We start from the raw sequence: 71201 nt of genomic DNA, 5'->3' as shown, positions 1-71201 counted from the left end.
CTGTGCGAAGTGGTGAATGATAATATAGATGGGAATTATCCTTCATCACACTACCCTATATTCGCCGAGTTTATGCTTCCTCGTTCCGTGAGACTGCTTGAACCACCTCCTACTCAAGAAGAAAATCCAGTTGCTGTCTGATTTGAAGTTAACCATTTCGCTCCTCTTCCTCGTTGTTCTTTCCAATTAAACACTAAGAGTATCGACTATCATTCATTGATTCCAGCGAGAATTTAGCTACCTATTTCAAGCACAACATTTCTTTTTTTCTGGCCATACCAGGATATTCTAGTGATTTTCTTTTTATTGTATCCAAAAGCCACTGTAGTTTTTTCGTGTGAGGATAATTTATTAACAGTCCTTTGCATGGGACTGCTACTTTCTCCACACTAGGCATTCCAAAAGGGGGGGAAAAGAACTGTCAAGTTAGCACATACTGAGATGATCAGTTTCTGTCACATTTTTCTTTTCTGTAATTGCTAGCGCGAAACTTCAAGTCATTTTGTTCATCACCTCAACAGAATCTGGATCTGGCGTGCTCTCAGATCTCGAGTTATAAGGTATTTTACGTTGAATCTCTGCAAAAGTGCACTTCTAAAAAAAGGAGACCGGGAAAAATAGAGTTGATAATATGGGATCGATGCATGTTTATGCCAACTTCTTAGGCAGCTATTGTAGGACAAATTGATCAGAAGTACTACGCGGGCTAAATGTATTTTTTTTCTATAAAAAAAATTATATATATTGATTCAACGTATTTGTATATATAAAATAATTATGTAAATCAAAAAGGTTTTTTATATATATATATATCAAATAAATTGAGAACTATGTATCTTAATAAATAAATAAAATATTATTAACGATAACTAAAAATAAAATTGGAAAAATCAAGAAACATGTATACGTTAAGATATTTACTCGGTTATGCTTGCTGAATTTTTTTATTAAAATTAATTTTTTATTCAATCAAATAAAAATATAAATAGATACACACATAAAATTAATTGAATAAAAAAAAGAAAAGAAAAATATTATGTAACATTGTACATAATAGAAATATTATTTGAAAATAAATATTTTTTAATTTAAAAAATAAAGTTCATCTATATAAAAGATTAAGAAAAATTATAGATGAATAAAAACAATTTTTTAAAAAACTAAATACACACAACACTATTAAAAAAGATCTTTATAAAAAAAGGTTAAATAAGAAAAAAAATTACAGAGGAGTGATATTAATTGAAATATAAATTTAAAAATTATTAAAAAAAAACAAAAAAATATCAATTGAAAAAATATATTATAAGAAAAAAAAAGCATGCATGTAGCTTAACTCGTTAAACATGTGTTTTGGGTCATGAACTCAACTGAGTTTAATAATTTTCTTTTAATTTATATTTAACCTTAAAAAAACCAAAAGATAGTAAAAAAAAAAAAAACAGCCTAGGCTCTTGGGCCCATGGCCCAGCACGCCTGTGTTATTGTAGAAAAGACCAAGAACATGGGTGGCCCTTCAAGCCTAGCCCTGCACATCTGAGCTTGGTTTTATTTTCTTATATATTTTAAAAGGGAGGATGACTTATTGTCCATCTACTTTTTTTTTAAAAAAATATGCAAATGTAACGTCGCCTGCTAGTCCAAATTCCTATCTAGTGGTGGCCGAAAAATTAGTATAGTACCTTTTTTTCCAAAACAACCTAATTTTATAGTTATTTCAACCCAAAAACACCTCACAAATACCTTTGGAACACCAATAAATCAATCCATCAACTTAAAATACTCAAAAAATGGTCTAAAAACTCAAAATCAAATCGAGTTAGATTTATTTACCTTGACTTAAATCTATTTTTTCAGGCAATATTGAAGTTCTAAACAATTACCATTAAGCCTGTTTCATCTCATGGAACCCATGAACACACAAACAATCCATTTTGGTGGTCGGAAATGGCTTGAATAACAACCTTCTCTTTCACATTGGAATCTAGTAAACCCTCTCTCTAATTATGGACTGAAAAATATTATAAATATACTTTTGTACCAAAACTATTTTTTTAAAGATCTAAAGAGACCTAAATTGTCTAATTTGTGATGTTTTTAAAGTTTGAGGATCTAGGTGTATTTTTAAAAAACTTTTTGGCATGCCACCTATTCTTAACGTCTTTTTCATTTCGGTCCCTCTTATTTCAATTCCACCATTGCCTAAAAAATCAAAATCAATTGGTCTTTAATTATGATTAAATCGCCCAAATAAGACTTTAAGGACCAAAATAAATTATTGAAAAAAGCACAGTATGTCCATAGTGTTTTATAAATATGTGAACAATGTTGACTCAACCGTATTTAACTCAGATGTTTTAGTTAATTAGCTATTTGAACAACACTCCGCAGTGGGTTGAATAATTTTTTTTCTAGCAAAAAATAAAAAAAATACATTGGTTTTTTCAAAGTGTTTTTTGACATAAAAAATCTTAAATATAAATTGAAAAGCTTATACATGTATTTAATTAAAATAAATCAAGAACTATTTGTGATAATAAATAAATAAATAAACTGTTAACGATAACTAAATATGAAACTAGAAAAATTGAGAGATAGATGTAAATCAAGATATTTGATCTCGCAATATATGTCATTTATTTGGTTGTGTTTAATGACTTTATTTATTAAATTTATTTTTTATTTAATCAAATGATAATAGAAATAGACACACACATGAAATCAAATCAATAAAATCAAAAGAAAAAAAAGTATTATTCAAAGTTACACATATTAGAAAAAATGCTATCATTTTATGTGAAAACTAATATTTAACCAAAGAATAAATTAGAAAGTTGAGAGATAAACATGGATGTAGATATTTGATCTCAAAACCCGAGCTATAGACTCAATGGTATTTAATAATATTGTTTATTGTAACCAATTTTTTATTTAATAATAATAATAAAAAGCATGTATAGGAAAGTGATTTAATAAAATTAAAGAGAAAAAAAATTAAGGTTGATCAGAAAGAATGCCTAGATCAAAGTTTTTTTTGAAAGCGTATAAGTAAACTAAGTAAAATATAAATCATGTTTTATTAAAAAAAAAATATCATAAAAATTTATAAAAAACATGAAGAAAAAAGCTAATAAAAAATTCAATAAAAACCCAGCACTAAATGATGAAATTAGAATAGAAAAAAAAAGAAAAAACAAACAAGAGACAATGTGTGCGAGCCTAACATAGGTGGTCCATGCGTTTGGGCTTAAAAAAAGGCTAAATAAACAGTATAAATAATCAGAGAGAAGAGGTATTAATTTAAATATAAATTAAAAAATTATTAAAAAATAATATTAAAAAAAGACATTAATTAAAAAAATAAAATTAGGAAAAAAAAAGACCAGACGCTGTTAGACCTGATAAGCCAGGCCTGCTCGCCTTGCCCATTTTGAAAGGGCAAGAGCACGAGCCTTTATTTTGTTTATTTAGCAACGGGGTAACTGACATGTCATCCGTCCCAAGATTCTTTATAAAAAAAATAAAAGTGGCAACGCATCACTTGTTTTTCTCTATATTCTAGCCATATTGGTTGTCGAAACAACAAGGTTGATAATTTTGTTTTACTTATAAATCTAATTTGTAACCCAAAATACTTATAAAACATCCTAAAACACATCGATAAACCCATAAATGGCTTCAAACAACCTAAAAATCCATCAAAAAACCAAAACTCAACCCGAAACCAAAACATTCTCAAGCATAGAGCTACCATCCCAGGCAAAGTTAAAGGCAAAAAAAACCTAAGAAAAACTTCTCTCATCGAATAAAATCCATTAACATCAAAATCAACATTTGTTGTGGCCTAAATTAGTGTTAACCAAGACTTTCTCTTTCTACCACCAAAATTCAATCACTTTCTCTCTCACATCTCAAACTAGTGACTGAAAAATAAAGAATAAAATTTCGGACTAAAATAAAATTTTCAAAAATCTAGGGATTGAAAGTTTATATTTTGAATAGTAAAAGGACCAAAGTGATCTTTTCATGCCATTTTTTAAATTGCCACCCATTTTCTCTGTATTTTTCACTTCAGTTTCTTTTCTTTTGATCTTGCCCTTTCTCAACAAAATTAAAACTATTAGGCTTCAAATTTTTCCCTCAAAAGATGCAATCAATCAAAAAGAAAGTTTGAGGATCAAAATAAAAAAAAATTACCACAATAAATCCATAATAAAATGTGAGAATATGAATAGTGCTTTGGGCTACGGTGAATCTCCCACACGACTTAAATCTCCTTATAATAATGTTTGAGCTATCTAACAAAACAAATAAGTAACTTTAAATGTTTTCCTCCTATCTAGTTAAATTAATGAACTCTCTACCATTATTGGAGAAGCAAATCATTTTTCCTTTATTTTTCATGTGATGTACATTCCAAGGAAAGAAAAACCATTAGGAAATCCATCAGCAATAATTAATATTCCTATAGAAAATTAAATAAGATAAATTGAAGAACTTATGGCCTATGGGACATCAAAACTTTTCCATTAAAAGAAAAACATCGTGATGATCTAAAATATGGACCCAACTAGGCTCGTTTGTTTTTTTTTCTCTAAGATGACAAGGTGACTTAGGCAAGTATTTGATTTGAGGTTCTTTCTTCCATGTGGGGCCTAATAAACATGGATTAAGTCAATTCACACTATCATATACATGATAATAGGTAATAATTTTTCAAGAAACGAATAATTTAATGTGTTGGACGATGCAATCAATCAAACCTTTTTAGTAATTGAAATCTACCAATTATTATTGAGTAAATAATAAATATTATGTATTAGACTGTAAGATTTGATGTTAATTTATAAAATATTTTCTTATCATTAATTTGTGAGTTACAAGGAACTTAAATAGAGTTCATCTGAACTAATTATGTTATAAAGGATTTAATTTTTAAAATAGATTTACATGCCTAACTAACAAAAAAAGATGGTTGTTACAGAATGTTTATTCTTTTGAATCTTGATTTGAACATATCATGGTGACGTGTTCTTCTACACGCCCCCACAATCAAAGGGGTAATAAGTAGACCCTAAGATTGTTGTGGAGAAGATGAAAACGATGAGAAGGCAATGATTTGGTGAGAGCATTTGCATACTAATCCTTTGCAAAAATGATCTGAATAGTCAGTTGACAACACATTACTTGATCACGAATACAATAAAAATATGTTTCAATATATTTTGTATATGTATGGAAAATGGATTACTTGTTAGATAAGTGGTGTCAGTATTGTCACACTAAAGGATTGAATGGTGTATAGTCGAGGCATGAAGATTTGAAAGTAAAGTTTTGATCCACTGAACTTCAGTAGCTGTATTTGTTAAGGCTTTATATTTTGCTTTAGTGTTGTTTGTAGCAACACTGGGTTGCTTTTTACAATTCTAGGAAACTAAGTTTTGGCCAAGGTATACACAATAAGCACAAATGAATTATCTATCATCCTAATTAGATGCCTAATATGTATCATTAAAGGTCTGAATTTGAAACTGTGGAGTAGACTGAATGAGAAGGCCATATGATATAGTACCTTTTAAATATCACAAAATGCATTTGACTGCTACTCAATGAGGTTCTTTTAGATCATGAATATATTTGCTAGCTTTATGGATAACAAACATAAGCTATGGTCTGATGAAAGAGAGATATTGAAGGTTTTCGAAAATACTTTTGTATAAATATGGATCATGAAAGGAAGCACCATCTAATTTAGTCAAAATGTATAACGATGACATAGAGGTAACACAAGGTTTGCATTTGTCCATATTGATATGAAGAAGAAGGTTAAGTATATAATGAAGTTAAGATAAATAAAGTCTATAGTAATTGCGAATGGCCTCAACTCTAAAGAAGAAGCTGAGGTCACCAAGGTTTTTATCTGGAAAATCATTTTATAGTAAACGTATGACATGGTTGAGTGAAAATAAATTAGCACCTGCTATTATAATGTTATCAACATAGATGAGAAAATAAAGAAAAACAGAACTATAGTAATAAATATATAGATAATGATCTAGTTGGCTGCCTTTAAAGCTAATAGCTTTTAATCTATTAATTAAATGAGAGAACCACACTCGTGGTGCTTAACAAAACCCATATATAGATTTATAAAATTTGCAAACATGCTATGGGTGAGGGTTGTGCCATATAAAAATTTACATACAGAAGGTTATGCAAAAAAGCATTTTAGTCATCTATTTGATATACAACAAGTGATAAACACAATATGGACTATTATAAGCTTTACAACAAGACTTGAGGTTTCTACAAAATCAACAACCTCCTATTGATAAGAACCCTTAGCAACTAGTCGAGCCTTGAAACGTTCAACACTACCATCAATTTTTTTTTTTAAAATTTTGTATGCCCATTTAGAGCCAACAATATTAACATGAGGTGGAGAGGGAACTAAAGTCCAAGTACCATTTTTTATTAAGGCATCAAACTCTGTATTCGTGGCTGCTCGTTAATGCAGGTGTATATTGGCTTCTGAATAGCAAGTTGGTTCTTATACAATATCAGTGATAATGGCCATAAGAGCTTTAGGAATAGGGTCTTTAAAATCAAAATCTAATGATAGTTTTGGTTTATGGATATTGTTTTTGTTGCAGGCAGTCATAGGGTGAGTATTATGATTTTATGGTAGAAGTTCATAAGTTGAAGAGGGAGGGGTTGATTCATTTTCATGTTAATTCAGAATGTTATCTGGCATAGAGAGTTATGCAGTGTGATCAGATTGAGAACTTGTTGGTGCATATATATTACTTGGAATTGGTATTATAGTTTGAACATTAGCAGCTATAAAAGGACTCAAACAAACAAATGTTATATAGAGTTTAACAAGAAGACATACATAAGTGTTTTGAGGTGTAGGAACAACAAAACTGTGCAGGTTTATATGGAAATGAAGATTCATTAAAGACCACATGATGAGAAACAAAGATGTTTTCAGTGGATACATCTAACATTTATAACCCCAATGTACAACACTATAACTAATAAAGATATAATTTTTCGAATGAAAATCCATTTTATATTTATTATATGGATGTAAATAGAGCCAACAAGCACATCTAAATATACATAAAAAATTGAAATCAAGTTTGGAGTGATTGACCATTTCATAAGGTGAGTTATATTGTAAAACAACAGTTGGTAAATGATTAATTATATAAACAACAATTAAGAATATGTCTTCCTAAAAAAATACTTGGTAAATTAGAGTGAGCAAGTAAAGCAAGTCCAACCTCTATTATTTTGGCGATGATTGTTCAATAGTGCCAACCTATTGATGTGTATAAGGACATGTTACTTGGTGAGTGATTCCTTGAGTTTGTAGAAATTGATTTAAGCTAAGATATTCACCACCCTAATCGAACTGTATAACTTTAATTTAATATTAAATTGACGTTCAACTGCAACTTGAATTTTTTTAAAAAATGATAAAACATTAGATTTAAGTTTTAATAGGAAAAGTCATAAGAACTTAGTGTAATCATATAAAAAACTTATGTCATAACGTGTAGTGGTAGTGGATAACACAAGTGCTAACCCCCAAACATTTGAATATAATAATGCTAATGGTTTCGAAACAACAATGTGCGAATTTTTAGAAGGTAAAACATGACTCTTAACCATTTGACAATGAGAACAAATAGAGTGTTTATTATTTAGAATTGGAAAAGAAATTGCCTTATTAATAACAAGAAAAAAAAAAGCATGGCTAAGACACTAATGCCACACATTGGCTGAGACTTGAAAACTAGAAAGAGATTGTGATTGAAGAAAAGCAAGCGACAATGAGAAATTATAAAGGGCATTTCAAAGTGCTCCCTGATGTAGGATGTTCCCCGAGTAGTCATTCACAAGAAAGAAAGAAAGATGCATGAAACTCAAAGAAAGCATGATTATCAAGATAAAAACACTAAATTAAAAAAAATGTATAATATCATGAACAAGTAATATTTGGTTAGGAACAAAAGATTTAGATGAGAATGATATAGTAGAAGTGCTCATGTGGGCAATTTTCAAACTTGAACCATTTGCTACTTGAATATAATCTTAGCTAGCATAGTCCTCATTCTGAATATGAATGTTATTCATATTATTGGTTATATGATGGGAGGATCCTATATCGGAATGCCACTCAGTATCTGCATATGGATGTTTGGCAACAACGAAAGCTTGAGATTGTTGATGTTGGGATTGATCCTAGTGAGGGATCAAAACGATGATAACACTTAAGTGTGTTATGACCCGGTTTGAGGCATACCTGAGAAATAAGAGAAGCATATATGTTTGATCATAGTTAGTTGAACAACCACCACGACCTTTGCCATAATAGGTATTACCATGAGCTTGGTTAAATGATGGATAGTTTTTAGTAGGGTGATAATGAGAATAAAAGGGTAATTTGGTGACCATAATCACTGATGCATCAACCTTAATGGTTATATGATGTTGATTAATCATTGACTCAATATTAAGAAGCAACAAATAAAGCTCTCCAATGAGACAGATTTGACGAGATATAATTATAGAGCCTAAGGAATTATACTCTTGACCAAGACTATTAAGAACATATGTGAGACTATCATTAGATGTAAGAGGGTGTCCAACAAGTGCAAGTTCATCAACCATATATTTAATGGAAAGAAAATATTGGCAGACATAGCTCCTTTACATGTAGTTTCAAGCTGAGTGTGAAGTTGAGCAGCTTGAGCATGTGAAATGTATGAAAGATTGTGTTCAAATGCAAGCCATACATCACGAGATGAGGTATATGACATGACTTGGAAGAGAGCATCCTCAATAAAAGAAGCATTGATAGTGGCAATGATTAAATAATCCTGATGAAGCCACTGGTTATATTGAGGATTTGGTATTTTAGCAGTGGTGCTTAGAGGGGGATTTAGGTCATCGATTTATTGAGGAAGGGGTTAAACAATTCCATCAAAATACCTAAAAAATAGCTTGACCATGAAAATATAGTAGAGCCTGTGCTTTCCAGATAGGATAATTAGAGTGATTAAGTTTGACACTGATTGTAAAAGGTAAATTGGAGAGGGATGGAAGAGTGGAAGGTATTGTTATGGTAGAGGATGATGATGAAGTTATTAGAAAAAAAAATAGAGAAGAAAGACGATTAGACGTTGGTCTTTTAATGGTGCTTTGATACCATGTAAGAGTTGATGTTACGTTATAGAATATCTTTTTATCATTGATTTGTGAATTATAGGGAATTTAAATAGATTTTATTTGAACTCATTCTATTATAAATGATTTGATTTTTAAATATATTTACATGCCTAACTAATGGAAATATGTCTAATTAACAGATAAGATGATTGTTATATAATGTCTATTCATTTGAATCTTGATTTGGACATATCATGGTGACGTGTTCTTCTACAATGACTAACCAAACAAGTTATTTAGATGTACAACTTCAAGATAATTTCACATATAACTTTTGATTAAAAAAAAATATAAACAATCAACAACAAAGGAAATGTGGGTTTAAGTTTGATAGCCTCATGGTTAGTTATGAGAACATTGTGTATGTATGTGTTTTTTGTAACTTAAGAAAGATCAAGGTTAGTTATCTTGTGTGCACTAAATTAGCATTGAACCTTAGACAAAGCAAATCTGATGATTTCTTGTTAAATAAAATGTAAACTATATTCTAATCCTTATAAATTCTGCAATATTTTGTTCCATCTTTATAGTTCAAAATTTTTCAATGTCAAATCTTGTGTTAATAACAAAAATCCCAAGGTGACCATTTGTAAATAACTAATGAAAACCAACAGTGATATCATTTTTCAATTTTAATGTTGAGTATTTTTAAACTTTAAAGATATTTATAGAACACTACCATATGCATGAGGTTTTGAGAGGGAAAAAAAAGAGAGAAAACATAAGAATGAGTAAGCATCATGTTAGATAATCCCATTAAATTTTTTGAAGAATTGTATGATTAATATCAAAAAAGTTTTCTATATAAGAACTGATGTGAGAGCATTATCAAATGTTCAAGGCTAAAATATAAATTATCCTAAAACTATTCTAGTATGGGAAGATGAACCCAAAATAATAGACATATAATTGTTAATGCAACCCCAATCATATGGTTCATTGAATGTTAGCATGGTGGTGGTTCATTGAATGTTAGCATGGTGGTTGCAGTGAAGGGATCCTGAGGGATTCACTACCACCCTACCATCTTAGTTTTTTAATTTAAAAATCAATCTTGCAAACTTAGTTAGGTGGTGGTCACTTTCACACTCGAAATGTATATTCCTTTTTTTAGCGTGATTGGAGCCAACATTGTTTCTTTTTAATTATGATGATAGTGATCAAAACACAATTCTTTTTATGTTAACTTTTTTTTTTTTAATCAAAACCAACAATATAATTAGTTGACTACATAATGCTTCTGGATGAGACTGTATCATTGGAACTGCATCTAAAATCCACACTTATAATTAATGTAATTTATACATAATTAACATAATATATACCTACTTTATCTAAATTAAACTAAACTCTAACCTTATTTAAATAAACCCTAACATAATCAACAAAATACTAATTCATGAAATTTATACATAATTAAAGTAATTTATCAACTCAATTGATGTAATTTATACCTAATTTACATGATTTATACCAAATTGATATAAATTCAACTAAATTATAACCTAATTAAATAATCCCTAAGATAATCAACAAAATCCTAATTCATGAAATTTATACCTAATTGAAGTAATTTATCAACTCACTTGATGTAATTTATACTTAATTGGTTTAAATTCAACTAAACCCTAACTAATCACCAAAACCCTAATTCATCAAATTTATCCCTAATTAATTTAATTTATACCCAATTAACATAATGTATACTTAATTTACCCAAATTCATCTAAACCCTTAAATAACAAAATAAACCCTAACATAATAATCAAATCACAACAAAATCCATAAAATTAAGATTGAGAGATTGAGTGCAAACTAGAAATTGTTAAAAGAGAGGTGGTGGAAGTGATGGTGATGAAAATAACAATGGTGGTGGTAGTGAGTGCAAATAAATGGGACGTCATTTTTTGTGGTGGAAGGAGGTAAAGAGATATGGAGTTGCGGAAAGCTCATGGTAGAGAGGGAGTTAAAAGTGTTGTTCAAGTGAGGGAGAAGGAGAAAAATGAAAAGATGAGCCAAATGTAAAATATTTATTGTTCCAGTCCAATTTTTTCTCCTTCAATTTTGTTGACCTTACTAATTTGAAAAAAAAAAACTCTAAATCTTTCTATTGACACATGAAAGAAATGAAAAGTAGCCGTAAATTGTTGTAATTGACTATGTCCATTTGTAATTCTATTATAGGTAAAGAACTAGCTTCGAGCTGTGCTCCACCGCGGTCCACTACAATGTCACCTTTTTGTATGTAAAAAGTGATGTCTTGATGTCGTTTGGATGTTTTTTTTTAAATAAAATCATAAAACGATTCGGGTTATAGACCTCACAGGTTCAATAAGTTAGTTATATTTTAATGAGAATATAAGAAAATCACAACGATAGTAAATAGACAGATGTTTTTAAAAAGCTGGCCACGATAACATTAGAAACAAACCCTAGAAGAATGTAATTGGACAAAAAGAGGCAGAAAAAAGCTGGCTTGAGTAAAGCCGAGGTTGTATGATAAACATGTAACCTGAGAGGCAAGCCAATTCAGTTTAACCAGCAAAATTTACGACTCAGGTAATTAGATTGGGATAATCTGACATATCACTATTTTAAAACCCGACTTGACTCAGCGGTTTGTTCCATTATCTAGGCCTTAGGTTGAGTTTAGCTTCAATAAAAATAATGGGATAATTGACCAAATATGACCGATCAAAAAACAAGGTTGACCCGTAATCCAATTAGCCTTGAAAAAAACCCAATCAAAACCCATTGACATTTTTCTTTTCTTTTTTTCTTCAAAATGATGTTATTTTTATATTTTTATAAAATAAAAAAATAGGTTGACACGGGTTAACTCAGGGGAACCCACTTGACCCATGACTTGGGACTTGCTTAGAGTCGATCCTTGAGTCGGGTTTGAAAACCATGCAATAGAAAACTTTTAAAACTCATGACACATGTCACTAGATTGGAAGCACCATACATAAAAAACTAAGAAGTCCAATCCTTAACAAATCAAATCCTAAATGATGAAATTAGAGGAAAAAATCAATTACATAAAAGGATCTGAAATAAAAAAAATAGCAATTAAAAGAATGAGGGTGAATCAAAATTAAAAATAAATTAGAGGGCAAGAAAAATTCTTTGATTGGTGGGTTAAATTGAAAAAAAAAACTAACAAAAGGACAAAAAAAAAGTCAAAAGAATAATGATGAAATTAGAAAAAACAAAACACTACAAATATGGATTGAATGATGAAATTTAAAACCATCAAAACCTTGACAAAATTGCCAAGAAAAATAATTAGAAATTAAAAGAAGAAGGATCAAATTAAAAATATTATTTATGACAAATTAGAATTGATGATTAAATTGAAAATAAATAAAACTTTAACGAAAAGGCAAATGACAAAAACTAAAAATTAAAAGAATAAGAATTGAAGTTGAAATACCCAAAAAACAAAAAGGATCAGGCTGTATTTTCTAGGTAAGAGAGAGAAAAGAAGGAAAAAAAGATCGACTGGCAAGAAACCGTCTGATATTTATCTACATGCATTGCATTAGAAGAAAAAGGATGAGACAACGCATCCTATAACATGATGAAATGACATTTTCTACCACTAGAAGGTGCCACACGCGCCATCTAAAGTGCGTGCCTCCCACGTGTCAATGTGTGCAAAGCACATATCAATAAGTTTTTAAAATTAAATAATATTTAATTAATATAAAAGACATACATTCCCTTAATTACCTTGACAATTACCAAAAAACCAAGGAAAAAAACCTAAGGCTCCTAATCCTATTTTTATTTTTATTTTACTTTAAGGGCATACTTGTCAATTCATTGTACATCAACAAACAAAATGACTTATTTACTCCTCCATGCAATTTTTATAAAATTTTTATTTTAGGGATAATTATATTATTTTAGTGTGAAAAAAAAAGAACAATTATATCCCAAATAATTTTTTAATGAATAATGTATGGTGTAAAAAAGTTAAAGTAACTTCAAAACCAGGACTTGTATATTTTTTTAGGGAAGAGTAAAAGCATCATTTCAAGGTAAATAGGAAAAAGTATCTATAGCTATAGAGAATTTGTTTTTTTTAGTTGTTTTTTTGTTTTTTTAGTTGTTTTTTTATATCAGTTGATAAGGATGTTCATTCAACTATTAAAAAAGAAAAACTCTTTTTTTTTTTATGGAAATCAAAAGGAAAGTTTACTTGCGAATGAATTTAGGTACAAATCTCGATTTCCAACACATATGCCTTGTTTATTTTTACGTTTCAAAAATATTTTTATAAAAATTTATTTATTTTTATTTATTTTTACTTTAAATTAATAATTTTTTAGTATTTTAGATCATTTTGATGCACTGATTTCAAAAGTAATTTTTTAAAAATATAAAAAAAATTATTTTGATACATTTCTAAGTGAAAAGTACTTTGAAAAACAACTGTAACCACACTTCCAAACAGACTAGTTGATAAAATTCATTAAATAAAACTCATTGATAAATGGATAACTCCACACTTTGATTTTGGAGGATTTCTTTTAAGGTAACATAAATCAAGAAAATTTAATAAAATAATGCAAAAAATAATACAAGAAATTATATACTTAATGAGTTGTGCTAATGGAAAAAACATGACCATATAAATTGTTCCCAACAACACAATTCAAAATATTATGCTACTGGGAACAGTTGAAATATAATTGTTTTTGATTTTTTAGTTTAATTTTAAATTTTAAATAACACATATCAAGTTATTTTATTCTCAAGATAATTATCTATCAAAATAATTAGTTGTTACCAAAATCCGTTTCAATTAGCATTATAAAGAATACAATGTCTCCCTTAAATCCGAATTAGTTTTTATGTAAGAAATACTTTTTAGATGAGAAATGACTAACTTAATTATTTATTGTTTTTTTTAATAAAAAATCAACAAAAAATAATTAATAATCTCATAGTTTACCATATAGTTATCAAACACAATCTAATTTAGTAATTCATCGACTCAAAACATAACCTAAATTAATTTTGAGAATTAACTTAGTTAAATTTAATAATTTAATAACTCACGACTTGATTTACCTACTCTAGATTATATCAACTTGAAATGTTTTATTTAAAATAATATTGTTTTTTTAAGATTTATCTAAAATAATAATATTCTATTTTTTTAAAAAAAATTTATACAAACAACAATGTTTTATTAAAAAAAAAACTAACATTATTTTATAAAACATAATAATTAATAATGATAATAATAATAACAGTCAATAAATAATCGCCGAGGATGTTGAAGCATTAATCGGTTGCTGTCCAATTTGGCCGGAAGAACACACTAGTAATTAGTTAGTTCTTTATTAAAAACAGAAAAGAACAAACAAAACGAGAAAACAACGCGCGCACGCAGTTCCTCCTCCTCCATTCCCATTTCTTACTGCCAAAGCAGAACACAGAGAGAACAAAGAAGCTGAACTAAGAAAGAAACTCTGATTTAGTTAGCAAAATAGCAGGCATGGCGAGAGGTTCTCTCGCGCTGAAATTAGGGGTCTCTTTTACATCATCTTCGTTGCTTTTGCTCTTATTAGCCTATCACTCTTGTTCCTTCTATCTCCCTGGTGTCGCCCCTCAGGATTTCTCTACTGTAATTTACCCTTCACTTTTACTTATACATATGCATCTACTCTTTTTTTTTTCTGGGTTAGATCTTCTGTTTTTCTTTTCCGTTTCTTGATTGACTGTTTTTGCATGGGTTGTTTTGTTCTTTCTTTCTTTATTATTTTATTTTTTGACAACTGTTGATTCTTCTTCTTTTCTTATTTTATGGGATTAATTTTAAATTTTGTTTTTTATGCATGATTGGGAAATTTTTGCTTGCTCTTTTATTCGTGAAAAAAAAAAAAGATTGGGATTTTGCAATCTGGAAGTGAAAAATAATGGTTTAAGCATAAAAATCTGATTTTGTAATGGAAATAAGGTAACGTAGAAATTTCAAGTGATTTTGAGGAGAGACCGATGGAAAATATGAAGACAGAAAAATATAAAAAGGAATTAGCAAGGGAAGGAAGGGGGTTGAGCTACATAACAAGTGGTGCTTCTCTTCCCCCTTATACTATATCTAACTCTTAACTTTTCATAATGATCTCGCATGACTTTACTGGCTGAGTTATGTTAAACTTTTGTGGATGTATCTTTAGCTGCTGTTTTCTAGAGCGACGCATGTATCTTTTTGTCAATGACTTGGTTTAACCCTCTGAACTGAGTGAGATCAAACATTTTTGCTCCAAATATTGATACTTTGAATTTGGGGTCTCGAATTTATCAGGCTTCCGCATGTATGTATAATGATGCTGTTGTTCGGTCTAAGTGTTTGTGGTGTACGGAGAAGAGATTGGTGGTGGCGGTAGGAGGAAACTGAGTGAATGTCGCGTGTTCCTTGTTACCATCAAAGCCAAGCTCCCAAATATTGATTGTCATTTCAATGCTTGAATTTTTATGAATTCCTATATCCATTAACCCTTTCAATATGTGCTTTGTAAATGGATTGTGGCGATGCTTCCAAGTTGAATGTCCTAGTGCTTGTGAATTTAGTTACCCTCAATGAATTATGTTGATAGGATTTTTTACCCAGTCATCTTATTGTGGATACATCAAGCATCGTCTCCTTAAAAGTTTCTATCTTATGTTTTATATGTGTTTTCCATTTGATGAAGTAAAGCTCAATCTATTTTGGTTTTCATCTCTTTATTCCTGTCAAGTCTTAACGTTGCATTTACCATCACAGGGGGCTGAGTTAAAGGTGAAAGTAAACAAACTGACTTCTACAAAAACACAACTTCCATACTCTTACTATTCACTCCCATATTGTCCTCCAGAACATATAGTTGACAGTGCAGAGAATCTTGGGGAAGTTCTTCGTGGTGATCGCATTGAAAACTCTCCTTATGTGGTAAGCTGTAGCTTGCCAGTTGGCTCTCTTAGCACATGTCCTCTTCTGTGGCTACTGTGTGGTTGACATAAACATTTTGTTGCAGTTTCAAATGAGAGAACCGCTGCAGTGCAAAGTTTTATGTCGTAGAACCCTTAATGCAAAAACAGCAAAAGAATTCAAGGAAAGGATTGACGATGATTACCGTGTCAACATGTGAGTGCTAATTTCATGCTCTTGTTTCTTTTTTCTTTTTATTTTAATGTGAATAACACCTCTTCTGACTTTCTGGCATAAATGCTTAATGGAACAGGATTTTGGACAATCTACCACTTGTTGTACCCATTCGAAGGTCTGATCAGGAAAATGCAGTTGTGTATCAGCATGGCTTTCATGTTGGTCTTAAAGGGCAGTATGCTGGGGTAAGTTCTTGATTTATCAAATCTGTTTTGATTATTATTATTGATTGCTGATTAGCACTTACTAAAGCAATTTATTTATCTGTAGAGCGAAGATCTAAAACATTTTATCCACAATCACTTAACATTTACTGTCAAATATCACAAAGATTCTCAGTTAGATTTAGCCAGGATTGTTGGGTTTGAAGTCAAACCATTCAGGTTATACTCTATGATTCTATGCTTCTCACTGTCTCTGAAATTATAGTCTGCTTTTTAATTCTAAGACTTGGCTATTTTAATGAGTCCAGTGTTAAGCATCAGTATGATGGTGAGTGGAAGAATGAGAATATGCGCCTAACAACCTGTGATCCCCATGCAAGGCGTGCAGTTACTAGCTCCGATTCTCCTCAAGTGATTGAGGATAAGAAGGATGTAATATTTACATACGATGTTGCATTTGAGGTCAAGTCCTATACTATCTTGTAGAAAAACATCTTTTATCGCTGCTGCTATGACCCTGGCTTATAGTGTCACTTTCTACTGTTGGGTTCTGTATTGTTTTACCTTGCAGGAAAGTGATGTGAAGTGGGCTTCTCGGTGGGATACCTATCTTTTGATGGCTGATGATCAAATTCATTGGTTCTCCGTTGTCAATTCTTTAATGATTGTTCTTTTCCTCTCGGGGATGGTGGCTATGATCATGTTGCGGACACTTTATCGGGATATCTCCAAGTACAACCAACTAGAGACCCAAGAAGAAGCCCAAGAGGAGACAGGATGGAAATTGGTCCATGGGGATGTTTTCCGCCCTCCAACAAACTCAGATTTACTGTGTGTCTATGTTGGGACAGGGGTTCAGTTTTTTGGGATGATCCTTGTTACTATGATATTTGCTGCTCTTGGTTTCCTCTCTCCATCAAATCGTGGTGGTTTGATGACGGCCATGCTCTTCCTCTGGGTATTTATGGGTCTTTTTGCTGGATATGCTTCAGCTCGTCTTTATAAGATGTTCAAGGGAACACAATGGGAGAAAATTACTCTGAAAACAGCTTTCATGTTTCCTTCAATAGTATTTGCCATTTTCTTTGTCTTGAATGCTCTAATATGGGGTGAGAAGTCATCTGGGGCAGTGCCTTTTGGAACCATGTTTGCGCTGGTATTCTTATGGTTTGGCATTTCAGTTCCACTTGTCTTTACAGGTAGTTATATTGGTTTCAAGAAGCCTGCAATTGAGGATCCAGTGAAAACCAATAAGATCCCAAGGCAGATTCCTGAACAGGCCTGGTACATGAACCCGGTTTTCTCTATTCTAACTGGAGGCATTCTTCCATTTGGAGCTGTCTTTATTGAGCTCTTCTTCATCCTTACATCAATATGGCTGCATCAGTTCTACTACATTTTTGGTTTCCTATTCATTGTCTTTATCATCCTCATTGTCACTTGTGCTGAGATCACAATTGTGCTTTGCTACTTCCAGCTGTGCAGCGAGGACTACCTTTGGTGGTGGAGGTCTTACCTGACATCAGGGTCCTCTGCGCTCTACCTTTTCCTCTATGCTGCTTTCTACTTCTTCACGAAGCTTGATATAACAAAGCCAGTGTCTGGGGTCTTATACTTTGGCTACATGCTGATTGCCTCGTATGCTTTCTTTGTGCTGACTGGAACAATTGGCTTCTATGCCTGCTTTTGGTTTACCAGGCTCATCTACTCATCAGTGAAGATTGATTAATTGTTTGGTGCGGCCTGAAAGGATTTGGCTTGTTTGTTCCTACACGAGGATGAGCAAATACCTTGGTTGTGACATGGGATCAGAAATGGAGGAAATAGGTACATTGAGAATTACCATTTTGGTTAAATTTTTAATCTTAAATCATAGAAATTGTTATTAGCATTTGCAACCAGGTTCGGTAGATCTAGTTATTTTTACACTTTTTTGTGGTTTGTCTTTTAGGGGGATTGTTAAACTGTCAACCTGCTCTCCCTATTCTAGAAATGAGAATGAATCCTTATACTATCCATGATGGTGCCTACCAACAAACTATTTCCTGGTAAACTATCTACTGTCTTCAAGAAATCTCAGATGCTTATTTCTGTCTAATTTAAGATTGACATTTGTGATTTTCCTTACTTTTTCTATATATCATGTTTTGGGTCACAAGTTTTGCGGGTTAGTTCGGGTTGACTCAAGTCTTTTTGTTTTCTAATTTTTTTTTCATTTTTTTCCTTAAACATTGGATTGGTTTGAGAGCTGTGTTTTTCAAAGGGTTATTTCGATTTCACAACAAATTTAGTAGGCTGACTCCATCGTTTTTTTTATTTTTGTTTTTCTTCAATTTAGTCCCTTCATTTGCTTGGGAGACTTTGTTGTTGTTTTTCTTAATCTTGTTTAATTTTATTAAATTATTTTCTTGTCTTTTCATTACAAAAAAATAAACTAAATCTTCTAAGAAAATTACTAATTTAACCATAAAAAAAAAACATAATGCCTATTACACATGAGCGTTTTGGTCTTTTTTATTTTTTCAACAAAATATAATTACTTTCATATACTTAAAGATAAAATCAATATAACTCTCTCAGAAGAGTTTTTTTATTTATTATTATTTTATATTGATTTTGTTATAAATTTAAATGTTACTCGAGAGTATTATTATAATTGATATACATTAAATATCATTAAAAAAACCTTACTAGAGCTTTAATTAATATATATTAAATTTATATATAATTAATATATATTAAATTGTTATTATCACCCACTTTTGAAAACAAGTAATGCTACACAAACAAAACTTTTTATACAAAGTTATGTTTTTCATTAAAGACATAACCTTTTGCTATATATAGAACCTATAACCCACAATACATAGAGAGATTTTGTATAATTAGGAGCATTTTATTAGTTACACTCCACTTTTCATTAGGTAATATGCCATGTCTTCACCAATGTCAACAAAAAAAAATATTTATATTTTCTCTATTTTCTTCCATCTACTTCCCACCTTCCCTCCTAAAAAAAACAATTACCTACATCTCTATTTGTTGACAAAAAAGAAATAATGAGAAAAAAAAAAACCCACCTCCTTGTCTCTTGTGTAGCCTAACACCAACCTCCTTCCTCTCTCTTGCTTGGCGCAACCAACATCAACCCCTTTCTCACGTGCGATGTTGCTAGTAGCAACCTTTAGCTCAAGTTAGTCCTGAAAATTTACATTATTAAGAATAACTAACACTTTAAAAACCATAAACTCATAGAAAATCGAGGAAATGTTTTTTAACATGTTCCTTTTAAAACATGAATTTTAATTGTTTAAAATTAACATGTGCTCTACCAAAATTTCTTCTAAAATTTCAGCAGAGTTTCCTCTATATCTAGAACATTTCAAGTTATCGACATTCACTTGTACACTTCTAAAACAATTGTCAACTCTTAATCCAATCATCCTGGATCACCATTCATGCCCAAATCATCATTCATATCCCAAAGATCTCTATCTTCCATCATAATATCAAGTAACCATGTAATACAATACTTAAAGAAATCAAAGAAGACAAAATTATAGTACATCTAAGCATGTGTAAATTCAAATATATAAGACTAATGTAACATGAAAGTTCATAATTTTTAATAAGCAGAGGTCAAGCATTAGTTTTACATCTTTAGTAATAATTTCATTACATTCCAAAATGTATATTTCTACCTAATCGACATAAAAAATAGAAATATTTCTAGTAAGACTACTCCTGACAAGTATAAGATGGATCTAAAGACAAGATAGACAAAATTATATTTAAATGACATAATTTATTCACAGCTTTAAAAATAACTAAAGGTACAACTAATCTCATTTAGAAAACTCAAGATTATCAACTTATTCTTCGTAGTTTGCATTCATAGGCCAAGAAAACATATTGTTGTTCTAGGATTAAAGCAATAATAACACCTAAGGGAGTGAATTAGATGTTTCATTAATAATAACAATTATTGCAACTAACTCAATTAAACACAATCAAACACAATTAACCAACAATATAATTAAAGTGGTAAAGAGTATAGGGATATAAATTGCAAACTCGGTTTTTAATGTAGTTCGGCAAGTATACATCCACACCCCAAACACCTAACTAGTCTTGAGTGTTGTATTCTTTATTAATCCAAACCAAAGATTACAATGTCCTTAATGAGTCCTCACCGAGCTCTTTTTCACCACTTGAAGAAATACCATCTTCAAGGTTTTTCATCTTGGTGATGACTAAGAGTTTTTCACTTAAACTCTTGAAGAATTACAATTTGTTTGAAATGTAACTACACTCTCTCAAAAAATAGATAATAAAATTGAAGCTTATATATTCATAGCTCACTTAATAGCATTTAGAATGTATAAAGGTGTTTAAATATAGTAAGTGTGAGAATTTATACTCTTGTGCAAAAATATGAAGGTTCTAATGCACAAATATGAGTATGATTTAGGATTGATGGTTTGAAGTTGTTTTGCTCTTAAAATAGCTTTTATATGATATATATTAAATTTGTATATTTTATTATGCAATTAGGCAAGTCATATATATGTTTTTAGCAAAAACTAGTCGTTTTATAGCCATTATTGTTCCTCTAACAGATAAAACGATCAACCAGTTCAGATTGATCAAGCCAAACAGTCGATCAGTTCCTGCAGATTCTCAGGTGTTCATCCCTAATGAACAAGCGATCGATCGGTTCACTTGGTATGACCAAGTGGTTGACTAGTTCAACTTAAAATCTAGTTTTAGCAGTTTTAAGCCTAATGAATCTTGAATCGACTATATGCATATCAATCCTGTAATACATATAATGTGAAGTGTGTAAACTCATTTTAATTTGTGCTATCACGTAAGATATAAAGATTTACATAATTTGCATTAAGATGAATCCTTAAGAACTAAGTCTTCACTTGTTATGCATCTTGTACTTGTTGATTGCTTTTTCATACTAGTTGATGATCTTCATATAAACTTGTTTAAAACTTATTCACAACTAAACATATTATTAATCCATTTTAATTTAATTGTTATCATCAAAATATATAGATATTGCTATGCATCTTGTACTTGTTAATTGATTTTTTCATGCTAGTTGATGATCTTCATATAAACTTGTTTAAAACATATTCACAATCAAACATATTATTAGTCCATTTTAACTCATTTGTTATCATCAAAATATATAGTTATTGATATATGATCAAAAGGTCAACACAGATTTTGGGCATTTTAATACATGTTTTCTAAGGAAAGAATATCTAGAGTGAAAAAAGAAGGTTGATTGGATCTTTGACTATCATCATTACACAAAACATAAAAAGATATTGTCATTGATTTTACAGACTATACACTAATATGGTGGGATCAATTTGGTTTGAGTAAAAGGAGGAATGATAAAAGGCCTATTAAGTCATATGATGACATGAAAGCCATAATGAAAAAACAATTTGTTCCTAACTTTTATTGTAGAAAGCTCTTTTAGAAATTGCAAAGTTTACACAGGGTTCGAAAAGAGTGGAAGATTACTACAAGAAAATGGATTCGATGAGACAACAAAATAGTGGAGTTTGACATAGAGCTGATCGGAGTGAACTCAATATGAGTAAGGAAGAGAAATGAAGATTATGAATTTTAAATATTTATGGTCATAATGCTTCTATGAGGTTAGATAAAAAAAACATCAGATTGAACAAATTGTAAAGATTTATAAAAAAACAAATGAAGAACATGAAGAATGAAGAGCTTCAGTTGAATGGTGTAAGGATGAAAAATGAAAGAGTTGAGTAGTGATTATCATTCAAAAATATGTATATAAGTGGATGGCAAGAAATGTTTATTTAAATTTATTATTAGCTGTTAATTTCATATAAAGTTGTTGGAGACGAGTATTTAAAAAAAAAAAACTTTAAAGACTTCAAAATGAGCTACATTAACGGTGTCACCATGTGATGATGAGCTGCACTTTGTCTTTCTTGGTAAGATAATGGATAAGGTATTTAAATACTCAATGATACAGGTAAAGTTTGTATGCAAACATCGTCAATACCTATCCTCGCTTAAGAAGTAGAGAAGAGACATAAGACACATATACGATTAACGTTGTTTTCGTAGCTATTTAGAATGTGTTTGTTTTTTAAGGTAATTTTTGTGATTGTGGTTTTAATAAAGTAAGTTAAAAAAAATATGGTTGGATGTGCCTAGTTAGATTTAGACACGTGTTTGGTAAAAATTATGGCTGAGATTTATGTGCAGCAAAATACATGTATAAAATGTTTGGTTGTGATTGCTTTTCAAATGTACTTTTTACTTGGAAATACATCAATTTTTTAAAAAAAAATTATTTTTAATATCAGTGCATCAAAATGATATGAAAATACAAAAAAAAATTGAAGTTAAGAAAAAAATAAAAATTTTTCAAATTTTGAAAAAAGTACTTTTGAAACGCAAAAATAAACAGAGTTTTACAAAACTCAGTTAAAAAGACATGTAAAAATTGCTTCACAAAAACTGCATTTCAAACTCAATTTTTTGCTTCACATACACTTTAATGTATTATCAAACATCTAATTGCGTTTTTTACACCGCAAACACAAAAGCTAAGGCTAAACAAACACACGTTTTCTGTATTCCTTTTATGGACAAACAGGTTATAATTTAGATTGCCTTTTATTTAAAAATATTTTTTAAAAAATTATTAACTTTAAAAAATAATTAATTAAAAAAAAAACTTTTAAAAGCACTGTCTAGCCGAAATGTGTTCATGCAATGCCGAATTGCCCATGCCGCAAGGTTTATTCTGATAAAATCAAGTAGGCGTCTTTGGCTTTTCCCCATCTTGAGAGAGCAAAATCCTGGATTGTTGCTGATAATATCAAAGAACATCTCATACATACATCTCATATATATAAACTGGAAATATTTTTCTGGCACAACTAAGATAATCGGACCAGCTAAATAAATAAATTAATTAAATCCTTGTAACCCAAATGTTGACTATCATTTCCTCAGAGCAGAATCAGCCCTGTCAAGACCCCAAAACTCAACCCCAAACTACCCCTCAAATTCACACCACCAGTGCTAGTTGGAGCCACCGCAGGACCTCCAAATTCTACCGGAGAAGGTGCTGGAGAAATACCCATGAAATGGCTTCTCATTGACATAACCACAGTAATTAACTTTTGTCCCTGCTCACAATGCCCATCAGCTCCACTTATGAAGTAGTATGGCCCTGACTTGTCAAGCTTCACCTTTGTGTTACCATCCTTGTATGTAACTAGAGGACTTGATGTATTACAGGTTTCATAATCCTTTTTAATGACTTGAAGTACCGAGTCCTTTTTGGGATCATAAGTCCAAACTGTGCAAAGAAAAAGGGTTAAACAAAACAAAGTTAGAGACTGAAAATAATTGGAAATTATACTAAAACTCGGACAATAAAATCGAAAATTTGAAAGAAATAGAGAAACCCCATGATGGAAAAGGGGCTTAAAATTGAATTGTCGTTTATGAATATGTACCTAGTGTGTCTCCAACTCGGAAACGTGAAGCCTCAGCCCATTTGTTGAGAGAATCAGACTCAGAGGAAGGGATTTTCCATGAATAATTTTTGCCTCCAACCATGATGTCTCTAGCTTCTGTGAAGGTAACGAAGAGAGAAACAACCAATATCGAGGATAATAAAGCAACTTTATGTGAAGCCATTTAACAGATTGTGAATGTTTTTTTTTTTCGAGGGCGAGAAAGAAGAGATAAATAGATATGATGGAGCTACAAGAAAAAAGATAAGTATATCCTTGAATCAACGATGGCTCTTTTTATAGATGGGAGTGAAGAGAAAACTAGCCGTTGGGTCCGTTGCGTGGCATGTCTAGACACTGCCTTCGCATTTGTCGAAGGAGCCTTTGAGCCTACCAGCTACATTTTGCCCCGTCTGTCGGTCATGCAAGAGACTTTTGTTTTGAGCTTTTTGTTTTTTTTGGTCCAATTACTATTTGTTCCTCTTCCCAAGGATGGATGGTTTTGATTTCAAAATACTTTAGCACAGTAAAAAATTGTAAGGTGATATAGTTGACAAAATAATTAGGGATGTAATACACTTTTACTTTCATGTATTGTAGATAGTATTTGTAATTCACGTGTCGTAGATAGTATTTACGATTTCATTCAAATTTTAACCCCCAGAGACCTTTTTCTTTCTCTTTCTCTTGATCTTTCCTCCTCTTTCTCTCCCCACAGTCATCGCCCTTCTCCTCTTACCACCATCTAGAGCCTTGCCCCCACCCCACCCCACCCCACCCCACCACCAAAAACATCCACAACAACACTACATCGCTCATCTCTCTAGCTCTAGATCAACAACCATCTCTTTCTCTCTAATAGCAGCAATCTTCAATTTTTCAGCTAAAACAACCACTATTGATCACCCTCACCACCCATATCCAACATTTAAAGGTATATTGGACACTTTTCCTCAATGAATTTGATGTAATTAATGTTTAATGTGTGTTAATTTGATTTTAATGAATGTTAGGGTTTTGAATTAGAAATTAGGTTGATTAGATGTAATTTAAGTTGTTAATTTGATATGATTAGGTTATTTTGTTAAATAATCAATGATTTTAGGTTGTTGTTGATTGTGAATTAATAAAATTATATGTTTGATTAGTTAGTGTTGATTTAGGTTAAGTTATGGATTAGGCTAATTAGATATATTTTAAGTTGATAATTAGGTTATTTTGTTAAATAATCAATGTTCTTTTTGTTATTGTTAATTGTGAATTAACAAAATTATATGATGGAAGAGTTAGTGTTGATTTAAGTTAAATTATGAATTATATTGAATTACGTATAAAATAATAATACTGTCTATGAAATACATGAATTTGATTGATAATTTTTTTTATGGTAGTGAAATTTGATGAATGTAGGTGTTTTTCGATAATTAATTTGATGAATTTAGGTTTTAGCTTATTATATTAACATTATAGTTTTGTCGATAAATTACAGAATGTTTGATAATTTAAAAATATTATGCTTACATGGTAGTATCATTGTCAATACTGATAATGATATCATTTATAATGGAGGAAGCCATGAATTCCACTGTTACATCAGACATGTCCCTTAACGAGTTATCAAAAATGTTATGTGATTGACTTGGCTTGAATATATTTGAAATAGATGTTGGGATTACTTGGATGATGTTACAAACTGGGGTCAGTCAAGCTCATTATATCGGTGTAGCAATCTGTAGTGATAAGGGTGTGAATTCAATGTTTGGGTTTCTAAGGATTAATGAGGTTAATATGCTAGGGCTCTACATGAATAGTAGATCTAGACGAGGAAACTCTTATATTATGGAGTTGACCTGGTTTTCAAGTAACTCTCAAATAACCATATAGGCATCATGAGCAGCTGGTCCATCTAAGTTAGGTGGTAATGCTAGTAGACAAATATGAGTGCAAGGAATTGTTAATAGGGAATCGCAATTAGGTATGACATTTTCTTCATATTTCTATGGAGAATTCAAACCAAGTAATGACAAAAATAAGCATCATATTGATAGAGTTATGGTCAAGAGGGAAGATGGGGACGATAAGGAAGATAAGGATGATTGAGATATTGAGTTAGTTAAACCTGTTAATCAATACATAGCACCTTCTAATCCTGACTCTAAGGTTGTGAGTATGGATGATCAATATGGATGCCATGATTGAGCTGATAGTTGTAGACTCGTAGGCATTCGAGCTTATCAGTTAATGAATTGGAGGTTGGAAAAAGATCCTGAGACAAGTCTGAATGTGTTAATATAGTAAAATGGTAGCATATAAAGAATTCTTTACAGTATAAGGTTCATCGTTCAACAAAAACCTATGTTCAGTTGCAGTGTGTTCAGGAACCGGTTTGTAGATGGTATTTGTGTAGGGGTACACCAAACGTCTGATATATGGGAAATCTCAAAATTGAAAGGGTTACACACATGTCAGAACTCTTTTGTTTTGCAACGCCATCGTCAGATTGACTTAGATTTAAAAACTGAGGTGATGTTGACAATTACGAAGAGAGAGTTAAGTACGAGTGTTGCAACGATTCAAGGCGTTGTGGAGAGGGATTATGGGCATAAAGTCTCTTATTGGAAGGTGTGGATGGTTACACAGAAAATATTGGAGCTGTTATTTGGTACACACGAAGAGTCATTTCAAAACTTATCTAGAATTCTACTAGCCATTAGATATTCAAATCCGAGGACAATTGTCTCTCTAGATAATAAAATAGTTGACGACAATAATGCAATATTTAAGAGAGCATTTCGAGCATTTAGTGCTTCAATTGATAGGTTGTAATATTGTCATTCTCTAATTAGTATTAACGGTACTCACTTTTATGGTAAGTAAAAGGCTAAGTTGTTGGTTGTAGTTGCTTATAATGCTAATCAAAGAATTTATCTATTGTGTTTTACTATTGTGGAAGAAGAGACAGACAATAATTAGAGATGGTTTTTGGATTTGCTTGGTCGATGACGCACGTGTATGACATTGTGATGATATTTCTCTCAAGTCGGGATCTCTCTGGTGATGGGGGGGACAAGGAATTCTTGTTTCTTATCAATAAATAAAAAAAAGAAGTTGCCGCCTAGTATTTTGATAATTAAAAACTCTAACCGATCTCAAAGTTTGAATAAGGGGACTAGTTGTGTGTAGGGAGGATATATCATCCCTAGTACACCTTACCTAAGGTAAGCTGCTTTGTTTGTCTGTCTGATATAAACTGAGGTATTGTTGTGTTTTCTAATCTAAAAAATAAATTAACTATCCAACACAAATTATATCAAATTGCAACATATATCAACCAAATTAAGTGTTCAAACAGTCCAAATATTATACAAAATAATAAGCATTTGGTCCTAAAATTTCACAATCTTAGCAATTTGTCAACAAAATAATTTGAGGTTATAGATCAACCTTCCGAGGACGAGAAATCAATTGGAGAGACTTTTGCAACCAAGGAAACAATGTTGGAAAAATTTGGGAAGCAATCTAAAAAAATAAGGATCAAATTTAAAAACTAAATGAAATGAAATATAAAGGGATGTAATTGAAAAACAAATCAATTAAGAAAAAGATTAAAAAAATAAATAGTTATCTAAAAAATAAGGATAAAATCTAACAAATGAGAAAATCAAAGAATGATGGAATTAAAAAAAAATCTCATTTTATAAATTATTTAAAAAAAAAACAGATAGTAATAAAAAGAACAGGGATCAAATTTAAAGGAAAAATACATTGAAGAGTTGTGTTGAAAATTTATAGGGGCATGTACGAAAATCAAGGAGTAGAAAGAGAAAAAAAAATGTCAATAACACCATATCAGAGGTTTGTTGATCATACGTGACATCCATAGATAGAGAGGCTACCGTGACGATTCAAACATTGCCATGAAAGCCTGAGTTTGGACATTGTATACACCACTCAAAAAGCACAAGTGTAACTATGAGCTTCGACGTGATAAGCACTCACCAGCTACTTTCTAATCTTTAAAATATTTTATATGTATAAAAATACTAAATTTTCCTTAACCTAGCCGCTTATAACGAAAAAACCATAAAAAAACCTAAACATCTATTAAAAAAAATTTGAATTTAATGGTAATTTAATTGTTTTTATTGTGCTGTAAAACAAAAAAATAAGAAACAACCCCTAAGTTCTAGATTAATATTTCTTCCTTTAACTATTTTTTTTTATGAAAATAAAACTATATTTTCACGGTAAGTGGGTGAAAAGAAACATTAATTATACTTTCTTAAAAAAACCAAACAAACAAATAAAATGTGCAGTGAATGTCTCCATATTAAATTACATGAAATAATTTTATTGGTTTAGTCTATAATTTTGAGGGTGAACCAAGTTTGTATAATAATTTCTTATTGAATTTCCTCATATTTTCTTAAACTTAGTATACATATTAAACCTGAACTGGTCGGACAAGTCGATTAGAGATCCGATTGATTTAGTGGTTGGACTAGTTCGGGTAAGGTAAAAAACCAGGATGAGCAAAAACTCGACAAAACCCAATTGACCCTCCGGGCTGACCCGTGACCAGGATGACCCGACAAAACCCGGTTGAGACCCGTTTTTTTTTTCAAATTTGTTTTTTTTCCTTGCTAGAAACCCTATTTTTATATATTTTTTGATTGGTTATTAACTCTTTTCAAAGTTCACTATATAAATACTAGAATAATATTTTATTTTTTTAATATAGAATTTCAAACCCTTTAGTATATATCTACTCTATGTTCATAAGAAAAAATTATTTTTTCAATATGGGATTTGAAACTCTTTAGTATATATACTTTATATTCACAAAAAAAAAATTATGTTTTTTCAATATAGAATAAAAAAAATCTTTTTGATTTAAATACTTCAATTTAAAAAAAAAAGCATATTAACATAGTATCTTTTTAATTTAAAATATAAAATCTTTTAAAATAATTTTTTAAATTTCATTATTTATAACATGTATAATCTATATTCACATGAATAATTTCTTAATTTTTTTATATGACATATTAAAAATTCAAATATTTTTTTTAATTTTTTTAAATTAATTTAAATTAACCCGACTCAACTCATATAACTTAAAACTTCATTAAGCGGGTTAACTCTAGATCAGGTCCCATGACTATAAAACTTTGTGATGAGTGAATGTATAATCATTAAACGTGTAAATTAAATAATTATAATATGAAATGTTCCAATTAATTATGTATTAATTAATTGGCGAATGTATAATTAATCAATTAATGAGTTATCATTTCAGTCTTGTCATGGCCTGGGCTTGTCTAGTCCCTACGAACCATTTCAAGCTAAGTTTTTTTCGGGGAAGTTTGGAAGAATAATAATTATTATTTTTTAAAGTTTTTTTATTTAAAAATATATTAAATTAAAATATTTTTTATTTTTTAAAAAATATTTTTTTATATTAACACATGAAAACAATTAAAAAAATTAAATTAAAACAAAAAAATTAATATTAATATTATTTTTTTAAAAAAATATTTTTAAAATACAAAACCTACGTTATTAATCCGTGGATAATGCATGTGGAAGTGGGCTATTTTGGATATTAAAAGGCACCTGTAAAATCATCATCTCCATATATATATTTGTGCTTGAGAGAGCTTTGGCTTAAAGGTAGCCAGGAGTTCCTCATCCTTGTAGCCAATGACTTATAGTTAAAGCACCTAGATTTTCTCATGATTCCTTGTCCTTCCGCTCCATAAAAAATGTTAGTTTCCTCTTCAGTTGCAACATGTAAGCTCACTTATCTGTTTCTCTGGTTTCAAATTTTCAAGATTTCCTCTTTTGGTTGGAATAAATTTTGTTGGTAAACTTGGTTGGTTTCAGGGACAGACTGTGGATCGTCTTCTAACTACCCTTTGTGCACCATGGCTTTTTTTCATTCTAAATTAAGGTCCTCCTTTCTCAGAATGGAACCCTTCACTGTTTCTTTTCTCCCAAGTTCAGAATTTCTCAAACTTAGCTCCTTCCATTCTTTTCAGGTATGCCGAAGCTGTAATAACCAATTCATGCTTTCTTGTTCATCTGGGTTTTATTTACAATCTGCAATCACTGGCTACTTTATTGTATTGGGTTCTTTCTCACCAATGAAATGGGAATTGATGATGTCTTTAACTCTTTGTATTGTTTAGTTAAATCTTAATTTCATTAGGCTATTATGTTTGTCCTAGAACGTTGGCTTTTCTTGCTCATCAGGAACCTTTGTTTAAATTGCTTAAAATATATGTGAAAAAGGCTTCTCTTGTCGTATATTATATATTGCCTCTGATTTTTGGGAGTCATTGTTATGACAGTTTTGTGTGGCATTGATTTTTTTTTTTATTAAGTGTAGTGTGATTGGTTGCGTATGAGTTCCACAATTCTAGGAGTAGTTTAGGTTGAATTTTCCTTTCAATTCAGTTGTTGTGAGGCGTGGCTTTGTTTATTTTTATTGTTTCTTGTGGAGGATCAGCACAATTGATTGCATTGGTGTTTAACACCGCAAATAAAAGTGATTGAGGTCATTTTTACTTGCGTTGCCACTTGCTTGAGAATAGTAATGGTTTCATCTTCTGCAGAAATTACTATAGATCAAATGTTACATGTTGGGGAAAATATTTTTAATCTCCATTGATGGAAAAATGTGACCATATTAGTTGTGGGCCTTGGCAGCTTCAATGTGAAATTCGTTCCATCATTTATGTTTTTTGGTGGATGAAACCAATGGACTGATAGATATTAACTTGCATATTGATGATTTGATAAGTTGATCAATAAAGGCCCCAAATGGTGCTTTTGGTGAAGCACAGTTGTACCTGAGGTCCAGGAACAATACTATGAAAGATTATATGTCATCCAGCCATAGTTTGTATGCCATTGCCTCTGAGATCTGGTAGGCAGCAGCAGTATGAGGGCTGGGGCAATAACACTACTACGATTGTGCTAGAAAGTCTTGTATTTGAACTTAAACATCGTTTCTTGAGTATGTTGTACACTTTGACTCTATAATCAGTCATCTTTATGCTCACCGTAGAAATATAATGCCATTTCTTGGTTTTTATTTATCTCTTTTCTGTTTAAAATGAATTTTATTTTTTCCCTTCTGCAGCATAGTGATCTTAAACTTAGGCATTCATTCAAGTCTAGAACTACACCAAGGATGTTGCGTCAACCACATGAACTGGTTATCACAAACGAATATCCTCAAAATGCTGATTTTCCTCGGAATTATTCAAGAAAGGAGAAGAAGCCCTTTCCAATACCCATAGTTGAGTTGAGACGAGCTGCAAGGGAGAGGTTCAAGAAGAACAAAGGCCAACCTAAAGGACGTGCACCACCTCCAAAGAATGGTTTGCTCGTTCAATGCCTTGTGCCACTTGCTTATGATGTATTCAATGCAAGGATCACGTTAATTAACAATCTCAAGAAACTGTTAAAAGTGGTTCCTGTGCATGCTTGTGGGTAATCTTCATCTCTGAAAAACCATAGCTCTTGGTTACAATCTTGCAATCCAATTTATTTGCAGAAGCATATGGGTATCTTAAGGGATTGTTCTATCTTGCTCTCACATGCACTATTTTAGCATGTTGAGCAATGTTGTGTTTGGCTAAATTGGTTAGTCATACTGTTCCTCCTTAAAACTTTTAAGGCAAAATGCATGGTTCGTGTGTCATATGTTGTCCCTGATGGCCCTTCTATAGATGACTGCATCTGAATGAGATGTTATTGCTTGCCAATGTTCATCATGCTCAGAAGTTGACCTGGCCTTATGATAATCGCACCTATTGTCAGTGGGAATATAGAAATAAATGATGTAAAGAGATATAAGGGAGTTGTATTAGTGAACTTTTGGTTGGAGTTTTGGCACGCCTATGAAGCATCTTGAATTTTATGATTTGCAGGGAGATGGTAATAGTGAATTTTGATAAGATGTTTTTGCTACTGAATACTATTGGTTGGTAAATTAACAGTGTTAAACAAAGCACTCTTTATCTTTACTGTGAATAGGTGCAATCGAGTTAGTTGGATAAAGAATTATCATGGGGAATTCAACCTTCGTGGTGAATATGGTCTCTCCTCATGGTTTGAAGGTTGCTATATTATAGTGATTACTGTCTACCTTTTGCAGATGGTGTAACGAGCTCCACGTGGGACCTGAAGGACATCCATTCAAGTCATGTAAAGGCAAACATGCCACCCTCCGCAAGGGCCTTCATCAGTGGACAAATGCAGCTGTCGAAGATGTACTTGTGCCAATAGAAGCCTACCACCTTTATGATCCTCTTGGAAAACGAATTAAACATGAGGAGAGATTTTCAATTCCCCGAATTCCTGCAGTAATGGAGCTCTGCATCCAAGCTGGTGTTTACGTTTCTGAATATCCAACAAAAAGGAGAAGAAAACCAATTATTCGCATCGGAAAAAGGGAATTTGTTGATGCAGATGAAAGTGACCTACCAGACCCTGTCCCAGAAGTTCCTCTAAAGCCACTATTAACCGAATTACCCATCTCAGAAGCAGTAGCCCCAACTAATGAAGAAGAAAAAACCTTGCTTGCCGAGGAAACACTACAAGCATGGGAAAAGATGAGGAAAGGAGCCAAGAAGTTAATGCAGATGTACCGCGTCAGAGTTTGTGGATATTGCCCGGAGGTGCATGTGGGACATAGCGGACACAAGGCACAGAACTGTGGGGCCCACAAGCACCAACAACGGAACGGACAGCATGGTTGGCAGTCTGCTGTGCTTGATAACTTGATACCGCCCAGATATGTGTGGCATGTTCCTGATGTGGATGGGCCGCCATTGCGAAGGGAGCTGAGGAACTTCTATGGGCAAGCCCCTGCTGTTGTAGAAATTTGCGTTCAGGCTGGTGCTGCTGTACCAGACCAGTACAAATCAACCATGAGGTTGGATATTGGGATCCCTTCCAGTGTTAAAGAGGCTGAAATGGTTGTTTAAGGTATTCTTCTCACCTCTTTCAGGCAAGTTGTAAAGTGCATGTAAAGTATTGAAAGGGCAGACAGTTTAACATAGATTCTTTCAGGAAATAGTAGCAGTTTTCTTCGATTTTGGGCCCCTGACTCTCTCAAACCATCTCTGATTCTATTCAATGGTCGAAATTACTGATATTAAACTAGCATTACAAACATTCACGTTCCCTTTTAGGTTAGCAACGAAACCATTAGAAAGAAAATTTAAATGAAAAGAAGAAAAAAAACTCATAGATTGTTCATAGTATGACTAGCCATCTCACTCGTGATTCGTTGTTGCAGGTTGAATCAAAAGTTAATATGCAACATAAAGAAATATAAGCAATATTATTTTGTTTTTAACATCATGAAATATTTGAAGTGTAAAACAAAAATTCAACACGTGTTAAATAAAATAAATTGATAATTATATGCAAATTAACATATTTAATTCAGCTCTTTATGGAGATTTTTAATTTTTCTCAGTTAATTAGATGTTAATATTTTTTAATTAAAACAATAATTTATACTCTATTGAAACAAAATCTCAGCCATTTGAAATTAGAAGAAAAATTACATTTTTTCAATTTATACTTTAATTTTTTTATTAATGCATCTTCAATTATTTTAACAGAAACATGTTTTAAAATTACAAGCATTGATTTCTAAACAAAAATTCATCATGGTCTTAAAATAAATAATAAAAAAATTAAAACGATGTATTAGTATTTTATATATATTTAAAGAAAAAAATAAATGATAAATGTGACAAAATTATATAAAAAACATATTAAAAATTAAAAAAATCACAATTTTATTTTCATTGAATATCCCTGCAATTGTTTTTCATATTAGGTACATAATAAGTGAAAAACATATTAACATTCTCATAAAAATTATAATATTATTTAGTAATTAAAATATAATATTAATCTTTTTATAGTACATTTAAATGTAAAAAAAATGTAAAATAAAAAAAAATACAAAGAGGGTGTTGGCTTAGTGCCCGACACAACAAATAGAGGGTCAGATGGGCGGGGGTTTGTAAGGCTAGACCCACACGGCTAGCCTTATCTATTTTTCATATTTTAGGGGGGTGAAATATCATCTTTTTTTTTTTTTTGAAAAAAACAAATAGCTTACGACATTTTATCTCTAGTATCTCTAGCTGTCTCAATTAGCTAGGATGACGGGTTCCTTGTTTCTTGGACCAAAAGGCCTTATTTTCAACTCTTTTTTTGCTTCAAAACACTTAAATGTACCATAGAGACCTCAACAAAAACATTCATGGTATTAAATTAGCACAAAATTGGTAAAATACATAAAATTAGTTAAAATACAAAAAACCAAACCAAGTTTTAAAACTTTTCATGGATCTGATCTACTTTTTCAGCTAAAATGAAGGTTTAAAAACACTTCAAAAGAACTTTTCTCATCAAATGGACCTGTTGACACCAAGATTAATTTTTTTTGTCGTTGGAATATAGTGAACCAATGACTTTCTCTTTTCTTTGTTATTTTTCAGTAAGTTGGTCTCTTCTTTGTCAAATATAGGGACTAAAAAATGAACAAAATAATTTTTTATATCAAAACTAAATTACAAAAATTAAAGGGATTGTAGAGGAAAATAGGTGAACTAAAAAGAATTTTTTCAAACAAATTTAAGACTAGCCATGCAGTTTTTCCTTGTTTTACATGTTAATCCTTTTTTGTTAAATTTTATCTCTATCAAACAAATTATAAGAAATTTGTCCTTAAATTTATAATAGAAGTTTGCAATTGAAAAAAATAAAGTTGAAGGACAAAAAAAATGTATACATCCTTCCCTCTTTTTTTTTGAAAAAACAAATAGCTTACGACATTTTATCTTTAGTATCTCTAGCTGTCTCAATTAGCCAGGATGACGGGTCCCTTGTTTCTTGGACCAAAAGGCCTTATTTTCAACTCTTTTTTTTGCTTCAAAATACTTAAATATACCATAGAAACCTCAATAAAAACATTCATGATATTAAATTAGCATAAAATTGGTTAAAATACATAAAATTAGTTAAAATACAAAAAACCAACCCAAGTTTTAAAACTTTTCATGGATCTGATCTACTTTTTCAGCTAAAATGAAGGTTTAAAAACACTTCAAAAGAACTTTTCTCATCAAATGGACCTGTTGACACCAAGATTAATTTTTTTTTTTTGTCGTTGGAATATAGTGAACTAATGACTTTCTCTTTTCTTTGTTGTTTTTCAGTAAGTTGGTCTCTTCTTTGTCAAATATAGGGACTAAAAAATGAATAAAATAATTTTTTATATCAAAACTAAATTACAAAAATTAAAGGGATTGTAGAGGAAAATAGGTGAACTAAAAAGAACTTTTTCGAACAAATTTAAGACTAGCCATGCAGTTTTTCCTTGTTTTACACGTTAATCCTCTTTTGTTAAATTTTATATCTATCAAACAAATTATAAGAAATTTGTCCTTAAATTTATAATAGAAGTTTGCAATTGAAAAAAATAAAGTTGAAGGACAAAAAAAATGTATACTATAGATTACTATATGTAAAAGACTATGGGTTTTAGTATATTTTATAATATAATTATAATAATTTTAATTGGGCAAATAGGATATTAAGTTGTTAGATAGTCTGTACTATGCTGCTGGCTGAGTCAATTTTTTCCCAACATAAAAAAAAAATATTTTTAAAGAATCTAAGATTTAGGTGATTGAAAGAGATTGCATGTGTTGTTAAATATCATACGACAAACATCTCATACTTATATTTAATCAATTAATTTAATCTAATTCAAAAATAAAATTTATTTAAAAAAAAAACCAAGATGTAACTCCTGTTATTTTCAAAACGACTAAAAATCCTAAAGACAGTAGGAAAAAAAAATTAGAAGATAAAACCGAAAAAAAATGATCATAAAAAAGACAATAAAAAAAACAAGTAAACTTAAGTGAACCTCTTAAGCCCATGATAATCTCTCAAACTCATATCCTGTTAAATTCTAAACTTGAACTCAACCAATAAGACTCAACACCTAACCAATTTAATATTGAAGGATGAAATCAGTCAATTTAATTAAGTTAAAAAACAAAATTCCTTTTAAAAAAGCTAAATTCAACAAAGACCCTAAAAAGTCTTAAAGCAACCTGTGTTGTTTTCAAAATGATAAAACAAACCTACATAAATAAAAAACAAAAAAAAATTGAAAGATGAAACTAGAAAAAAAAAAACAGATATTTAGTGGGTGACAACATTTAAAAAAAAAAGAAAAGAAAACTAAAAATCAGGTAGTTGAAAGAGAAACACTAGCTATTAGAATAGCGATCCAAAAAGCAAACCAAACAAAATACCATGAAACGAGCATCTTATACTTGTATTCAATTAATTAATTTAATTTAACTTTTAAAAAATCTAAATTTAATAAAGACTGATAAAAAAACTCAAGGTGACTTATGTCATTTTCAAAAAGATTGATAAAATCCTATAAAAAGCAAGAAAAAAAACACACAAAGCCCAATTTCCAATCAAATAAATAACGAATGATAAAATTAAAAAAATTGAGATAAATAAAAAATATCAAGTAAATTCATGTGAATTTTCTAAACTTGAATCAATCTCTCAAACTCGTAACTCATTAAATCCTAGACCTAGGTTCAATAAAAAAAACTCAATACATAATCAATTTAATGTTGGGGAATGAAATTGAAAAGGAAATATCAACCTCATAAAATTTCCAAGGCAAAAAATAAAATAGCAATAAAAAAATGAAAATCAAATTTAATAGGAAAAAAACTAAAAAATGATGAAATTTAAAAAGATATTCAATTTAAAAAATGATCTCAGATTAAAAAAAAAAATCAAAAGATAGGGATTCAAATTTCACATATGAAAAAGTTTAAGGGGGATGAAACCAAATAAAAGTTTCAATTTAAAAAATCATCTGAAATAAAACAAATAGAAATAATAAAAAAAGAGGGACCAAATTAAAAAAAAACAAATTAAAGAGATTCTTTGAAAATTTTAAGGGTCAGGACAAAAATCGAGAAGAGAAGAGAAAATAAAAAAAATAAAAGAAAAGGTTGTTGGCTTCAAATGAGAGATCCAATGACCATATGCGTCGTCCTGTCTTGGAGGCGCCCCCGAGACGAGGCCAACACTGCCTTGGAAGGTAGTGCTTGGTCATCAAAGACGCCACACACGTTATTCGAAAGCACATCTGCATTGTTCACACATTGTTTTTTTTTTTTTATCTTTATCAAATAACCAAATTAACCCTCTAGAACATGAGAACCACAAAACAAACCAAAATGAAAAGATAACAACACCCCTTAACTCAAGCTTATTCATTTTTTGATTTCGAGAGGAAAAGTTAGTTTAATGTGACAAAACAAACAAAACATCTAAAAAGCCCCCGGATTATAGATTGAATTTTTTTTTTTTGTTTCAAGGGAATCAACATAATTTTATTATATATATAATATTAAAAAATAAAAAAAACCCTGGAGAATATATATATTTTGCTTTTAGAGATAACAAAGTAATTTTATTATGCTAAAAAAAGTGTGTTCACCAATTTGTCCCCAATTAATTATATATTTTTATTAATTGTTTAAATTGATTTTATACTCGTTAAATTAACCAGATTAAATGGAATGAATCTATACAAAGTTTAAATATTTTTTATTAGAAAGAATAATAATAATATTTAAATATTTTTTTATGTTAAGAAAAATAATTGGATCAGCAGTGTACCGCAAACTGATAATGTATTGTTTGATGTGCCTTTTCAACTGTTACATTAACTGCGGACAAGTTACGTCCAACTTTTATAATTTTCTAGCACAGAAATAACGGTCCAAAAAAATGTCAACTCTTTATGCTGACGTTGCAAGCAAGCAAGCACTGACTGCTCTGAAGAAACAAAGAAAGAAAATAAGAACCGTAGTTGTAAGATCCTCTCCGGGTCGACACGTGGCAAATTATTCTATAGCTGATCAGAACTATTCTATAGCTGATTGTCACACAGGAATTGACAGTCATGCCGCGTGTCAACATTGAAAATTTCAACTTCTCAACGTGTCCATTTAACCTTTACTTTCGCCTCCTATCTCGTTATAACAGCCCCCGTGTCCTTTCCTCTTTGTTTGTCTAAAGCCTGCAACATCCATGGCAAATCACCAACCTGAAGTTAAAGCTTCCACAAGCCAAAGCAAGGAAAAAGAAAAGAAACCGACAGCTTAAGATAGCCAAGAGAGACATGGCAGGGTCAGATCAAGCAGCACGGCATTCAACAGAGGTGCTTCACCAGCGTCGCAAGTTGTCTCTGTGTCCATTGAAAACGGCCATTGGTGGTGTTGCTGTTGTTGCCGCTATTGGCTACTTCGTTTTGTACACCAAGAAGAAGCCTGAAGCCTCTGCATTAGACGTTGCCAAGGTCACAGTTGGTGTCGCTAACCCAGCTAACACCCACCCCCGCAACTAGATTCCCCCTCTTCTATTTACTTTTAATATTTAGATTTTGTTTCTCCCTTCAATTTCTCTTTCATTCAAAGTTTTTTTTCCCTGTTGGCTATGTTTCTACTTGATTTTGTTTCTTCAATCCTTGTATGAACTTATATAATTCAGAGGGAATAATTGGTTTTGTTTTATTGTTTGTGAATGCACTCTGCTGATTAGTTTTATGCTTGGTGATATATTTTTCTTCATTGCAGTCATTTCTTGTCCAAAACTACTTTCAAAATTTACATATCTTCGATTTCATTTTAATAATTAAATTGAATGGACATGATTTTTGAGTTACTCCAAAAGAGGCTTTTTATGAGTTGTGCTCGAGGGTTTTTTCTAATGAACTTGTCATTATGTCGCAGGTAAATATCGAGATGAAATACAAGTGAAACATGTAAGGATATGAAAAATCACTCTAGAAACCCTAATTGTTTTAATGATAAAATGTGTGCTTTCATATTTAATTAGGTTAATTTGTCTTCATAATAAATCGTATATTAATTGCTTCTATTACCTATTAAGCACTTTTATATAATAATGTCTAATGACGATTCATTTATCAAATTATAGATAAATACAATTAACATGTTATTAAAATATGTTTTAGGTGGATATTTATGATTAAGTCACATATATATTGAAAACAATTATTATCCTTTTAGTTAACTTTTCAGGATAATGCCAAATGCTTGTCTATTTATTCTTAGTTGACCATAAATAATAAAATTCTTAACCAAAACTTCAATAATTATTTAATTGAAAGACGAGCAGAAAATATTTATACTAGTAATTTTACTATTTATTTGGTCATCTTTTAAGGATTAATCTTGTTGAGAGTTTATTTGTCTTAAGTAGACGCATGAATAATAAAACCATAACCAAATATTTATGACTTAAAAATATTTTTTTCAAGGAAATTTAATCAAATTATAAGGATAAAATCCGCTAAAAGTATTTTTTTTTTAATTTCTAGGATAAAAACCATTTTGAGATTTTGTTTTTCATCCAATGTCAATCTATAATAATAAACCACAAATGAAAATCTACGAGCTGAAAAAATATTTTTCTAAAGTGATCTTATTATCATTTTTAGATTGATTTTTAAGGATAGAAACCGTTGAGGTTTTTTTTATCCTATATCAATCTACGATAAGAAAACCTTAAGCAAATATTTACGAGTTGAAAATAATTTTTTTTTCCAAAGCGATCTTATTATCATTTTTTAGATTGACTTCTAAGGATAAAACTCGTTGAGGATTTTTATCCTATGTAAATAAATGATAATAAAATCATAAACAAATATTTACGAATTGAAAATACATTTTTTTGTAAGAGGATTTTATTATTATTTTTAGATCGACTTCTTAGGATAAAATCATTGTTTTTTTTATCCTATGTAAACTAATAATAATAAAACCAAAAATACGCTACGCAATCATAACAACAACAACTATAATAAATCGACCTAATAAATCAAATTAATTATGTCAAAAAAAAATCTATAATTACATCACCACATCATAAATCAAACCCACCCTAATCATTCAAGAACAAACACACCCAATAATAATTTTTAATAATCTCAATCATTCATAATAGATTGAAAATCAACACTAACAATCAATACATTATAACAAAAACTCATCAACATGTTTTTAAAAAATATTTGGGTTTGAAATCAACCTTCTAGATTAGTTGACTGAAGATCACTAAATAAGAATGGAATAGCTTGGGCGAGTGCAACACATGTGTGCCCGTGGTTGGCGGTGCGTGGGGTCACGCTCCGGTGACCCAAACAAATTGAGACCCATTAGATAAGGTAGACCATCAACCCCTCTTTTTTTTTTTTTTGGTCAGTGGTAAAACAAATAGAGGTTTAAGGAGGGAGATTTGACCATTTTAAGCTTATACTCTCTTTTGCTTTCTCCTTTTCATGGGATCGTTTCTCTTTCTTAGTTTATCATCATTACTTGCTATTATTGGTGGTTGTGGAGGTTGAAAGAAAGGCTATTTTTGGGTACAATGAAAGGGCTTGTTGTTATCATGAGAGAGGAAATCTTTTTCGGTGTTAATAAAGGTCATGGTTGATAGTGGTAAAGGTTATGTTGTTGATGCTATCGTACATGGCTGACGTTAGAAACCAGGTTGAAGGTGGCCGAACAATGTGGCGATATTGTTTCTCTTCCACATATGGTGACAATGGTGGTCACGATGAGAGATTAATTATGATTGGCAGCTTCTAGAGTCACGAGGGAGATTTGAGATATAATAGAGCTTCAATTGGAGTTGACAATGATGGTTAGGGTTATTAGTTGCAGTGTGTTTGAAGTTGACAATAATAGGTCTTGGTTTGTTTGTGGGTAGAAAGGTTACATGTTTTTAGGTGAGGTTTTCAAATGGAAGGGTTGTGGTGTATGATGGCTAACAATTATTTTAAGGGGAAGTTTAGGCTTTTGCTTTTGTCATGAGAGAGGTTAAAGATGCTGATGGGAAAATGGTTATCTTCTCTTTTCACTTTCTCAGCTCACTTCACGTGTTTTCTCTCTTCTTCTTTTTTTCCACACCTTTATCTTATTGAACTTTCCTTTCTCATTTTTTTAAAAAATTTTCCTTCCTTACAATATTCATTCTCTCTTATTTATACTAACACCAAAAGCTCTTGACATTTTCTATTCTCTAACTTTTCACAACCTTTCTTTTCATTCTTGTATTTACCCATTCATTTATTTTTATTATTTTTATTTTTGAATTGCTTGGAGGTGGGGTTTCTAAAATTCAAATTGATCTTATCTCTTCCACAATTATATTATACTCACTAATAAAAATCTTACTGATTTTCTTCTAATTAATTTTTTTCTTTCATTTTTTTTGAAAAGTTTGTTAACATGAAAATGATACCAAAATGATCAAAAACTATGAAATGATCAAAGATTGGCCAAATTGCATTGAAAATATATTTTTTAGGATTTGTTTTTGCATTTCTATATTTTTTCATTTAAAAAAAAATATGTTGAAAACAAGGGGTTAAAAAGGAGTTACAACAATTACCCCCTCTTTACAATATTTATGGTAAAAAATTAAGTTTCCCTTGACTTTGTCTAATAAATTTGTAAAGAACTGAAATATGGTAATTTTTTTCTCTTTTAGAAACTAAATATCTTGCCTAATAAAGCCATAAATGTATAAGCATGAATGAGAGGATCAACTTCGGATCTATACAAAAAAGATTCAACTTGAAATATATGTGAACAGATTAACTTGGAATTTTATTCCCGGAATTCAATTTCCAGAAAATCACTTTCCAAACTTTCCTATGTTTGTTTGACATTACGAAAGTTGGTCAACGGAAAACACTTTCCAGTCAAAAGAAAATTTGGCCTGGTTTCCAGGAAAGTGTTTTTTTGGAAAATTTGGGCGGAAAACATTTTCCGGAAGTTGTGAAAAATTTAGAAATGTCATTTTATTTGCTAATTATATCAAATTTGGTCCTCAAACTTTTGATTGCTATATATATATTTTGTTTTGAATATTTATTTTTCAATTTCATCTCTTAAAATTTAATTTTTATATTAACTTTGGTCCTCATTTTTATAATTGTTATTTGCTTTTTCCTTATCATTTTTTTATTGAAATTTTTTATCTATCAAATTTGGTTCTCATTTTTTTGATTGTTACTTATTTTTTTTTTAAAATAATTTATGAAATGTTAATTATTATTATTTTAATTTCTTCATCTTTTATTTTTTTTATTTTTTAGATTTGATCTCTATTATTTTAATTATTATTTATTTTATTTGAGATAATTTATGAAATTATATTTTTTTTCAATTTCATTCTCATTCAACCTTTTAATTTGTAAAATTTGTTCCTCATTATTTTAATAAACTTGAGAAAAATAAAACATTAATAAGTTATTTTCCAGCTCATTTTTCATGATATAACCAAACACTGGAAAGTGTTTTCCAATTTATTTTTCATTACACTACCAAACATTAGAAAATAATTCACTTTTCCGGAATTTATTTTCCAGCAAACAAACAAGACATTAGAAACTATATGAAAAAATTATCTTGAGATCTAAATAAAGAAGAGGATTAACTCAGAATCCATATAAGAAACAAGATCAACTTAAACAAGATAAACTTGGGATGCATGCAAATGAAAATGAAAGGATAATAAGAGGATTTATATAAATGAAATAAACATGATCATCTTGGGATCCACACTAGTAAAAAATAAATGATGCAATTTTATGGGTGTCTTTGTTGAGGTGATTGAGATTAAAAAAGTACTGATTTAGCTGTCTTATTTTACCAATTTTTTTTTTTAAAAAAATACTGATTTTTTTTAAAAAATATTTAACAACACCACCATCACCATATTTGCTCCCTTGAAAATTGGATCCTGCATGATGACCAGCTTGTGACATCAAAGAGTTGATAAAGGAGCTTTCGATTTCTCAAGTTGGACACTTGTGATAATAGTATTGTGATCTTCTATCCTGGCAGTGAAGTTGTGGATGTAATTTATTTTATATACTAAAATAATATTTATAGCTTTTCTTAATCATTTACTTTTGAAATTAAGAATTTCTATAGATTCAATCGCGAAAACCGACGGTGAGAAATTTGTTGGACCAAAAAAAACAGTAGAGGAATAAAGGAGGTTGGAGGGAGACTAATCTGCTGCTGTAAAAGAAAGGAAGACGAGGATAAAGAACAGTCCCTATCTACCTCGAAACTGGCAATAAAAGACCTTCACTTAGTTTTGCCTCTTCCCTCCAAATCCGAATCCACTAAACCCAAAAGAACCCAAAAGAGAGAGGGCGAAGGTGAAGAAATCAAATCAGAGTGATTGGGTAGTAATGTTAAACAATAATAATACAATGGAAATGGTTGCTTCTCTATCTCACCCTTTCCATTGCCCCCTTCGTCTCCGTATGCATCCATCTCTCTTTATTTCTCTTACTTGCATTTATCTATCTATATTATTATTATTATTAAATAATAATAATAATTTTGGTTCAATTTGTCAAATCTCTGCAGGGTATAAACGATCGAGCAATATTTCTCCACCGTCTCTGTTGCAGGTATTTCTCTCCACTTTCTTCTTCTTTTATGTGTTTGTTTAATTAATCAATTGCCTTATATATTATTAGGGGTTAATTTTTCATGCGGTGATAAGATGTCTTTGCTCCTATTTACTTGTGCTGAAATGGGTCTAACCACACGCTTTGGCTGTTGCTTCTCTTTTGTCTGATGATTTTCTACTTTTTTACATACATGTTCTTGATTACTGTGATTTTGGGGCCAGTCAAATAGATTAAGCTTTTCAATTGTACCAAAGGGGTTGCGCCCCTCACATTTTGCCTTGGCTTTGTTTCGAAGACACAGTCATTTGTTAGCCTTCAGTTCAACATGTATGAACTGTCGTTAGTAGCTTCTTGTGTTTTTTTGTGACTGCTAGATTATAGAGTGTTCCAGATGGTTCAGTGAGTTGAAGGGGTTTGGATTGTGTTATCGCAATGTTTAGTAGTGTCGTGTTCATGGTATGCTACATATGCATCCACGGCTTACAAATTGGGGTTTAATCAACTAGAGATTTGAAGCATTATTCTCCTATCACTTTGTACACCTACATTCCTTATTTTCCATACTTTTGATATATTGGTATGCTCCCCTATTTTGGGATTTGGTGTTTTATCAGTAAAGTTCATCTTTTTTTTGCAGATTATGATTTTAGATTTCTTCTTCTGGGATTTTGCAACCCCACCTGCTTCTTCTCACTCTACACACTCTTGTCTCTATCTGTGCCTTTAGCCTGTCTTTCTTTCTGTATGCTGATTTAAATTTCATAGATGGAGTTTATGTATTAGAAGAAGTTCCTTTGCCCTTTCACACTGTTAAAACTTTGTTTCTGGACTTTATTTAGTATGTTTTCCTTAATGCAGTTCCGTGCTTGTAAAGAACCATTTGTTGGGTGCTCTACATATAAACAAGCTGTACTGTGGAATTCATATAACTGTAAGTAGCCTCCTAGCTGTCTAAACTTACTGTATACATGTGTCTTTCCAAGTAAATGACTATTTATTTCAATTAGTCTCATTTGGATGCTTACATATGACTTCATCTTCTCTAGTTCTTTCACTGCTTGTTCAATATGCTTGGGATATCTATTGAAACTCTCTACTCCAACAATTCAGTGATAACATTATAACATTTAACGTGGCTTGAAGAATAGGGCTATCTCCGAATTCCCTTTCCTAAAACTTTGATTTAGTGGGGTTATAGCCGTTTGTACATTCACTGCATCTATGAAAATTTTTAAAAGAATTATTGGCATGCTTTATTTTAGATTCTTGTATCCATGAATACACCTGCTCCTGTCTTTTCGATTAAACATCTTGCTTAAAAGTGGAGCAGGGGGGATGTAACCCCCCTTGCATGACCCAGACCACCTTGCTTACTGCAGTCGGCTGATGATTGACCATCTATTGCTGGTAGGAAGATCTTTTTCTTAGAAAAATTGTTTCTGCTCATGGAAGTCTTTTTAAATATCCAAGAGAAAGATGCCTAGAAACTGGTACCAGCATCTTTATATTAATCACTTTTACAGGTTGATGTGCTCTTAAAATTTGACAAATTTGGTAAATAGCAGACAATACAATAACCAAAACCAAAGATTGCATCATTTTAGTTCTGAGCTCATTTAAGCTGGCAATAAGATGAATTTAGCTAGTAAGAAAGATTAAGCTACTGGATACTGAAAAATATAGCCATATCTTACCCTTTCCAGATCTAAACTAGTAAGAAATAACAAAATGAAAACTAAAAAAAAAATGAATCCAATATTTTTCTTGTAATTAATTGCTCCTGTGTTGTCAGGCTTATGAATCCTTTTGTTTTGCACTTTTTTTGACAGCTACTCTAAATGGTGCATCCTGCATTCCAAGGAAACATGTCTGTGTACCATGGTATAATTATTTACAGGAGTTCAATCAAACAATGGTCCATAAACAAGCTAAAGCTTCCAGACCTGTAGTTGTAAGATCGGAACTTGCTGGAACTGGGATCCCAGATTCTGCCTATCCATTATCAGGTTTCTCAAGAATTCCTTTTGTCAGTTGCTCGGTTTTATATTTAACCTTATGCTAAACATCTTTCTTTTTAACTTGTTTAAAGTGCAGATATTACCTTTGGGTCAAAAGTTAGAGGAATAGGCTTTTATGTTGTTACTGCTATTGCTGCCATTTTCCTTATTGTGCTGATGATAGCACAACATCCGTTCGTGCTCTTATTTGATCAATACCGAAGAAAAGCTCAATTTTCCATTGCCAAAATTTGGGCATCACTGACTGTTGCTCCATTTTTTAAAATTGAGTATGAGAGATTGGAAAATCTACCCCCTCCAGATGTTCCTGCTGTATATGTTTCGAACCACCAGAGTTTTCTCGACATATATACTCTTCTTACTCTTGGCAGAAGCTTCAAGTTCATCAGTAAGACTGGGATATTTCTATTTCCCATTATTGGGTGGGCTATGCTTATGTTGGGTGTCATTCCCTTGAAGCGCATGGACAGTAGAAGCCAAATGGTAGCAGTTTCTTTTCTCTGTTGTTATTAGTATTTATGCTGCTGTGTTCTTTCAGGGCTAGGTGACAACTTACAGTCATCTTATTTTCTTTCTTTTGTTCTTGGTGAATTAGTGTTGTCACTGTTGAACATAGATTTGAAGTTCCGATGGCTATGTTTATACAGGAATGTCTCAAGCGTTGCATGGATCTACTCAAGAAGGGGTCCTCTGTCTTTTTCTTCCCAGAGGGAACACGGAGTAAAGATGGAAAATTATGTGCTTTCAAGGTGAGATCATGTTATAATTTTTATTATTCTTGTTGGCTGATTTGATTTAACTTCTTCCATTTCAAAAGATTGAGAAACCATTAGAGCAGTTTTTGGTTGTTGAGAATCAAGAAGAAATGAACTTGGCTCTTTAACCTTTGGCTCAGCTGGTTGGATCATAGACTTTGAAACTTTTAGTGGAGTATTGACACGTTAATACGGCTTTACAAGTATATCTGTGCTTTTGTATATCTAATGTGCATGGGTTACCAATGCACTTTAACCCACATTAGAAGCTTTTTAGCTGCATTTCTGCTTCTTAATTTCCTTAGGTGTCATCATCTTTGCTGTTTGAGAAACTGATACCCAGAGATGGAGTGTTGTATACTTTCTCTGTTTCTGGATTACACTATGGTTATCAAGAGTAACATGGGAAGGCCAATAATTCCATACTCGAATGCAGCTTTAATTCCTATATTCTCAAACCGCTTGAAGAGTTAATATAGCTTGGTCCAATAGGATACGTTACACCTTTCTACTACCCTTCCATCCCCCCTCCCTTCTATATTGTGCGCCTCAAGTTTTTAATATCCTTTTTCCTCTGAATGATTGTTTTAACGGTTCTGGATGAATAAAAGAACTGATTTGTTTTCTATTATTCATGGTTTTCTGTTGCTGATAATATGCAGAAAGGTGCCTTCAGTGTTGCTGCAAAAGTTGGAGTGCCAGTGGTACCTATTACCCTGATTGGAACGGGGAAAATCATGCCCACAGGATTGGAGGGTATATTGAATCCAGGGTCTGTAAAAGTTATTATTCATAAACCCATAGAAGGGAGTGATGCTGCAGTATTGTGCAATGAAGCTAGAAGTGCAATTGCAGACGCACTACAACATCAAGGCTGAGAAATCTTCTATTACTGCAGACTTTCTGGTTCGCTTGAAATTCTATCATGCTTGGCATAAAGGAATGAAACCTGAAGTTGCGGAGATGGCTGAATCCCGTCGAAGCGAGGCAACTGAATTACAGCTGAATCTGAAGAGATAATTAAGAAAATAAAATATACAAGATAGTATTAGTCTCTGACTTGCAACAAGGGGGATTTTAATAACTCATGATCAACTGATGGGATTACCCTGCTGTAGATAGCAAATCTTGTAGAAACTAATACACATTGTGTTTGGGTTCTTAAAGCTCTATGAGTTATTGACCGAATGTTTTTTTCCTTACTGAGACGTGGAAAACAAATGACTTAGATCATCTTCTCAAAATTTCTTCAGACATAGAAAAGTTGGAAAACTGTTTATTTTTGGGAATTACTTGTCCATAAAATTTTGAAACAGCATGCTTGCTTTCAATGTTCCAGAATGGAAAAGAACTTGAGGACTAATAAATTGTACTGGTTCTAGATGTATTAGAAATCGGGTTGGGTTTATTACGAACTTGAGGACTAATAAATTGTACTGGTTCTAGTATACTCGTTTGATTCCCAGCAGTGCGGGATGGACCATCTTTCATCATCAAAAAATTTATTGATTACATTAATAAAAATTGAGTAGAAAAGTTTACATATAAATGTTATATTATTAGAAAAAAGAAATTGAATATTTGTTATAAGAATTTAAAATTAAAGTACGTTTTTATAATTTTAATTTAGATAACATAATAATAGATTTGATACATTTAATCTCTCAGGTATACTAAATGCTGCATATTACATTGTTAAGATTTCCAGATTCTCAATGATACTGGCTTTATAGAAATTATATATTTATTAAATTCTTTCGTGAGGAGTTCATAGAAAGAAAAAAAAAAGGGAGAGAGAAGAAAAACCGGTGATCGGAGTGCATGCATGTGTAGGCGTGCTTCCGAGAGAGAAATTGAACACAACAGCAAAGCGAAGGAACAAGATGGTAATAATTAGCATAAAATACAGCCTCAAGGGACTGATTCACCCCAACAACAAACTGAAAAACACGACAAATACAGAAGTTTGGCAGCAAGTTAATCATTCACAACAGGACCAAGAGCAAACTGAGAGGGAACAGCATTCGCTCCACAAACATTCATCAAAGGAGGAACGCGCTCATTTAAGGAGTGTCTTGACAATAGCTTTCACATTCAGCTTCTTGAGATCTGTGTAAGATTGACCACAGCCAACAAACATGACCGGTGAGCCGGAGATGTATACCATCGACAATGCAGCTCCAACCTGCACCCATCAAAGAAAATTGCACACAAGATTTGGATGGTAAATAAAACAAATAGCTAGAAAGAAGACAAAATCCGACTGCTTTTTGTAACTCTTACCTTGTCATCAATGGTGTCAAACTTGGTGAGCAAAATCCCATCAATTAATCTAGGATTGGGTGAAGTAGACAGGTCGGCTAATTTCTGCAAAGAAAAAGAGCAAGGAATGTTGCTCGATAATCTGAATACAGATGCAAGAAAAATAAATAACACAATAAAAACCAGGATATAAGAACTGAACCTGATTGAACTTTGATAGCTGATCAACAGCATCATTTCCAACCAAGGCCTCTCCAACAAACAAGACCAGATCAGGATTGTTGAGGTAAATTAGCTTTGAGAGAGCTCTCATTAATGGTTCATTGTCCTGAAGTACATGACATAGAATTAGAAAAAGAAAATGAAAGCAAACAGATAAGCACATGAGGTAAAAACATTGCCTAGTGCATTGGGGTTATTAAGATTTGTTGTTAAAACAGGGATCCTATTGAGTTCTTCTATTCCATTTATCTCATCATGTATTGAATTTAGCATTTTATAGTTATAAATGCTTTTACAAGAAAAAAAAAGTTAGCACAATTCTTCCTTCGCAAAAATGACAAAAAAGGAAATCAAACAATACCATAATTTATATTATAGCAGATGGTACAACTCAATCTCAGTGATAAAGCATTAGTTCATAAAAGCACCTGCATTCGACCAGCAGTATCAACAAGAACAACATCAGAACCATTGCGTGTGGCCTCCTGAATTGCTTCCTTTGCCACAACCGCTGGATCTTTCTCATAGCCCTTTTCAAATATAGGGATCTAACCAGGGAAAAAAGTATCACATCAAGTTTCCTTACAGGTATGAATCCCAGAAACAAACACTGGATAAAGAGGCCAGATAACATCATCAATATTAATATGTGATATCAATTCAGTACCTGAAGTCTGCGTGCATGAGTCCTCAGCTGCTCAACAGCTCCTGACCTAAATGTATCACAAGCAGCCATCATAACACTGACCTTATGTTGCAGAAGCCAGTATGCAACCTGCAGTTGTGACATGAAAAACAGCCTACCCAATAAGGAAGTGACATGAAAAAACAGCCTACCCAATAAGGAAGCATGCCTCGATGATAATTCTTCAATAATAATTACAACCATAAGAGCTTCAGCTTCACCTTAGCCAGATTTGTGGACTTTCCAACCCCATTGACACCAACAAAAACAACAACATATGGTTTCCTCTGTTCCGTTGCAGCATGTACATCTCTTAATATGTCGATAGAACGCCTAGGAGTTAAAATACGAACAAGTGCTTCTTCCATAGCTGCCTGTAGCCATAATACCAGATGAGCTATTACTTATTCCTAAGTCAAACAGAAAAGATGGAAAATGAAGAAACTCAATGTCTTGATGCAACAAACCTGCACTGTTGAAGATATCCTTGTGAAAGATGACAGCTTTTTACCTTCAAGACTAGCTGCAACTGATTCACAAAGCTTCTCTGCTATCTCCTCAGCCTGAAATTGCCAAAGGACAGTAACTCCATAAGAATGTGAGGTAAGATAGAAAAGTATGATTGGCAGAGAACAGATTCACAAACAGAATATTTAGCAAATACAATAACGTACCACATTCTTGGTCATGAGCCTATCCTTGAGAGCTTTCAATGCTGGCTCCAGGTCTGCCTTCTCCAGGTTTGCCTTACCAGCAATACTGAGCCAAGGAAAGCATAAGAAAAGCAATGTAAGGATCATACAAGGAAGAAAAGCCTAGTCCAAGCTCTCAGATTCAACTTTGGTTGATTTGAGAAGGAGAAATGCTTCCAAAAATTCTCTTAAGAAAGGACTTTTATGCACAATACACATGCCAACAAACAGGTTGACAAAGTCAAACCATGCATATCTAATGGTAGCCTCCCACATTCTGTCTTAAGATTCACGCACCAAGTTTGTTGGGCATCTCATAATGCAGGAGAGACAACATAAACAACTGTGGAAGTATGCAGTCATGGTGAAGGAACAACAAGCCAACTAGGCAAGCCATCACTCCAGTATACCGAGTCTCACAATACATATCAATCTCATGGAATAAACTTCTAACAAGATGTTAAATTATAGTAAATAGAACAGTTTGGTATGTGCTGTGAGTCATATGACACGATAAATTCCTTGCTTCATTAAAGGATAGAATAAGATTGAGCTTTTCTACATCATGGATATGCCAGAGAACTCTAAGGGACCTACTGAAGCTTAATTGATAGTCCCAAAAACTAACTTTACATTCCAAAAACAAACGATAATAGTTATTGCCAGTGTCTTTAACATTAGAAAGCACATTGATACGCAATTGCCTCAGATGCCACCATGTGAAACCCACTATTCACGAAGAAAGGAAATAGTGGCTTTGAAACTCAAAAGGAAAAACATGGTTTCAACACCAATCCCAGAAGCACGAGTGAAAGTGATTAGATGCAGCATACTGTTTGTTAAGAACCTAGACCTTGAAGAGATACTCTATATCCAGTACCTTAATGATACTCGAGGTAATGAACTAGTAATCAAAGAAATATATAACAATCTAAGAATTATGATGCAATGATTTACCTCTGGAACATGGATGAAAACCATCCCTTCTTCTTAGCATCAGGCTTGCTGTCCTTACTGACTTCCTCATCTTCTTCATCTTCGCTGTCACTGCTGACAATCTCTTCTTTGTCCATCATGCTTTCACCTTGATCAGCTGCCACAACTTCTATATTCTCATTCCCATTCCCCTCCACATGATCCGTAAAATCCAATTTCGCATCTTTAGGTGAATCATCCCAAACTCTATTCTTCTTTGTTACCTTTTTCTTTGGGTCCACGTTGGAACCCTTGCTAACAACACTAGTATCAGAAGTTTTTTTCCCACCTTTACTTTTCAGCTTCTGAAGTTTAGTGACATCAAAAGCCTCATTATTGGAACTCGCATTTTCTTTACCATTCGCGAGACCCATCCCTCTATTACCTTCAACAACAACAGCATTATGATTCCCATTGGAGTGTCCATTCTCCAATTTCCTCCCTTTCCCATCATCACCATTACCACCCTCATTCGCCTCACTCTTATTTTTTTTATTCCCTCCACCAAACCCACTACCCTTTTTCATCACCAGCTTCCTCCCATCATTCACGCCCTTCCCCACAGGCTTCACTTTCCTCAACTCTTCTGCCCTTGCCTCCGCTTCCTTCCTAAGCTGCCTAAAAGTCTCATCAAAATCAAAATACTCCACACGTTTGGGATCATAAATCTGGGAAAACTCATGCTTGACCATCGCCAACAACTCATCCACGTACAACAAATGAAGAATTCGCTGATACACAGCGACAAAAACGAGGCCAAGGTCGTTATGGAAAGTCCATTTAAGGGTGTAAGAGGCGCCAGGGGCATCGTAATTGTAGGATGCTGTACCGGATCGTTCTTCCAACAGACAAGATCGAATCAAAGTATCAATGGGCGATCCCTTTAATGCATTTCCGAGCTCTTTACATGTCCATAAAATCAGACCTCCTCTAGTAAATATTAACAACTGCTCTAACATCCTCGATTTTTTCTTTTTAACAAACTAACCAACCTGCAACTCAAATCTACAACAACAACAGGAAACATAAGAATCAGCTACATATTTCTGTCTTGAATTCGAAAATTGGTTTAGCAAAGATCGATAGAAACAAGAATTTGAAGGAACTGAGAGAGGGGTTAAAAAAACAAAAACAGAGATAACGTACCTTCGATTTTTCCGTTTCCACAATTTGAGAAACCGAGATTTGAAAAAGAAAAGAATAAAAGAAAACTGATCGGCTGGGGATTTCTGAATGTTCCGTTATTTATACGAGGTTATTATTGTTATTATTATTATTATTATTATTATTATTATTTATTTGTATTTAATTTAAATGGGGGATGGTTGTACGGTGAAGTAAAAGCGGTTTTTTTAAGCGTTTTTAATTTAAAAATATATATAATAATTTTTTATTTTTATATATTAAAATGATTTAAAATCATAAAAATTTTTAATTTAAAATAAAATAATTAAAATTTTAATTTAAAATAAAATAATTAAAATTTTATAAAAATATTATCCAATCAGAACAAATATAAATAAAGATTGTTTTTGTGTTTCTAAATTATTTTTAAAAAATTATTTTTTAATTTAATTTAATTTTTTTATATTTTAAAATTATTTTAATGTATTGATATTAAAAATATTTTTTAAAAATAAAAAAATATTATTTTTAAATAAAAATTATTTAAAAAAAAACGTAATTAAACTCCTAAAAAATAAGCAACCACCGGTCACTTACCAACCTCCTAACCTTTTTCTTGCTCCTTTTTGGTCCTTGCATAATATTTTAAAATAGAGAATGAGTCACTGCTTATTTTAACAATTTTTATGGCCTTGTTTGTTTTTTAATTTGTTTTTGTAAATGGGGACTAATCTATATTTTCAAAAAATTTAATTTTTTATTTTTATTAAAAATTAATTTTTTTTATACATTTTGGATTGTGCGCTGATGTCAAAAATAATTTTTTAAAAATAAAAAATATTATTTTAATATATTTTAAAATGAAAAACATTTTAAAAAATAAGTACAATTATACTCTCAAACAGACACTTAAACTCGCGTTCCCCTGCGGGGTTTTAAGTTTAGTTTCCCTGGGAAGATATGAACACGGCGGATAATAAAATTGTTTCCTGTAACAGCAAATGGTATCAGAAACTAAATAAAGATGGCAATTTCAATCAATAGATAAGAACCACACAAAGTAAAAAAGGAAAAGCATCAGAAAGTATTATTAAACGTATGAAAAAGTTGATTCAAAACAGTCAGCAAAGGAGATTTCAGAGCATGCCACAGAGTCCTTCATCTCCAAACAAAAGTAATAGCCCTTCAGCATAAATATCTTAATAACAAAGTAGGTAGATGAAGTGGGCATGAGCAAACATGCTTGCAAGCCTTAGCAACAAAGCAAAGAACTCTCTTCTTTCCATTGAATAGGTTGTGGGCTTGCAGATTTCTTGCCACATTGGTTGCATGTTTGTCCCCCTGAATCACAAGATAAAGGGAGATATTAATGGAAGATTAAAGAGAATGACTATGAATAATTAGCGAAAAAACATTCTGGACGGAAGGAACACCAGTATGTGCATCAAAGAAATGAAAGTGATGAGTGGAACACAAAACGTGTCTGGACTTCGGATATATTTATGTTAACAGGTAAGAACAGAATTTGCTTGAGAAACAGAGCATACAATGGAGCACACATGCTGTTACTGCCCTTCTGAACCAGAGTTATGTATATATTTGTCAATATACTGAAAGAAAATGGAAATAACAGCGTGTGTTTATTTGGGAGTGTTAGTGGGCAACTGGAATTATGATTTGTTGCAGAAACATTAAAAAAATGAAAAACAAAGAGTAGAAATGCAGCAGTCAAATCTATTTGGATTATAACTGTTGGGAAAACTAGGGACAACTAACCGGATCAATTCAGCGGAATACAATTCACAATTCACAAGTCCCAATCCTTTTCCCTCTTTGTGCAGTAAAAAACAAAATCAAACAATGAACAAATATAATGCAACAATCACACAAATCAACGCCAAAATTTTTACGTGGAAAACCCAATGCGGGAAAAACCACGAGACTGTAGTCCACCTAAAAACTTCCACTATCACAAATAATGGGTTCACAATAGTTCTTCCTCAGATTCAACTAAGGGCTACAACATATATATCATCAAGAACAACCTATTCTTGGAATACAACAAGATTAAAGAGAGTAATGTTAGAGAAAAGCTCACAACACTGACAACCCCGTTTTCTGTCAAAACGACCAGCTTTCACACCACCAATCTTCAATCCAACCGTTCAGAATGAAGAGTAACGTGTCTAGAAGCTGCTGTCCAAATCTCAGCCCGTTCCAACGGTGAATGAACTGGAAATAGAAGAAAGAAGACAGACTGCTCTGCTGCCTCCTCTTCTTTCTTTCTCACGTTTTTCTCCTCTGTTTTTGCTCTCTTTTAATTATGTTCTTCCTCTCTCTCGTCTGCCTTCTACAGTGGCAGACACATTTAAATTAAAGAGGCAGCCAGCTGCCTCTCTTCTTGATTAATGTGGTGGTCCCCCCATCACATGGTGCGGGACCACACACAACAAATCTCCCCCTCACGCACCATGTGAGGAATTCGCTATACTAGCAATCAACATGTAAGCTTCAATTTAGGAGGCTCTGACAAGCCTGCTTCCCTTCTGCAAAACTCAAACTTCTCTCTCGATAGAGGTTTGGTCATCATGTCTGACATATTGTTATCAGTATGGATCTTTTCAACAACAAATGACTTCATCTTCATAGCATCTCGAATCCATTGATATCTAACCTCAATGTGCTTTGATCGAGAGTGAAAAGTAGGATGCTTACTGAGATGGATTGCACTTTGACTATCACAGTGCAACACAAAGTTCTCTTGAACTAGGCCAAGTTTATGTAAGAACTTCTTCATCCATAACAACTCTTTGCCCCCTTCAGTAAGAGCAATATATTCAACCTCTATAGTGGATAATACAACACATTTTTGCAGCCTTGACTGCCATGAGACTGCTCCCCCTGCAAACTTCATCAAGTGTCCTGATGTGGACTTTCTAGAATCAACATCACCAGCCATATTTGCATCTGTGTATCCATCCAACACAGGTTTATCATTACCAAAACATAAGCTGAAACTAGAAGTACCTTTGAGATACCTGAGTATCCAAATCTCAGCCCGATCCAACGGTGAACGAACTGGAAATCGAAGAAAGAAGACAGACTGCTCTGCTGCCTCCTCTTCTTTCTTTCTCACGTTTTTCTCCTCTGTTTTTGCTCTCTTTTAATTCTATTCTTCCTCTCTCTCTCGTCTGCCTTCTACAGTGGTAGACACATTTAAATTAAAGAGGCAGCCAATTGTCTCTCTTCTTGATTAATGTGGTGGTCCCCCCATCACATGGTGCGGGACCACACACAACAATAATTGATGGTGCGCCAAAAAATGGCAGTGATGAGAGTCAATAATGGCTAGGTTGCTAATTGTTTAATGACAAAGATCCAATTTGAATGAAATGTCATAAATACAAGAGTGTTAAGTCTTTATGCTCAAGGCAACAAAAGTCATCCATTCCAGTTCCAATTTGAGTTAAAGTAGAGTTTTTTTTTTTTTAAGTTGGATCACACCCTACAATAGAAGCAAGTATAGAAAGATAATGAGAATTCAAGTATTTGAGAATGTCCACCAACTATGAAAAGTAGTCAAAAAGCCCAAATATATAGAATACATACATACGACATCCATGAGATCTTGATTGAGGCCGCAAAATAGAAAAGCCCAACCAGCCTTCAACATGCTCCCAACCAAAAAGCATTCGCTCACCCCTGCAAACCAGACCCTAGCAACGTTATTCAAACCTCACCTGAATAATCTAGCCTCTCAGACACCTGCAAACACAACCTTCAAGCTCACAGATCCTCACCCTCCCCCTCCTAAACACCTACAATGACCTTCCATTGTCCCTGTTACACTAAGCCTACCGAGACCTGTGCACCACACAAGAAACGTCCAGAACAACAAGCATCCTTCTAACACAACCTTCCCGACCTTTGCCCTTTCTAAGTTCTTTTTTGAACGTTTCCCATCATGGTTAGATTACCATGACCTCAAAAAGACATTTTTAAAGATTGGTCCTGTTACCAATCTTTTTTTCTCCGGGAAAAAAACATCACGAGGGAGACGGTTTGGTTTTGTTTCCTTCCTCTCCATTTTAAAAGAACCAGAAATTTATGACAGCTTGAACCTTGTTGGTTTGATTCATACAAAATTCGTGCAAACCCAGTCAGATTTCAAAAACCTCCAGATGAAAAAAAACCAGACCTTGTTATAAAACCATAATAAAAAACCATGCCCAAACTCACCTTCAGGGACATTCAGACATTTGTTGAAGCTCTCTCTGTCACAAAGCATCTAAAGAAGACGGTGGTGTATGAGTCTATCCCCGATGACAAGGAATGGCTTCTGAGAAGTTTAGTGGGATTCATAGCCACAGACATGGACTATGCTCACCTTGAGTATATGGTTCTAAAAAATGTCAAGTAGACAGTTGGCTTTCATTTTCTGGGAGCAAGCCAAGCAGTTATCACCTTTACAAATAGAGAATCTATGGAGAAAGAGCTGGTAAATGGATCCTCTGCATTGGAAACATCATTCTCTCATCTAAAACCATGGAAAAGGGGGCTAAAGCTATAGACAGATTTGTGTGGGTGTCTATACTAGGATTACCTTTGATAGGATGGAATCGCAGATGTATTGAATCTATTATTGAGAAAGCAGGGAAGATGGTTGGATACGACATCACCAGCGTGAGCCAAGGATCTCTCACGAGAGTAAAAGTGTTGTTGAGCACAACCTTAACCATCTTGCTGGTTCTATATGGCGAGGAGTTTGAAATCTCAACCATGGAAATGAAACCAGATTTTAGTCCACTATTGTCTACAATCAAACATTCAATGGATGCAACAGGCATTCAAACATTAGATGAAAAGTCATGTAGCAAATTTCCAGCTTCAGATGAGGTTACGACAGCAGGCACAAAGATTACTAACCCTGGCGGTGACCATTATGCAATGGATATTACTTTAACAGAGTAATAGAAGGCGGATATGGAGAGTGATTTCTCTCTCATCCTCTGTCAAGGGCACACTGGACCAACAAACAACTTAGATTATACTGACACAATTTCAAAAACCGCCTGCCTTTTTCCTAAAACAAAGGAAACACATAACCTCTAGACGAAAGATCAACAATTGCACACTGCTACATATCCGCCGCCCTCTGTAGTGCCATACGATAACAAATTAAAGGAAAACACGCAAGAGGAAGCTGACAGTGATAGCAGCATAGATGTCTCAGCATATTCAGTTACAGGAATAGGCCTTGTAAAAAAAGGCATCATAGGCCAGGTGAAAGGAACAAGGCTAATCAATATGGCCATAAACCCATGTGTAATAAGGCTTAACACTTCTTCAGCCCAGGTTTCATGGCCCTCCTTCAAAACAGCCAGAACCTTGAATTTATACCAGAATATAAATTGTAGAACTCCTTCTCTGATTTCATACGTGACCTAGCAGAGCCCTAAGAAGTAGTGGAAATGGAACTAAAGGAAAGAAAAAGGAAGAAGCTTAGATGAACCAGAAGACTTGGCCCTAAATACACATACAGAAAAAGGGAAGAAAGTGAAGAAAGATATACATGTTTTGGCTCACAGTGGCATATCAGATGTTGTACCTGACTCTTATAGAAACACATTTATAAAAGACAACGACTCATCCCCTGCTATAAACATGAAGATATTACCTCTAATCATGCATCCATGGATACAGAGACCAGTGATACACATGCTCATCTACCAACCCCTTTGAGCTCTTAGTGCAGCCAGCAGGCCTCCTCAGAAGCAGTCAAGGAAAACAACAGGAATGCTAAAAGCAAAACAAGGAAACTGAAACTGTTGTAAGCTAATGGTAGTGTAGTTAACACTACTGAGAAAGGTGTCTCTTCTGATTCCCTCAATTCAGGAATTAAGTAAGGAAATGTTCGGTTCTAGACAGCCTGCAAGAATAATCAAGCTGATGGTTTTGATAGAGAAAAGGAGACTCGGGAAATGTTACATGATGCAACGGCTCTGGGTTTGGGAATCTTCCAATATCTTATAGGGTATGAAGAGGGAGTTCGGGGGAACATTGACAGAGAAGTAGACGAGTGGACATCAGCTAATAAGTTGTAAGTTCCTCACCCTGTTAAGTTTTGATATGTCTTGGTTTTGCTCTATTTATGAATATTTGTGCTTGGAATAGTTGTGGGTTGGGTATGTTGAACAAACAATATTCCATCCGGAATAGGTTGCTCAACAGTAATGTTGATATCTGCTTTCTATTAAAAATAAAAAAAGATAACTTCTGCGATTCCTTCATCAGAAATTTATGGAATATTGTAACTGTTAAATGGGCTTTTCTAGAGTCTGTAGGCAAATTAGGAGGGATCATAATGATGTGGGATAACTCTATCTTTGAGGTTAATTCCATAGAATTTGGGGGGGGGGGGCAATGGATCAGCCTATGCGACAAACATGTTAATTCCTCCTTTAACTACATGGTAGTTGGTGTATATGTTACATCTTCTGTGCAAGATCATGCTAAGCTGTGGGAAGACATCACCACTTTGAAGTTTGCCTTTGAATTACCAATGGTGGTGATAAGTGATTTCAACGAAACTCTTCATGCTCATGAGAGAAGTAACGGCTATATTAATCATTCAGGGTCAGCTGCTCTCCGTAATTTCCTATCCAATTATGCTCTAATTGAATTCAAGCTGCAAGGTAGCCGTTTCACTTGGTTTAGGGGGGGTTTCATGAGCTGTATCGACACGACCTTTGCATCTCCAGAGTTCCACCTTCAGTTTCCATTCTTATCACTTTGTAGCTACCCTAGGGGGGTGTCTGATCACTGTCAATTGCTTCTTCAGACACCAAAGGTAGATTGGGGATGAAAGCCTTTCCGCTTCATAAACTGTTGGTTGTCACACCCTTCATTCTCAGCTGATTTTGAGATCTTCTGGTCTGATAGCTGCAAGAAATTTCCAGGTGACTATAGATTGGTAAAGAAATTAGAAACTCTGGGGAAAAGACTAAGACAATAGAACAAATCCACCTTCGGTAATCAAAATTCAAAACTTGCAGACATTCAGAACTCCATCACAACCATCGAAGATTTAAGCGAGGTGCGCCTCTTGTCTGAGACTGCAAAAACAAAGCTAAACTTGAATCTAAACTCTGAGCTTTTGGAGGTTAGCAGGAAGGTTGAGGATATTTGAAGGCAGAAATCCCGCCAAAACTGGTACAAAATGGGGGATAAAAACACCCATTTCTTCCACCTTTCAGCAAGTTTGAGGAATGGTCGCAACCATAGCAGAACAACAGATTTTTAGTCTCTATAAATGACATCAAAGAGGGTGCTGTCAACTTCTTCTCAACTTTGTTTGCCAAGCCACAATGCAGAAGAATTGAAATGGGAGGCTCAGGGTTCTCTAAAATTTCAGAAGCAATATCAGTTTGGTTAGAAAGAATGCCTTCATTGGAGGAAGTGAAGTAAGCCATATAGGATTGTGGCGGTTCAAAAGCTCTCGGTCCTAACAGGTTCACCTTCTCCTTCTATAAAAAGGCATGGAATCTTATCAGCTCCGACATCTTTGTGATGGTCAAGGAATTTTTTAGAACAGGTAAATTACCTAAAAGGATCGGTTCGTCCTTTGTGACTTTGATCCCGAAGACTAAGGGGCCGAGCAGATTCTCCCAATTTCAACCAATTAGTTTGATTAATGGGTTATATAAAATAGTGGCAAAACTCTTGTCCACTAGTCTCCGAAGCGTTCTGCCAGATGTGATAAGTGTAAACCAGTCTGCTTTCATTGCCGGGCGTCAGATTCTAGATGGGTTCATGATAGCAAATGAGGTTGTCTATGGTATTCGTAGTAAGAAAGACCACGAGTTTTTGCTAAAGGTAGATTTTCATAAACCCTTCGACTCGATTTTGTGGGAGTATATTGATTCTACCATGGGCTATATGGGTTTTGGCTCTTATTGGAGGAAACTGATTTTTGAATGTTTGTCCACATCTAAATTGACCATCTTGATTAACGGCTCTCCTAATAGAGAATTCAGTATAGAGAGGGATCTCAGGCAAAGGGGCCCCCCATCTCCTTTCCTCTTTGATATAGCAGTTCAGGGGCTAACAGTTTTATTCAACAGGGCATCGGATTCAAGTTACTTCAAAGGCTTGCAAACTTCTCCAAGACATCACATAACCCATCTGCAATATGCAGATGACACTCTGATTTTCCTGTCAAATGATTATTCCTCTCTTCTGCACGCCAAGAGGATCCTACGCTGGTTTGAGATCATTTCAGGATATCCTCCATCAACCATTGTTTTCTCTGGAAGGGCACCTCAAATTCACATGGTATCTATAAGGTTGCTTGGCACAAGGTAATTAAGAGTAAGCCCCTTGGAGGTCTTAGGATGGGTTCTATTCACAGCAAAAATCTGGCTATGATGTTTAAATGGCTTTGGAACCTTGATAAAAGTACCAGCCATATTTTACAAATGGCCTTCCTGTGTTTACAGATTCTTTATCTCCAATTTGGCGTGGCATGGTATCTGCAATTTTCTTAAATCACAGCATAGTCGCTTCCCTCCAATCCAATATCGGGTTCAAGGTGTGTGATGGGAGAAACATTAGGTTCTGGTTCGATTCCTAGCTAGGCTCCGCAACCCCTCTCCAGTTCATGTTTCCTAGGTTTTACAACCTCTCCTTGCAGCAATCATTAAGCATTGTAGAAGTTCATAACCCACCCAACTGATAACTCAATCAATCTTTCTTGGAGAAGACCCCTCGATCCCGAGAGCTCTGCATGTGTGAAAGCTTGATAGCAGAAGTGGAACGTGGTCTAGTCTTCTCTGATGGTGAAGACAACAAGATATGGAAACCCCACAGCTCCAACGTTTACATAGTCTCCTCAGGGTGCCATCTTTTTTATGGTTTTAATGTTTCAGAAAATCTTCACTCCCCTGCTCTACTTTAGAAAGGGTTTGCATCTCCGAAAATAGATGTGTTCATGTGGCTTCTTCTAAATGGCAGTATCTGTACAAAAGGTTTATTAGCTGAGAGGAGAATCATCAATTATGAGGAAGCTCTTTGTCCTTTCTATTGCAAAGAGATTGAGACTATACATAATCTCTTCCATCTTTGTCCTACATCATGGTCTCTCTGGGGTCGACTCTTTAGTTGGTTTGGGTGTGTAGGCTGTCTGCCAAAAGACCCAAATCATAACCTTCAGGAATGGTCCGGCCTGGTAGGAAAATTTCAATGTCAGGCAATTACCCTTCTCTATAAAGGACTATACATGTCATTTTGGATAGCGCACAACCATATGATCTTTGACTCCAAACCTCCAGACTGGGATGTGATTTTTAACCTCACCTTTCATCGGTTGGCCTTTTGGTTGAAGTTCTCTGTTAAAAATTTCAGCTATAAAGGCTCCGATATTTATAGAAATCCTGAATGTATCATGAACTGGACTAACTAGTCGAGGCTATAAATTCATCGCTCTCTTTATGTTTTTTATTCCCCCCTGTAATCTTACTTATCTTGCAAACCTCATCTTCTTAATGGGGGCGCCTTATTTCTAATATTCTCGATTACTATAAAAAAAATAAAAAAGCCCAACAACCCTAAAAAGAGTTTTGTTAAATGACAAATCTTGAAAAGAAACATAAATATCTAGAAAACAAACAAAGGCTTCTCCTACAGCTTCAACAAGTGAAGAAGAAGAAAATCGTTGAGAAACCTGTAAATGGAAGAAACATGTTTGGGTTTTCGATCAAGAGATTGAAATAGAAAAGAAGATTGGTATCTTGATTCTTATAAAAAAGTTCGATATGAACAGATAAATAGATTTCAAGAAAGAAAAGTCAATTAGATATTTAATCAAAGGTTTAAAGTAAAAATAAAAACCTAAAAAGATTTTTTGTCTCAACTTCTAAGAGAAGAAATCTCTGATAGCATATAAGGATGAAGGGACATAAGGGCGCGATAGTGATCCTGGACCTATAAAAACCCTCAAACACCATTTGAACCTGGGAATTCCTTTTTTTATATAGTCATGAAACTCATCCTTCATTATGTGCCTTAAAAAGTTCATTCAAATCAAGCAAGTGGAAAAGATTGATAAATGACACTCTCAAAAAACCATTTACGAGAGTTGTGATGAAATGAATAGATATTCATCTTTGTTCACGTTGAGAAAATCCAAATATAAGACTTCAAACGAGTATTTGATCATTCTTGAACCCAATGCTAATTGAGCTATCTCCTAAACCAATTATCATGATGAAATACCTTTCTTTAAAAACTAATACGAATCATAAGAGTTACATGAACATTTTTATTTGACATAACATTAAAAAATTTCAGGTTTTTGAAAAGACAATGTAAATCTTGCAAAGTCTTTGTTAGGGAAAACACCCTAAAATAATAATAAAAAAATCAAAACATGTGTCATGAGTATTTGGAAAAACACGAGACGTTGTCATACGGCAAGGTGTTTTTTTATTCATTCCTAATTAGGATGGTATTAATTATGGCCTAAATGCTCACAAAAAAAGAAGGCTACAAAAGTCAACTTGACACTCAAGCTTTGAAAGTAACTTGCACGGACTTGCTCGGTAAACTGGAAAGATGAATGAATTATAGATGAATTATTACATTTAATCTAAATAAAAAGAATTATAGATGAATGATACTAACCTCTAAAAAAATTAAAATTACACAACGTAATAAAAAATATAATACCTAGAAAAAGGGTGAGTTGGGGCTAAATTGAATTTTACAAACTTTAATAAAATCACCACCATATTTTTCATCAACAACATTACACAATTAATTAATGCACAAATACAATGAGATATGTAGTGAGAGAGAAATGCAATGATTTTTATAATATTTCAGACAATCGTTTACTCCACTCCTTGAACCATCATTCAAGTATTTACAATTAATTATCAATTTTCTTAGCAGTAAAAACCTTACTGATTACACTAATCATTTTCCACGATTAAGATTAGAAAACCTTATACAATCTTTTGACATGACTAAGATTAAACCTGTTATAGTTTTTTTCTATACTCAAGATTATATAACCCATCACAATCTTTTTCAATGCTCAAATTAAACCAATAGTTTAATGGCTCTCAATCAAAGATTATCCAAGTGGTTCAAGCGCTACTTAAGCTTTCATAATAATTGTAACTCTCACAGGGTTTATCACATTTTATAAGAGAAGATTATAAAGGATTAAGCTCAAGTGTTTATTGAATTATTATCAAACTAAAGAATATAAAATATGGATTTGATTGAATATATGGTTTAAAGCTTGAAGAGAATAAAATAAGGAATAAAAACTTTTATCAAGAGCAAAAAAGGATTCCATTTTTTTTTTCAAAGAAGGTGGGGATTGCCCCCTAACATTTGATTGATTCATTTAAGAGTTTGATCAAATTTTAGTAATTTTATCATTTTATTTATCCATTCACCAATACAAATAAAATGTCACTATACTTTAAAAAAAAATGAGAGCAAAATGTAATTGAGAGACAGAGAGAGAGAGGGAATAATTCAGTCGAGAAGAGAGAATATCACAAAGCTAATAATATATCATTTGGTAGGTTTTCATTTTAATACATATTAAAGTAACTGGTAATTTAATTATATTCCAAAGATTTTGTTGGTTCTTAATGTAAAATGTGATTTTGCAAGCTATAGTGGGTAATTGCAATTAGGATTAAATCTTAGGATGCTAAATGTAATTTTCCTTATTATTTCTTTTTTGAAACAAAAGCCAAGACACTACTTAACTAACAACAAGAATATTGCTTGCCATGCTTCTTTTATTTTTTGAGAGGAATCTTGTAAAAAACAATAGCAAAATCTGAGTCAATAAAAGAAAGTGCAACTTAAATTAATGTTGCAACACTAATAGCATATGATTATTTAAGAAATAATCTCCTAAACACCAACATTTCCAAGCCAACAGAGCAATGGGAGTTGGGCAATACAAACAGATAGCAAGAGATAGTGGCGCTTGCTTGAATGCTTCTCAGAACTTGTCACCTCAGCGATCAAAATTCTCTTCAAGATCTCGATGAAGAACATTCCCATACAAAAGCATTCCCACAATGTGACTGCATAAAAGAAATAAGTGGACACAATACTTGCGAGCAGGACGACCGACTCTGCAGCAAAAGTGCATCCACCATAAGCAACAATATCAAGCAATGGCACGTCTCCATCTCCCAATGTGTGGAGTGTAGCTTCAAGCAGGAGTACTTGGAATAACCAGCGAAGGATTCCATTTGGAATATCATATATTGGAGGCTTATATGATAATTCACCACCTGTTGTCTCAGTTGTTCTCGTCCAATGCATGTCCCTGGAAACACAAGAAACAGAGAATCAAAACAAAAGAGTGATCATTGACGTCAAAATAATACCGAGGGTTGGACAAATATCTGATAATCTGTAACGTATTATAGAACCATGAGTGAGTCGTGGTAACAATGAAAAGAAAATTATAAAAGAAAAACAAAGAAGCGAAACTCAAAGCTAGGTAGCTAATAGTCATGGAGCCTGATCCTAAGAGCTTCAAATGAACTAGCTTGTTTTGATGGTTGCATCAAGATTTGAGCATGACTTGCCACATTCTCATACTTGTGCATTGTTGAAAGCTAGAAAGTGAAAGAAGTCTACTCATCTTGTTGTCTCAGCAATTCTGATCAAGAAAAAGTCCCTCAAAAACTCAAATTTTGGTTAAATTTTCTCTGTTTACACTTTCCAGAGGAGAAGCTTGAGATTCTGCTTTTTGTTTCTAAGATTAAAGCTGAGAGAGAATTGATTATCACTGGTATCCATTTGTAGAGACATGGGACTTCAAACAAAAATTAAGAACCAACTTGACAGGATAAGAAGCACCAAGCCAACAACTAATTAAATATTAATTCACATAAAAACAAGAAAGATGATTCTAAGGTGATGCTTCTATTAATGTTGCCTGGTTAGCCACCACATCAACAAGAAGAAAGAACTTCTCATAAAAAGAAAATAAAAAACTAAAAGAACTGACGTCTTCATATAAATCATTGAATACTGCATGATTTGCCACACCCCATCTAGTATATTATTAAAAATCATAACCCGATGGAGTCCCTTGATCAGTTTCTAGAATCAGAAACGCTGCATATTGGATTCTTTTTCCTCTAAAGCAATCAGAAACAACTCTGTTCAGCTTCACTCGGGGAAGGGGAAAAAAAAGGGTTAAAAGGACTGAGAGGCCTTGCCTAGAAAAACAAGTCATTGCAGGAATCTGCGAACTAGAATAGAGAATTGATAATTCAACATTTCATTAACTTTGCCTGTGAAGGCTAATTAGAATAGAGAATTTTCCATAATCAAGAAATGGATTTAGCCGAACGTGTGACTTGATAGTTAATATAGTAACTAAAACAGTTAGTTTTAGCCACTTTGGTGAGCCGAGTGAACTTGTTGATGAATCAGTGAACACGGAAGACATGAATGAAGTAAGGGTTTAAGACTTGGAAACCTGTTTTTCTTATTCTTTTTACTTGAAAGTTAAATCAATCAAATTCATTTATTTTGCTTTTTTTTTTATCCAAATCAACAATTATAAATTGAAAAATTAATAAAAAAAAGCATGTTTATCGCAAAAACCATTCAAAAAGCTTGAATGAAAACAATAAATCATGTACCAAATTCAAGTAAAACAAGTACTTAAATGTACAAAAATAAAATTGAAAATATCTCTTCTCACAATCTAAAAAAATAATGGAACAAAACTCCTCTACATCAAAAACCAAAATTTAGTTCATAGCTATTTAAAAATTAAAAAATAGAGAAGAAAACAATGCTCTTTGATCTCCCCCTATCGTGATTTGCTTCTTTTATTCTCTACCTTAGCTGCTATCTTTTGTTAGGACTCTAATGCTGATTATGAGTCCTTAATGTTACTTAATTATTTTTTTTATCAGGTCATTAAGGTTGGTTAAATCCATTAAAATTTGTGTTGAAAATGAACTCTGTTGTTGTCATTCAAACTATATTGCAACTTAAACTTTGTTTCTGACTTGGTTTCTTGCAATACCAAACCTTTCTAGCTTTATTCTTTCATTCATGGCATGTTAAAGGCTTGATCTGTATTTTTTTTTATCCTAAAGCTCACCATTTCTATGTCAGACTTTTAGCCTTAATGGGATGCTTGACACTTATATATATATATATATATATAAACATTAGTGTCAATAGCAGATATTTTACGAAGTCCTTAAACTTTGTTGATTGCGGAATTTGGGAGATTAGAATACGGACTTAATGCTGGAATTTTTTGTTTAATTGCTCAAGAATTTGGCTATAAATAGGAGATTGCAATCTCTAATTTAAATGCCCGGAATTAACTGGGGACTAAATTAAATTAAATCAGTTCAATCAGACTTAATTGGATTAATGAAACAATTGAATTAATTGGATTAAATTGAATTAAATGAATTGAAATGGAGAGTACTTGACTATAATATTGGAGGTTTTTAATAATGTATGATAGGCACAACGGTTGAATAAGAATTTCTTCGATTTTAAGATAACAACATCATCCAGACAAAACTGCAGCAGGAAGAACACAGTACCAGAACCACTTGACACGCGTAGGGAAACATAACTAAAGATAATGTGCAACTAGACATGGATCATTTTTTCCTGGGAAATCTTCCTGGTTATTACAAATGGAAAATGGTTTCCGACTAAATGAAGCAAGCTTTAGAGATGGAGTAGTTGGAGCACCTGCAAAGAAATTCCCTGCTAGATTTAGATGACCCTCTGATATTTAAATTATAATTAGTTTAGGCAAGGAAAAACCTTTGTGGTGAGTGATGTAGGTGTCTTTGCATGGAAGATGCCAAAGATGATGAGAGTAGAGGATGTGCTCTCTCTCTTGTTTCTCCACCTTAGATCTCAGTATTTTTCCTTTAATAATAAAAGGGAATATTACTCTTATTCTCTCTCGTAGTTTAGTCTCTTTTTTTTTTTTTTAATTTACCTTTATTTTTATATATATAAATTACAGTTTATAATCTGGATTAACATAATTTTTTAATTTGAATAAAAAAACTAAACTACCTTTAGATATAATAATATATTCGAAACACCTCAAATAAAAAATTATCTTTCCAATTATAATCTTCTTTTCTCTTGCCTTCCAAACAAGATCTAGACTCGGACCATTATATTATAGAATACTCTAAAACGCGTGGGGAAAGCACTGTAGCTTTCCCACGCCTTTTAAATATCAGTTTTCACTGTGTTCACAGTGCACAGTGAAACTCTTAGTTTTTTTTTTCCTGTTTTTATTTTTTATTTTTGTTTTTTATGCCTTTATGGGTTTTTGTTTTTTGCTTTTTCCTTTGTTTTTTTTTTTTTCTTTTAAAGAATTTTCTTTTGTTGAATTTAGTTTGTTAATGTGAAAAAAAAAATTATTTAGTTATCAGACTTTCATGACACGGATCTCAGGTTTGACGGGTTAACCTGGTTTGACGAGTTAACCCAGATTTTTTTTTCTTTTTTCTTTTTAATTAATTTTTTTCGTTTAGTTTAGTTTGTTAATTTTTTTTTGTTTAACCCGCCGATTTTTTTTTCTATTTAGTTATCAAACTTTCACGACGTGAATCCCGGATCTGATGGGTTAACCTGATTTGACGGGTTAATTCAGTTGATTCAGGTTTTTTTTTCCTCATTAGTAACAGGCTTACGTCTTTTGTTTGTTTTTGTTTGTTTTATCTTTTTAATTAATTTTTTTCATTTAATTTAGGTTGTTAATGTTCAATTCTTTTCTATTTAGTTATCAAACTTTCATGATACGGATCCCGGATTTGACAGGTAACCTGGTTTGACGGGTTAGCCCAGTTAATTCTGGGTTGACCCGTCAATTTTTTTTTTCTATTTAGTTATCAAACTTTCACGACGCGAATCCAAGGTTTGACGGGTTAACCTGATTTGACGGGTTAGCTCAGTTGATTCAAGTTTTTTTTTTCCTCATTAGTAACAAGCTTATGTCTTTTGTTTGTTTTTGTTTTTATCTTTTTAATTAATTTTTTTCGTTTAATTTAGGTTGTTAATGTTCAATTTTTTTCTATTTAGTTATCAAACTTTCATGACACGGATCCCGGATTTGACAGGTAACCTGGTTTGACAGGTTAGCCCGGTTAATTCTGGGTTGACCCGTCAATTTTTTTTTTCTATTTAGTTATCAAACTTTCACGACGCGAATCCAAGATTTGACGGGTTAGCCTGATTTGACGGGTTAACTCAGTTTATTCAGGGTTTTTTTTCTTTTTCGTCATTAGTTTTTTTCTTTCTATTGGTTTTTTTTCTTTTGAATTAATCTATTTAATTATCACACTTTTATGACACGACCTTGCAGCCAGACCCGCATCCAAGGCTATTGGCTCTGGTATTTAATCTTGGGTTTGACAGGTTAACCTGACACTTTTAAATCTTAGCTTTTTCTTGGTATTTTTTATACAAAAAAAATTAACCCGCGGCATCGCGCGGGTCATGTAACTAGTAACTTCTAAATTGTGATTGGATTGACACTCGACTCGAACCTCTTTACTTTAGAACTAGAAGATCCTTTTTCCCCTTGCCTTTTCCCTTTCTCGATCTCTAGGCTCAAAGCTCAATCCTTTTATTCATTTGACAGAACACATTACATAGTTATTGCTAGTTGTTTGACTCCTACTTGCTGCAAACTGAATATATTTTTTTCCAGTAATAAAAATGAATATACAGTTTTTCCAACAAATTTTTAAATATAAAAAAATTCTCAATCATAAATCAAAATCCTTATTCATGCATCTAATTAATTAAATCGATATTTGATCAAGAAATAACTAAGAATAAGATATTTGATCTTGCATCACGAGCCATATACATAATTGTGTTTAATAACTCTATTTCTTATGATAAATTTTTTTACTTAATCAAATGATTATCTATGCTAGTAAAAGGTAAAAACAAGTTGTCAGCGAAAACAAATTGAATAAAACTATTAAGTTCAATTATAAAACAACTCAATGTTTAATGACAAAATTTGAAGAAAAAAAATCTAATGTTGAGGGATAAAATCAGAAAAAAAAAAATATCAAAATTTACCAAAGTAAATTCAACAAAGAATGAAAAATAAAAAATAAATCAAGATAATCGAGGTCATTTTGAAGATTAGTGGAAAATTCTAAAGAAAACAATTAAACAAAAATAATAAAGCTCAACCTCCAATTGAATAAATATTGAAGTTTGAAACTGAAAAAATATGAATTTTTTTTAAAAAAAGGAAAAAACAAACAAACAACCCGAGCGAACCTCCTAAACCTAGGTTAATCTCTAAAACTCACAAGTTATGAAATCCTAAACCCGACCTTAATCAAAAGCTCAATTCCAAAATAATTTAATGTCCAAAGATAAAACAAAAAAAAATCAATTTAAAAAATTATCAAAGTGAAAAAAAATAGCAATAAAAAGAATGAAGATCAAATTTGATAGAAAAAAACATAAAGATGATGAAATTGTAAAAAAAAATCAAATTTAAAAATTATTCCGAACGAAACAAATGCCACATCTTGGTGGATGTCGCGAGCGAGGACTCCTTGTAATTGAGGGGGGAAATGTATCATGGAAATTTGGAAAAATGTGCATTGATTCCAAAGATTTAGGTAAAGAGTTAATTATATTTAAGGGAAGAACGATGTTACTCTTACAACATTCTTTCGTATGAAAAGTTATATTTACTATATGTTTTCTTCTAAATTTATTTTTTTTATTGCCATTTATTATCTTAACTATTTTTTATTTGTTTTTTATTTAATTTTCAATCATTTTGTGAAAAAAGTCAACATCAGTCCCTAAAATAGGAGACTTGTTGATTTGGTTATTCACAAAAATCTTGACACCGGTCCTTTTTAAAGGAGACCTATCGTTTTGGTTAGTTACAAAAACTATCATTGGTCCCTTAAAAAGGAGACTTATCTGAAGCAAGGTTTTGACATCGATCCCTATAAAAAAGAAGACTTGTCACCTAAGTGGTTTATGAAATGGGCATTAGACCCATAAGAATGATAAAATGGGTTGGGTTTTGGCCCATTTATTATCATTGATTTTTAAAACAAGCTTGATGATTGTCATTCTCACTTAATGGGTCTTAATGGGATTATGTTGACCCCACCTAAATTATTATAATTAATGCTTAAAATAGTACTAAAAACAATAGAACAATTTTTCTTGTATTATTTTTTTATGCGGCCCCTCTTTTTATTATATTATTTTTTTATGAGAAAGTTATTACTAAAAACAATCATGACTTATACAAAATGTAAATCAAGTACATAAATATTGATATACACAAAACTAAACAAATAACAAGAATCATTATTTAGAGGTTTGAAATTGACTTTCGAGATGGAAAAACACCAAAAATTGTTGATAAAATCTTATTGGATCACGTAGGGGGTATGTGGTTGACGTGCAGACTAACTGATTGCTATGGATTAAAACGTGCATACTCATCATACACCTATTTAATAAACCTATAGGAAAAAAAGACTGAAAATATTAAATTGATTTGGGGTTTTTTTCTTTTTCTAGTCTCTTGCTTTTAGGGAGTTACCATGAGAGGGAGATTGGAAATATTTTAGGGTGGTTGAGGCCAAGAGCTTGTCCAATGGTGAAAAGAAGAAGAAGAGCTGCTACAAGAAAACATCATTAT

The 71201-nt window shown here is 32.4% G+C and overlaps 7 protein-coding genes across 11 annotated transcripts in view; 4 read left to right on the top strand and 3 right to left on the bottom strand.

Moving 5' to 3' along the window:
• Positions 1-387, top strand: part of LOC7485246 (uncharacterized) — a 3474-nt gene extending 3087 nt beyond the window's left edge. The window contains exon 7 of the mRNA XM_052454291.1: positions 1-387. This exon is cut by the window's left edge and continues 128 nt beyond it. Within this exon, the coding sequence (XP_052310251.1) occupies positions 1-141 (141 nt within the window). The 3' untranslated portion in view covers positions 142-387.
• A 14206-nt stretch (positions 388-14593) lies between these two features.
• LOC7465961 (transmembrane 9 superfamily member 10) lies at positions 14594-21469 on the top strand. 3 transcript variants are annotated; one of them, XR_002982651.2, is made up of 8 exons: positions 14594-14881; positions 16022-16186; positions 16272-16381; positions 16479-16587; positions 16673-16785; positions 16875-17028; positions 17138-18393; positions 21186-21469. XR_002982651.2 is itself a non-coding variant. In XM_002308368.3 (7 exons), exons 1-7 carry the CDS (start codon positions 14753-14755, stop codon positions 18293-18295), a joined length of 1938 nt encoding a protein of 645 aa, XP_002308404.1. In that variant the 5' UTR covers positions 14594-14752; the 3' UTR covers positions 18296-18580. The 3 variants fall into 3 exon arrangements, 1 of the variants encoding a protein (XP_002308404.1); XR_002982650.2 differs by lacking the exon at positions 21186-21469 and adding an exon at positions 18518-18580; XM_002308368.3 differs by lacking the exon at positions 21186-21469 and having other exon boundaries at positions 17138-18580.
• Positions 21470-23458: 1989 nt separating this feature from the next.
• On the bottom strand, positions 23459-24379 carry LOC7465962 (early nodulin-like protein 3). The gene is made up of 2 exons (XM_002309313.4): positions 24105-24379; positions 23459-23944 (listed from the first exon to the last, which is right to left on the bottom strand). Exons 1-2 carry the CDS (start codon positions 24286-24288, stop codon positions 23592-23594), a joined length of 537 nt encoding a protein of 178 aa, XP_002309349.1. The 5' UTR covers positions 24289-24379; the 3' UTR covers positions 23459-23591.
• A 5349-nt stretch (positions 24380-29728) lies between these two features.
• On the top strand, positions 29729-33214 carry LOC7485247 (APO protein 2, chloroplastic). 2 transcript variants are annotated; one of them, XM_024602704.2, is made up of 4 exons: positions 29729-29897; positions 29991-30145; positions 31252-31604; positions 32272-33214. In XM_024602704.2, exons 1-4 carry the CDS (start codon positions 29870-29872, stop codon positions 33101-33103), a joined length of 1368 nt encoding a protein of 455 aa, XP_024458472.1. In that variant the 5' UTR covers positions 29729-29869; the 3' UTR covers positions 33104-33214. The 2 variants fall into 2 exon arrangements, with proteins under 2 accessions (XP_024458472.1, XP_024458473.1); XM_024602705.2 differs by having other exon boundaries at positions 29817-29897; positions 29991-30057.
• A 9903-nt stretch (positions 33215-43117) lies between these two features.
• LOC7465964 (1-acyl-sn-glycerol-3-phosphate acyltransferase BAT2, chloroplastic) lies at positions 43118-47691 on the top strand. The gene is made up of 7 exons (XM_002308371.4): positions 43118-43561; positions 43670-43713; positions 44575-44647; positions 45546-45722; positions 45811-46217; positions 46382-46483; positions 47152-47691. The coding sequence occupies exons 1-7, from the start codon at positions 43489-43491 to the stop codon at positions 47365-47367; spliced, it is 1092 nt and encodes a 363-aa protein (XP_002308407.2). The 5' UTR covers positions 43118-43488; the 3' UTR covers positions 47368-47691.
• A 670-nt stretch (positions 47692-48361) lies between these two features.
• On the bottom strand, positions 48362-52594 carry LOC7465965 (uncharacterized). 2 transcript variants are annotated; one of them, XM_024604604.2, is made up of 10 exons: positions 52472-52594; positions 51308-52330; positions 50333-50417; positions 50126-50221; positions 49880-50032; positions 49641-49748; positions 49402-49521; positions 48954-49079; positions 48773-48856; positions 48362-48674 (listed from the first exon to the last, which is right to left on the bottom strand). In XM_024604604.2, the coding sequence occupies exons 2-10, from the start codon at positions 52282-52284 to the stop codon at positions 48549-48551; spliced, it is 1875 nt and encodes a 624-aa protein (XP_024460372.1). In that variant the 5' UTR covers positions 52285-52330; positions 52472-52594; the 3' UTR covers positions 48362-48548. The 2 variants fall into 2 exon arrangements, with proteins under 2 accessions (XP_024460372.1, XP_002309350.1); XM_002309314.4 differs by having other exon boundaries at positions 51308-52317.
• Positions 52595-64387: 11793 nt separating this feature from the next.
• Positions 64388-65097, bottom strand: LOC7485249 (uncharacterized). Its single transcript, XM_002309316.3, has 2 exons — positions 65009-65097; positions 64388-64811 (listed from the first exon to the last, which is right to left on the bottom strand). Exons 1-2 carry the CDS (start codon positions 65095-65097, stop codon positions 64388-64390), a joined length of 513 nt encoding a protein of 170 aa, XP_002309352.2.
• Positions 65098-71201: the final 6104 nt, after the last annotated feature.

Source organism: Populus trichocarpa, chromosome 6, assembly GCF_000002775.5.
Source record: "Populus trichocarpa isolate Nisqually-1 chromosome 6, P.trichocarpa_v4.1, whole genome shotgun sequence".
Classification (NCBI taxonomy): Eukaryota; Viridiplantae; Streptophyta; class Magnoliopsida; order Malpighiales; family Salicaceae; genus Populus; species Populus trichocarpa.
The sequence above is the reverse complement of the archived record's forward strand: the minus strand, read 5'-3'. Positions and strand labels throughout refer to the sequence as shown.

Excerpts from the sequence above, each read along its gene's own strand:
- LOC7485247 (XM_024602704.2), top strand. The coding sequence starts at position 29,870 with ATGTTAGTTTCCTCTTCAGTTGCAACAT. Across the intron at positions 29,898-29,990 it reads TTCCTCTTCAGTTGCAACAT|GGACAGACTGTGGATCGTCT; the intron begins GTAAGCTCACTT and ends GGTTGGTTTCAG. Across the intron at positions 30,146-31,251 it reads GCTCCTTCCATTCTTTTCAG|CATAGTGATCTTAAACTTAG; the intron begins GTATGCCGAAGC and ends TCCCTTCTGCAG.
- LOC7465961 (XM_002308368.3), top strand. The coding sequence starts at position 14,753 with ATGGCGAGAGGTTCTCTCGCGCTGAAATTAGGGGTCTCTTTTACATCA. Across the intron at positions 16,588-16,672 it reads TTAAAGGGCAGTATGCTGGG|AGCGAAGATCTAAAACATTT; the intron begins GTAAGTTCTTGA and ends ATTTATCTGTAG. Across the intron at positions 17,029-17,137 it reads CATACGATGTTGCATTTGAG|GAAAGTGATGTGAAGTGGGC; the intron begins GTCAAGTCCTAT and ends TTTACCTTGCAG.
- LOC7465964 (XM_002308371.4), top strand. The coding sequence starts at position 43,489 with ATGTTAAACAATAATAATACAATGGAAATGGTTGCTTCTCTATCTCAC. Across the intron at positions 44,648-45,545 it reads ACTGTGGAATTCATATAACT|CTACTCTAAATGGTGCATCC; the intron begins GTAAGTAGCCTC and ends TTTTTTTGACAG. Across the intron at positions 46,484-47,151 it reads GAAAATTATGTGCTTTCAAG|AAAGGTGCCTTCAGTGTTGC; the intron begins GTGAGATCATGT and ends GATAATATGCAG.
- LOC7465965 (XM_024604604.2), bottom strand. The coding sequence starts at position 52,284 with ATGTTAGAGCAGTTGTTAATATTTACTAGAGGAGGTCTGATTTTATGG. Across the intron at positions 50,222-50,332 it reads GGCTCATGACCAAGAATGTG|GCTGAGGAGATAGCAGAGAA; the intron begins GTACGTTATTGT and ends TGGCAATTTCAG. Across the intron at positions 49,080-49,401 it reads ATACTGCTGGTCGAATGCAG|GACAATGAACCATTAATGAG; the intron begins GTGCTTTTATGA and ends CATGTACTTCAG.
- LOC7485249 (XM_002309316.3), bottom strand. The coding sequence starts at position 65,097 with ATGCACAAGTATGAGAATGTGGCAAGTCATGCTCAAATCTTGATGCAA. Across the intron at positions 64,812-65,008 it reads TTTGAAGCTCTTAGGATCAG|GGACATGCATTGGACGAGAA; the intron begins GCTCCATGACTA and ends TTGTGTTTCCAG.
- LOC7465962 (XM_002309313.4), bottom strand. The coding sequence starts at position 24,288 with ATGGCTTCACATAAAGTTGCTTTATTATCCTCGATATTGGTTGTTTCT. Across the intron at positions 23,945-24,104 it reads CCGAGTTGGAGACACACTAG|TTTGGACTTATGATCCCAAA; the intron begins GTACATATTCAT and ends TTCTTTGCACAG.